Source organism: Miscanthus floridulus, chromosome 5 (assembly GCF_019320115.1).
Source record: "Miscanthus floridulus cultivar M001 chromosome 5, ASM1932011v1, whole genome shotgun sequence".
In the NCBI taxonomy this organism is placed as follows: domain Eukaryota; kingdom Viridiplantae; phylum Streptophyta; class Magnoliopsida; order Poales; family Poaceae; genus Miscanthus; species Miscanthus floridulus.
In genome coordinates, this window is record NC_089584.1 from 99699831 (window position 1) to 99771919 (window position 72089).

Below are 72089 nucleotides of genomic sequence, written 5' to 3' on the forward strand. Positions count from 1 at the left end.
AGAACTTGGTCATCTAGCACACCAATGCACAAAGCCCAAGAAAGACAAGTACAAGAACAAGTACAAGGGCAAGAAAGATGACTCAAGTAATGAAGAAGAAGATGAGAAGAAGAAGAACAAACCATACAAGAAGAAAGATGGCAAGAAGAAGGACTTCCACAAGAAGAAGAAGAATGGGAAGGCCTACATCGTCGGTGATTGTCTCACAGACATTGATTTATCAAGTTGCTCATCCAATGATGATAGTGATAATGAGAAGGTGACTGTCATTGTGATTGACTCTTCATCATCTTCACCAACACCACCGCTATCATCCTCTACACACCTATGCCTTATGGCCAAGGGTGAATGAAAGGTATCAAATGATGATGATAGTAGTAGTGATGATCATGCTAACAATGATGATTGTGATAGTGATAGTGATGATGATGAATTTAAATCACCTTCATATGATGAACTTGTCAAATTGCTAAACAAATATACTAGGACCATTAGAAATACTAGAGCTAAGAATGACAAGCTAGAAGCTAAGAATGATTCTCTTTTAGCTAAATGTGATATAGCCGAAAAGGCTAGTGTTGAGCTTAAAGAAGCAAATGATGCTATATCATCCAAACTCAAGGAGCTCAAATCTTCTAAGAAAGAGCTTAAAGAAAAACATGATAAACTTGAGAGGATACATAATGAGCTCATCACTAGCCATAATATGCTAAAAGAAGAATATACTACTCTTAAGATTAATCATGATAATCTTGTTATTGCTCAAGAATTTTTATCCAATGAGCCACATGATGCTAGTAACAATGTTGTTAAGATTGATATAGCTACATCATGTGATGATTTGATCATTGAGAGCATTGAGCAAAGTTCTAGTAGCAAGGGCAAGCAAGTGGTTGAGACCGATAATTATGATGAGTATGTCAAGCTCAAGAATGATAATAAAAAGCTAAAGAAAGATCATGAAGAGCTCAAAACCACCAACACCATAGTGCTAGAAACTCTTGATCATGATGGTGATTTGATTCTTGAGAATGAGAAGTTAATAGAAGAGAACAAGAAGCTCAAGGAAGAGAAAATAATGATGCCCTCAATAAAGAGAATAAGAAGCTCAAATTAGAGAAAGAGCATCTCAAGATTGGATTGAGCAAGTTCACAAGAGGCAAGCATCTTTAAAGTGAGCTACTAATGAACACCGTCATGAAGATAGATAGAAGTGGCATTGGGTACTTGGTAAACCAAGAGAAGAAGGCTCAAGCTCAACAACAACACAAGTCAAAGCCAAAGACAAAGAGATGTTTTGAGTGTGGATAAGAAGGCCACTTTGCCCATGAATGCCAAACTCCACCACCACAACCCTTGCTCAAGCATGCTAGACCTTTTGCTTTCAATGCTCATTACATGCTTAGAAAAGATTCTAGTGGGAAGATGAAACTCATGTTCTTAGGACCTCCCAACAAGAATAGGCCTAAGAAAATTTGGGTAGCAAAGTCACTTGTTGAGAAGGTGAAGGCCCCTCAACAAATTTGGGTTCCTAAAGCTTAATCTCTTGTGTGTAGGTGAACTACAAGACCGATGGAAGTCATTGGGTAATTGATAGTGGTTGCACACAACATATGACCGGTGATCCTTTTATGTTCACCTCACTAGATGAAGAAGTAGATGAACAAGAAAGAATCATATTTGGAGATAATTCAAAGGGCAAGGTTAAAGGATTGGGTAAAGTGGCAATATCAAATGATCATTCTATCTCAAATGTGCTATATGTTACTTTTATTGAGCTTCAACTTGCTATCTATTGGACAATTGTGTGATCTTGGCTTCCAATGCTTGTTTACCGAGAAGGAAATTGTTGTATCTAAGAAGGATGATGATCAAGTGATATTCAAAGGATTTAGATACAACAACCTATATCTAGTGGATTTTACCTCTGAAGATGCTAATTTGAAGACTTGTCTATTCACCAAAACAACACTTGGGTGGCTATGGCATAGAAGACTTGCTCATGTTGGGATGAGCTCACTCAAGAAGCTAATGAAGAATAATTTGGTGAGAGGGTTGAAGGATGTGAAGTTTGAAAAGGACAAGCTTTGTAGTGCATGTCAAGCTGGCAAGCAAGTTGCAAAAACTCATCCAACAAAAGCTTTAATGTCAACCACAAGAGTGCTAGAGCTTCTTCACATGGACTTATTTGGACCTACAACATACAAGAGTTTAGGAGGAAATCTTTATTGTCTTCTAATTGTTGATGACTATTTAAGATACACATGGGTGTTCCTCCTTCATGACAAATCTGAAGTTGCATCATACTTCAAGAAGTTTGCCAAGAGAGCACAAAATGAATTTGAAGTGAAGCTCAAGAAGATTAGAAGTGACAACGACAAAGAATTTGACAACACAAAGATAGAAGCCTATTGTGATGAAGTTGGGATCAAGCATGAGGTCTCTACAACATATACTCCTCAACAAAATGATGTAGTGGAGAGAAAGAACCAGGCATTGATCACACTAGTAAGAACAATACTTGATGAGTACAACACCCCCGAAGCTCTATGGGTGGAAGCTATCAACACCGCATGCTATGCATCCAACCGCCTATTCCTTCAAAAGTTTCTTGGCAAGACACCTTATGAGTTGCTCAATGGGAAGAAGTCGGACGTCTCCTTCTTTAGGGTGTTTGGTTACAAATGCTACATCTACAAGAAGTGACAACACCTAGAGAAGTTTCAAAGACGTTATGATATTGGTTTTCTTGTTGGTTACTCATTAAAGTCCAAAGCATATAGAGTATTTAATCATGCCACCGGCTTGGTTGAAGAAACATATGATGTGGAATTTGATGAATCTAACGGCTCCCAAGGAGCACATGAGAATCTTGATGATGTAGGTGATAAACCATTAAGGAAGGCTATGAACAACATTCCAATTGAAGACATCAAGCCTAATGATGATGAAGATGATGTACAAGTGATCAATCCACCTTCTTCATCAAGTGTGCCACAAGATGGTGATAAAGATAGGAGAGTAGAAAATGAAGACATTCATGTCTCCCATGAGCAAATGGTGACACAAGCACATAATATTGATGCTCCACAACCTCCTCCTCAAGTGATTGATAGAAGAAATTCACCTCTACTACAAGCTCATCCACAAGACCTCATCATAGGGAGTCCATCAAAGGGAGTAATGACTCACTCTCAAAAGCCTGCTTCATTTATTGAACATTACTCTTTTGTCTCTTACTTTGAGCCTACTAAGGTAGAAGAAGCTCTTCAAGATCTGGATTGGATAAATGCCATGCATGAAGAGTTGAACAACTTCACTTGCAATAAAGGTGGACTCTTGAAGAGCGACCACAAGGTGCAAGAGTCATTGGAACAAAGTGGGTGTTCCGCAACAATCAAGATAATCAAGGCATTATTGTGAGGAACAAGGTAAGACTAGTTGCAAAGGGGTTCTCTCAAGTTGAAGGTTTGGATTTTAGAGAGACCTTTGCACTGGTTGCAAGACTAGAAGCCATTTGTATCCTCCTTGCATATGCATCACATCATAAAATGAAATTATATCAAATGGATATGAAAAGTGCATTTTTAAATGGCTTTATTAATGAACTAGTCTATGTTGATCAATCTCCCTGGTTTGAAAACTCTAGATATCCTAATCATATTTATAGGTTGTCTAAGGCGCTATATGGGCTTAAGCAAGCTCTAAGAGCTTGGTATGATCGCCTTTGAGACTTCTTCATTGTGAAGGGCTTCACCATTAGGAAGGTCAACACCACACTATTCACCAAGAAGCTTGATGGACATATCTTCATTTGTCAAGTGTATATTGATGATATCATCTTTGGATCATCAAATGAAGATTCTTGCAAAAAGTTTGGTGAATTGATGTCGAAGGAGTTCGAGATGTCAATGGTTGGAGAACTTACATTCTTTCTTGTTTTTCAAGTCAAGCAAATGAGAGAAGGGATTTTCATCTCTCAAGAGAAATATACAAATGATCTTCTCAAGAGATTCAAGATGGATGAATATAAGCCAATCAAGACACCAATGCCAACTAATGGACATCTCGACCTAGATGAGGGAGGTAACACGGTTGATTAAACTCTCTACCGCTCTATGATTGGTAGCTTGTTATATTTAACCGCATCTAGGTCTGACATCATGTTTAGTGTGTGTATGTGTGCTAGATTTCAAGCTAATCCTAAGGAAACTTATTTGATTGCCGTTAAAAGAATCCTTAGGTATCTTAAGCACACACCAAACATTGGTCTTTGGTATCCCAAAGGAGCTATATTTGAATTAGTTGGCTATTCCGATTTGGATTATGCCGGTTGTAAAGTTGATAGAAAAAGCACATCCGAAGGGTGCCATTTGCTTGGTAGATCACTTGTGTCTTGGTCCTCCAAGAAACAAAATAGTGTGGCTTTGTCCACCGTCAAAGCGGAATATATTGCCGCGGGTGATTGTTGTGCACAAATACTTTATATGAAACAAACTTTGCTAGACAATGGTGTAGTTCTAGAAAAGGTACCTCTTTTGTGCGACAATGAAAGTGCAGTAAAACTTGCAAATAATCCAGTTCAACACTCTCGCACCAAGCACATAGATATCCGCCATCACTTTCTTAGAGATTATGTTGCAAAGAATGATATTTCATTAGAAGGTGTAAGGACCGAGGATCAATTGACGGATATCTTCACTAAACCACTAGATGAGGCGACTGTTTGTCGATTGCGGAATGAGCTCAATGTTCTTGATTTTAGCAACTTCACTAAAAAATGAGCTTGTGTTGTCCTTTGCATTACATTGTAATATACAACATGTTTACTTTATGGTAATGCACTTAGGGCTTGTCTAACATGGTTAAGATAACCGCCGTAAAGCGTGTGAAGAAGCTTAACCTTAGATCAAACTTGACAAGCAACTAGACTTACTTTTCAAGTATTGCATTGCATATGTATGAATGTTGCTTTGTCGTTTATCTTCAATTGCCCTCTCATTGCCCATTTTCTTAAAAAGAATTATAGCCTAAGGCAAAATATTTTGAAAAATGAGGGTTTGAGAGAGGTCACTCATATCAGTCCTAATTGGTGTTTATTTGGATCTTATTGAAGTTGGGACTTGATTGGGAATAGGCAGCATGAAAGACTTTGAAGATTTGCTGGAAAAAGAGTGATCGGACGCTGCACTGGACTCTGAAGTCCAGCGTCCGGTTAGTTCATAGGAGGTGAACCTGCTACGATGGAGTGACCAGACTCTGTTGTTCAACGTCCGATCAAGTAAAGGTGATCAAGGCAGTGAGGATCAGACTCTAGCTACATCCGATTGGGGTTCACCGGACGCGTCCGGTCACAGCTCCAGAGGTTTTGGACCTCTCTAAAGTCGACCAGACTCTAGGTGGCAGCGTCCGGTCGTTGCCATCGGAGCATCCAGTCAGTAGATAACGTGTGGGTTCTGAACTCTCTGTTCTTTCCTTATCTGTCACGGTGGGCCACCTCATATAACCGTAGCGTCACCTTGACCTAGCCCCACATCCGCGCCGACATCATCGAACCCTAGCCACGCTGTGCTCCACGCCGCCACATCCCGTGCTGCTCCCTTGCTAGCGCCTCGGTTGCGCACCATCGATGCGCTAGCGCCGCCGCACTGCTGAAAGCTCTAGTTTGGTTTTGGTTAATTGATGAAACCCTAAGTGCTAACCTAGTTTATCAAAGTGATTATGAGATAGGTAGCACTACTCCAAGTGATGAAGCAATGACGAAGATCATGACAATGGTGATAGCATGGTGATGATCAAATGTTTGAACTTGGAAAAGAAGAAAGAGAAAAACAAAAGGCTCAAGGCAAAGGTATAAAATGTAGGAGCCATTTTGTTTTAGTGATCAAGACACTTAGTGAGTGTGATCATATTTAGGATAGATAGCCATACTATTAAGAGGAGTGAAACTCATATCGGAATGCGGTTATCAAAGTGCCACTAGATGCTCTAACTCATTGCATATGCATTTAGGATCTAGTGGAGTGCTAACACCCTTGATAATATTTGTGAAAAAATGCTAACACATGTGCGCAAGGTGTTTGCAGGGTTGAGATGGATTCGGCGCTTTTGGGAAAATGAAATGTCTATTTTCTATTGCGCCGGATGCAAAATTCTTGGTGGTTGGCACACTTGAGCAAGGGTGAAGAAGTTAGAGTTGAAATGGAGTTGATCGAAATGATGCTGGCGTCGGTCTACTGACCGGACGCTGGGTCACTCAGCGACCGGACACTGAAAGGCTGCGTCCGGTCGAGCTATCAGATGGCACAGTGGGTACGGTTGAGCACCGGACGCTGGTCTGCGTCCGGTCAAGGTGGACCGGACGCGTCCGGTCGAAAAAACATGCCTCGGGGAGCTTACTGGAAACGACCGGACGCTGGGGCTTCAGCGTCCGGTCAGTTTTATCGAACGTGTCCGGTCATGCTCGGGAGCTTACTAGAAACGACCGGACGCTGGGGCTTCAGTGTCCGGTCAGTTTTGACCGGAGCGTCCGGTCAGCTTCGTAGCCGTTGAAATCTGACGAACAGCATTTGAAGCTGGTGACGCGTGGCGTCCATCGAACGACCGGACGCTGAGGGCCAGCGTCCGGTCAGTATGACCGGAGCGTCCGGTCAGAGCGCGTTTTGCCCAGTGAAGGGGTATAACGGCTCTATTTGATGGGGGCTCTATATATAGCCCCATGGCCGGCTCAAGGGAGCTCTCTTGCACATTTTCATTGACATAGCAACCTTGTGAGCTTAGCCAAAGTCCTCCCACTCATCTCCATCATTGATCCATCATCATTGTGAGATTGGGAGAGAATCCAAGTGCATTGCTTGAGTGATTGCATCTAGAGGCACTTGGTATTCGTGTTGCGCTGCGGATTTCGCTTGTTTCTCTTGGTGGTTGCCACCACCTAGACGGTTGGAGCAGCGGTGGAGGATCGGCACGAGTTGGTGATTGTTCGTGGCCGCCTTCGGTGATTGTGAGGGGAGTTGTACCTTCCCCGGCGGAGTGCCGAAAGGTAACTCTAGTAAATTGCTCATGTCATTGAGTTACCTCACTTGTGGGTCGGTTCTTGCGGTGTCCAATCGTGTGGACGAGGTTTGTGAAACACCTCTTAGCCGCCGAACCACCAAGTGTTGGTCGACACAACGGGGACGTAGCGTGTTGGCAAGCACGTGAACCTCGGGAGAAAATCGATTGTCTCTCTTCTTTGTCATTCTCCCGGTGATTGGCTATATATTCATCTTGTGATTGGTTCATCCCCTACACGTCGGTATAATCACTCTACTCACTCATTTACATTCTTGCAAACTAGTTGATACAAGCTCTTTAGTGTAATTAGAATTGAGAGCTTGCTTTATTATTTACATTCATCTAGTTGAGCTCTTTAGAGTAGCAAGGTTGAGAGCTCTTAGTGAGTAATTACATAGCTAGTTTGTGTGCCTAAGTATTCATTGCAACTAGAATTGTTGGATAGGTGGCTTGCAACCCTTGTAGAGCTAGAGCAAGTTTGCATTGCGCTATTTGTCATACTAATCAAATTGCTCTAGTTGATTTGTAGATTTTTAAATAGGCTATTCACCCCCCCTCTAGCCATATTAGGACCTTTCAACCGCGCCTTCCCAAGCCCGCGCGCCCCGCTCGCCACCAAGTTCGCGCCGCCATAGCTTGGCCACGCTATGCTCTAGCGCCGCCCGCAGCACATCAGCGCCATCGTGCCAACTCCCTGCGCCATCACCTCACGCCAGCGCCTCCCCTACCACATTACTCCATGCGCCAGTACCTACATTGTATTGCTCGGCCGCCGTACTTCACCGAAACCCTAACCCTAGGCGTTTCCCAGTGGTGCCCTCATGATTCATTCCTCTGCTTTACGGATCATTGGTTCATCAGGTAGCAAGCCTTCGATTCCAATTTCGTACCTAATTGCTTGCTTCTTAGGGTTTCGTATCTCTAGATTTATTGTAATTATTCATATATCCGATCTATTCCATCTTGTAGTGAGTCGGTGTTTCTGAGGTCTCAGTGGCTGTTGTCAGTCAACTCGGGGCTAAGCTCACGAGTACGGATCGAGGCCAAGCCTCGGAAGTGACAGTTGGCAGTTGATCTTTGTTAGCGGTAATTGTTCTTTTCAGCTCCATCAGATGGCTCATGTCAAGAATACCAGAGGAGGTCCCAATGATGATGATCCGAGGCCCCCGCCTCGCTAGCCTATAGATGCAAAAGGCAAGGCGATGAAGAAGCTAGCGATGAAGAAGCGCAAGTACCCTGATGTAAATACAGCGAGAGCAGCCGCAGTTGTAGAGGCCACAGAGCGTGCAGAGAGAGGAGTTGCTAGGAGTGGTGTTGTTATTGCAGATCAGCTTTCACCAGCTCAGAGGGCCACTGTCCAGGAGGTTGAGCATCATCATGGTGGTCAAGCTGGGACAGCCATGGTTGGAGGCCAGCATGTTGCTATTAATGAGAGTCAGCCTCAGGGGGAGTCACAGCAGTAGCCACAGCCAGCAGAGCAGACTCAGGAGGGAGAGCAGACCAAGGAGACAAAGTAGGCACCTTAGCCACAGTTATGCTGCTTTGGTCGTACCCATGCTCCAGTCACATTGAGGCTAGAGACACAACGGAGGGGTTCTCATCCACCTCCTAGACCACAGGGTCTACCTCTAATGACTCATCTAGATTTGAGGACCGCCACGGCTAAGCAGGTGCAACAACTAAGATTTGTGGACTTTGAGCAGTGGTTCCCGCCGAGGAGAGATGACCGAGCTTCAGAGGGCTTCTACACACCACTGCAGGAAGATTTTTATAATACATATCTTAACAGTGGGGTAGTTTTCAGATCTCAGAGGGTGTGCAACATTGAGTCCATAGTAGGAGCAGCTAGAGAGCATATTCGCCCTTACCTATCTTACCTGCCAGAGCTGACAGATTTACTTGGATGGACATGCTTATATGTTCCATCTTGGGTCCGTGAGTTTTATGCTACACTCTGGATTGACCCGCAGCACAGATTTATACACTTTGCATTCAGAGACAGAGATTACAGGCTGATGAGCTTTAGGGTCAAAGAGATTCTTAGGCTTCAGGAGTAGCCCATCCGGCTACATGAGGTTTGCTATGGACATACAACGCCTCTCAGACGCCCTCATGGCGGTTTGGTACCTCCTACAGATTTGGTCCGCCATTACTTCACAGAGCCTTTCAGTGAGGGGTCGAGTAGGACACCTAGTGATCTCACTCCTACTGCTAGAGTGCTTGATGCTATTATAAAGAGGACCCTGCTTTCGAGGATGGGGTATCACAAGGGCTTCACTCGCATACAGTTATGGCTACTGAACTCTCTAATGCAACAGACTGTGTTTGATATTTAGGATCTCCTTCTATCAGAGATGGAGGATACTATTGCAGAGGGGTCATAGGCAGCTGTCATATGCTCACTAGATTATATTCCTAATCCACAGGGCAGTTACTGTGAGGTCACCTAAGATGCTGGCAGAGTATAGTGGTGTTACTATAGAGTTCTCTGTATACAATATGACTCAGATGATCCGCCATAGTGCATGAGGACACCTAGCCAGTTATGTCATCGTCTAGAGGTGCCAGAGACTACAGCCCAGTAGGATGAGACCATCAGGGGCATAGCAGCTACTAAGGAGGAGCAGTTAGATGCTCAGCAGGAGGGGATGGTTGAGAGCGACCCTAGCGACAGCTTAGATGATGACTATCGGGATATTCCTTAGATGTCTCCTCGACGACATGACCATGAGGCTGGTAGCTCTAGTTTAGCTCCACCTACACCACAGACAGACCCCGCTCTACTTGCTATCATTGAGCAGATGAGGCAGGATTAGGCTCGCCAGGCCTAGGAGACTGCTGCTATATTTGCACAGTTTCAGACTAGGTAGGATGAGTTGCAGCGACAGTAGCAGGCGATCTAGCAGCAGTAGTAGGCTATACAGCAGCAGCAGCAGGCCATGCATTAGCAACAGCTTCTCATGTAGCAGCAATTACTTGGGTTTATGCAGCATGTTGTGACAGCTATTGGGGCTCCACCGCCACAGCCTTCACCCCAGCTTGGTTAGCCTGCTACCACTTCTATGACTCTAGCTTTCCAGCCCAGTGGGCTTCAGAGTCAGGGACCACCAACACCACAGTTTCCTTCACCTACAGAGAAGGTGTCCCAGTGGTTTGCTTCGCTAGTGCCAGCCCCGTAGTTCACACCTCTTCATACGGGCTTTACTCCGCCTCAGAGTTCGTTAGTGCTCACCCTAGTTTTCAGAAGCCTTGGTGCTTCATTCGGTGAGTTGACGGGGCAACCTACACCGCCAGAGCTACATGTCCTAGGTCCTTTCACAGTTGCACCTATTACCGGGACTATAGAGATGCTCCCTTCGTCAGTTGCATCATCAGAGCAGGCAGCGCTAGTTCTAGATCCGACCCAGACCGCTTCAGTATCGCTTCCAGCTATAGAGGGTCAGACTACTCAGAGCTTAGGATCAGATGATGATGGCACATAGTTCTAGCTCGCTCCTCGTACCTCAGCGCCCGACTTGTCCGCTGTAGCCCCACCGACCGACCCTTAGGTTTTGGTGTTTGATGCCAAAGGGGGAGAGGGATCGAGTATGTTAGACTTAGGGGGAGCGACTTATCTAGGGGGACTTTAGCTTATCTACTATATTTGGTTTTTATGTGTGATACACTATTATGCATTCATGTGTTTACTTTCATGCATCGAACTATATTTATGAGATAGTGATATCTACGTGATTGTGATAGTTATGTGATATGTGACATGTGTGCTCTCTACTTTGAATTATTTATATATCATATCACTTGTACTCATGCTTATTTCATATCTTTTGAGTACATCATGTTGGCTTGGTCCATATAAGCTTGCCTAACTCTTTTGTTCGTATTGTCAAAAGCTTATATGAACCAAGCATGTTGAAAACCTCATCTCTTTCACATACTCGAGTTGGTATTGTCATCAATCACCAAAAGGGGGAGATTAAAAGCATCTAGGCCCCTAGTTAGGTTTCGGTGATTAATGACAATACATAATTACTATGACTAACGTGTGTTTTGCAGAGGCAATTAAGTTTGGTCATGGTAATGGCAATTGATTGGGCAATCATGGTTGTCATGCCCCTACGATGGAAATCATTTCAATTTTCAAAGGATGGACGAGAAGGTTAAGGATGGACTAGTTCTAAGTGTCGTTTGGAGTTGAAGAGACACTTAGAGTAGTTTAGGACTTTGTTTTTTCTTTGGCCATACTATTAAGGGGGTACGGACGGGTAGCTTGACCTAGGTGAGTCTAGTGGGTTAGGTGTGGTGCACACTTGCTAAATCTAGCACTAGGTAGCTCCAAAACAACCCTTAAATCAATTGGAGCAAACATCATTCACATATGATCGAGAGTTGGAAGTGAATGGAGGGTCAAGTGCTGACCGGACGCTGGCGCAGAGTCCGGTCAGTTCATTTGATCAAGGTGAAATTGTCTAGCGCGACCGGACGCTGAGAGGTGAGTGACCAGACGATGGGTGCCAGCGTCCGGTCGACTCCAGTAAGGTTCCAGAGAGAGAAAATTGTGACCGAACACTGTTCAGCATCCGGTCACAACGTAAACACTGGGTTTCGGGGGAGAACTAACCGGAGCGTCCGGTCACCCCGCAGAGGCACATAACGGTTCGTTTTGAACACGGGTGTATAAATACTTCCTCCATTCGTGTGAGGGGGTACTTTTGCTCATTCCAACAGCTGAGAAACACCATTGAGAGTGTCAAGAAGAGCAAGGTCCTATTGAGGTAATTGAGATTTGAGAATCCCAAAGAGAGCCATCATTAGTGAAAGCAAGAGTAGCAAAGTTTGCATCCACCCTTCTCATTAGGCTTGTTGTGGTCAAGTGAGAGTTCGTGCTTGTTACTCTTGGTGATTGCCATCACCTAGATGGCTTGGTGGTGATTGAGAGCTTGGTGATCATCCGATGAAGCTTGTGGATGACCCAACTCAATTTGTGAGCGGTTGTGGGTGATTCACCGCGACGGAGTGTCAAAGAATCAACCCATAAAGAGCACTTGATCCTTGCGCGGATTAAGGGGAAGCTACACTCTTGCGCGGGTGCTCCAACGAGGACTAGTGGGGAGTGGCGACTCTCCGATACCTCGGCAAAATATCGCCGCGTTCCTCCTTCTCTCTACTTTGAGCATTTACTTTGAGCAATTCAATTCTTGTCTTTACATTAATAGAATTGTCATGCTAGAGTAGGATTAAACTTAGGTTGCAAGATTTTTTATGCGGTAGAACATTAGTAACACTTTTTAGACACAAGGGGTAAAGTTGAGCTAACCGTAGGGTTTAATTGTTGCAAAGAAATTTAGAATTAACCTAATTCACCTTCCTCTGTACATCTTGTTCCTGTCAAAGGCCTAAATGGTGCACCTTCCGGGTTGCTATCTAGACACTCTGTTGCTAACGCCTTTGCCCAGATTTGAAGGGACCGTTTCTAGTTGAATCCTTGTCATTCCAAGCTGTGCTGCTCTGATTAGTCCATGGAAGGCTGCCAGAGCTTCAGCATGCAGGGCACTTGCAGCTCTTTGGATGAAACCCGCCCCAATATCTAGCACAGAGCCTGTATTGTCCATTGCCACGTAACCCCAACCCCCTTCCCTGATAAGGTCGAAAACACCGCATCAACATTCAATTTATAGTGTTCTTTCTGTGGAGGCTTTCACTTTGGTTGCTCAGCCTGACTTCGGGTCTTGTTTGAACCATTTAATTTTGCAAACTCATTCAAATGATACTGGACTGCATTGCACACCTCCCCAGCAGCTTGCACTCTTTCTCCCGCATTTGCTTTATTCCTCGTTGTCCACCATCTCCACAGCCAAACCACGATTTTCAGTTGAATATCTAATTCCAATGCCCATATCTTTAGTGCTACTTCCTTCCTTGACTTACAGTTTGCTAAACTACAACGTAGCTCCTCTAAGTGCAACGCTCGCCAACACTCCCGAGCTCCTTTACAGTTAAAAAAGGATGGCCGCAGTCTTTATCGGTTAGATAATTAGGCATTTTCATGGTAAATTTAACGTAGAAATAAAACATCAATAGGTTTGTGATGATATATATGTGCATGTGTATATCACTAACAAACGCTACAACATGCATATATGATATACTGATCGATACAATAAGTACGCAAAGTACTGTAATCACAGAGATAAGATTGTACCCAGCGGAGGGTCCCATGTCGATGGCATAGGAGGCTCCATTCGCACCAGACATAGTGCGTTGCTCGAAGTCGTGGACCACAGTCGATGTAGGAAGATGTTCGTAGTGCAGTCCCACGAACAGTCAACAGGAAGAAGACGGGTTTCGCGAGCGATCACCTCAGACGAGCAGTCGCAGAAGCGCTCCCCAAAAACCTAATCGCCGCACACCCCGTACAAGGTTCGTAGACGAACGAGGGTTCCGAAGGCACCTGCTCTCCCGTAGCTCCGTGTGCGCAGAGGTATGGGACGGGAAAAGCCAAAAGACGGTTCAATCAAAATTAAGATGAATAATTTTCAACCAAATAAGCTGAGTAAACGTTCAGTCAAAATCTCATACGGTATTAAATCATACCACGTTTAATGTTACATGTCATAGAGTTTTATTTGATTTATTAAATATTATACGGACCAAGCTCATAATATATCCACAAAGTCTATTGCACATGGGACACAATGTTTCAGTTTTGACTTTCCATCTTTTCAGGTTTTTTCCGAACTGGCAGGCTGTTGTGGACGAATCGCTAGAAGAACATTTGGACTTTGTTCGGTACTTTCAGCTGCCATATTTTATGCCAAGGGAAATGAGTGTCCGCTGAATCCCCCTCTGTAGACGTCCCAGCTTCCCGACCGGCCTCAGTGTCGCAGATTTGCACAACCAACTTGTGTGCCGATTTGACAGAGAAAAGACCCTTTGAATCAAGTGAAATTTTCGTATTTTGGTCTCTTTTGAAAACAATTTTTAGAAAAATACCAACGCCAAAACATTTTATGAAAATAGATCATTTTAGGCGTCTTAGCACATGACGCCGAGATATGAGGCTCGGCGTCGTGTCACTCGACGCCGAGGTATTGCCACGTCACGGACGACCGGGGTCGTCGTCGACACGTTGGCGCGTGGGTCCGAGATGTCGGCGTCGTGTCAGCCAACGCCAAGTCCCCAACCTCGGCGCGGTTGGACTGCGCGCCGAGCTACTGGCCCCATCCGGTGCGCGGCCCAGGCGGCCCAACAAAGCACGGTGGCCCAGAAGCTCGGCGTTGGGTCACTTAACGCCGAGCCTCCAGATCTCGGCGTGGCTCGACTCAACGCCGAGGTCTGGACCCTTTAGGCCGCGCCGATGCCCCTTCTTCTTCGTCCCTTCATTCTGAAACCGCCGACCTCCCTCTCTTTCTCTTCTCCCCTGCGCCGCCAGCAAACCCTAACCTCCAAAATCGACCCCCGGTGCCACGATCTCGGCTCCCGAAGCTTCCTCGAGGTAATGGTCCCTCCCCTCCTCCATTCTATCCGTGTAGATGTGCTTACATTGTCCCTAATCATGTGGAATCATGGTTGTTTGGTGATTTGTTATATTTGTGTTTGCATTTGCAAAAGGTATGGCTTAGGATGATTGAGTGTATTGTTGTTTAACTGTTTTATGTGATGAACATGTTAGGTTAGTTTGGTTTCTAGTTATTTTGGTTATTAGGGTTATTTGTTTATTGTAGGTGTCATTAGGGTTAGTTATTTGTTGGTCATTAGGGTTACTATGTATTTTATTTATTTGTTGGTCATTACATTTCAATTTGTTATGACTAGAAATGATTATGTTGTTGGGGTTGAAACACGATGAAATGATATATTTTAGTTTCTACTTATTGGATTGAAATATATTCATATGTGACACTACTTGTTGTGTGATGGCTGTAGATGGATAAATTAGTGAGGTTGCATCATGGAGGCCGTATTGTTAGGACAAGAGATGATAGTTTGGAATTTCTGGACATGTGTGAGGAGTTGTTGATTTTTTCTGAAACACCATCTTTGACCCAGTTAGTGGAGCGAGTGAAGGTTAAGTTAGGCTGGAATGAAGGAGACGTGCATGTTCAGTTTGAAGGTGTCATAGATGTTGGGTCATCGAAGGGTCCTCAGATCAAGTGGTTGCTCAAAATTACAAGCGAGACTGAATGGAATGATTACAAGGCAGTTGTATTGGCCTCAGAAGTGCGATCTTTGGATTTAGTAGTAAGTAAGGAGTCCGGCTTAGGAAATGATAACTTCGAAGCATGGCCATCTTCCCCCGCTCACATAGGTTATGGTCCTTTGCCTGAAGAAGAAATACTTGTCACACAACTAGGCTACGGTGGAGATGAGGAAGAGAATCCGGTTGCCGATGGTGAGGGCAATCATGATAGTGATGAAGAGGATGATGATTATGTAATTGTTGATGCAGAAGAAGGTTTGGACGACGCTAGCGGAGACTTTTCTATTGAGGATGAGCTTAGCGACGAAGATGATCTTAGTAGTGAAGAAGACTTTGGTGATGCTAGGGCTACGAACCGTTTTGACATGGAGATAGCTGGAGATGATGAGTCCTTCGTAGAGGAGATAGCCGAAGACTCTGATGACGATCGCCCTGTTGGTCGTCTGAATTTTAGGGAAATAGAGATATTGTCTAGGGTCTTGCCTTGGAGAGATCCACTAGTTGGTGATTTCGAGGACCTTAGCCATGGTCATAGGGCAGTAGCTGATGGTGGGCCAAGTGATACAACTGTGCCTGATGTTAGCGGTTGCCTCATCATACGGAAGGGCATATTGTTTGCTACCATGGATGAGTTGAAATCATGGTTGTAAGAGTACTCCATTGTACACAACCGACCTTTTAGGGTCATCAATTCTTTCAAGGAGAAGAGGTACATTGTTGCTTGTGAAGAACAACAGTGTGGTTGGAGAGTATGTGCTAGGAAGACGAAGGCAGGCAAATGGAAGATTACCTCAGTGAAGCAACCATATGTTTGTGCCACTGCTGAGGCAGAAGAGAACCATCTGCAGCTCAATTCTAGGTTCATTGCAAGGCAATTATGCCCCGTGGTGAAGCATATGCCAACCATTACGGTATCTGCGTTGGTTGAGATCATCTTCCAATGGTACAATTACTATGTCAAGTATGGGAAAGCATGGAGGGCAAAGCAGCGTGCACTGGAAATAATATTTGGAAATTAGGAAGAAGCTTATGAGCGCCTCCCTGTAATGTTGAACGCAATGAGGGCTGTAAATCCTGGGATGCACTTCGAGTATTTACCTAAGGAGGGTGAAACAAGGAATGGTAGCCAGGTATTTGGAAGGGTGTTTTGGGCGTTCGAGCAGAGCATCAAAGCATTCAAGCATTGTAGGCCCGTCGTCTCAATTGATGGGACCTTTCTTATAGGGAAATTTGAAGGCACAATGCTTATTTGTATTGGAACAGATGCAGAGGACCAGCTTGTGCCATTGGCCTTTGCGATTGTTTGGAAGGAGGACATGGATAGTTGGTGTTGGTTTCTCAGGCTAGTAAGACAAGTGGTAATTGGTCTAGGACGTGATGTTTGTGTGATATCTGATAGGCATGCTGGCATTTTGAATGCCGTAGAACAAGAGATTCCTGGTTACGGCCAAATACATCACCGGTGGTGCACCAGACACCTTGCTCAGAATCTTATAAGGCGTGATCACACAAAGGACAACTTCAAATTATTTGAGGAGGTTTGTAGGCAGCAAGAGGTTCAATTATTCAAAGACAAGTTAGATGCCCTGAAGTTAGCCACAAATGTTGATGGCAGGCAATTCTTGAGCGAGTTGATGGCGTCGAAGGATAAGTGGTCACTTGCATATGACACGGGTGGTTGGAGATGGGGCTTCATGACTAGTAACATGGCAGAGATGTTCAACAGCCTTCTAAGAGGTTGTCGTGGTCTGCCTATGACTGCTATTGCCTTATTCACCTTCTACAAGTTGAATTCTTAGTTCGTTTCAAGGAAGAAGCATGCGAGGTCTCTATGGACAGCAAGCAAAGCTTAGCCACTTTTAGCATCTCAGGAACTAGCTTTCTCAAAGAAAAAGTCTAAATGATAGAAGGGTTAATGTTTTGATCCGATCAACCATGGATATGAGATTCTAGAGGGTGGCGGAACTAACATTGGTGGTGAAGACCGGGGTGCTCGAAAACATAAAGTAGTGATCAATGAGAACAAGTGTACGTGTGGAAAACCGATCATATACCATAGGCCTTGCTCCCACATGATTACAGCCTGTCGCCTTAGACGTGTTGACCCTAAGGTCCCTCCCCGTATGGCCGCGGAGTTCTCTTTGAGGAACCTAACGAGCACCTAGAATCCTCAGTTCGAGCCATTTCTTGACGAGAGTCAATGGCCTACTTATGATGGCCCCAAGTATGTGGCTGATCTTGGTTTACTCTGGAAGAGTAGAGGACCTAGGCGGTGGAAGCGGTTCAGGATGGACATGGACCGAGCCACGAAAGGTAGATCAACCACGAGTAAAGTTGGGAGACATTTTGTAGAGAACACCCAAAAGAGCCGTTGCTCTGGTTGCCATAAGCCGGGCCACAATAAGAGAAAATGTCCTAAACTACTTAGACAACAGGTATCCACCAAGCTAGCTACTAGAATTACTTTGTGTAATGGTACATTGGTTTACTTTTGTTTTTTTATTTTTATGTTACTTTGTACCACATACACATGCTTTAACTTATACTAATGGTTTGGCATTGCTTTTGTTGCAGGATGGATCGGTTCCCCCTTCTTGATCCAAGGTTCGATGAGCACCACCGGGCTCGGAGGATCGAGAACGGAGAGTTATATTCAACAATTCGTATGAAAACATTGCATTGTTCATGTTTTGCTCTATAGTCCATGCTCTTTATAAAGTGACATGAACTAATACTTTTTCATGCTTGTCTTTTTTTGCAGGTTTTGAATGTGCTGAGGCCAATGACACATGAGGCCTCTATGACCATGGTCTACGACGAGAGGTACACGCCCCTCCTGAAGCTGGCGAACCTTGCTACCGTTGCTCATGTATGTCGTCGAGGCACGCCACCTTTCAACCTAGTGGCGCTGACGGCGTTGATAGATCGGTGGCGTCCGGAGACACACAGCTTTCACCTACCATGCGGGGAGATGACGGTCACTCTCGAGGACGTTGCCATGATCCTTGGAGTCAAAATCCGAGGATTCCCAGTGACAGGAGACACGGAGTCTGAAGGATGGCAGCAGCGGGTTGAGCACTTCTTGGGACGGCCCCTAGCGGCAGTTGAGGCTGGCAAGAAATGGCGCAGCAGTGGGGTGTCCCTAAGGTGGCTTCGTCAGTAGTTTTGGGAGTGCCCACCCAACGTAGACGCCGAGACCGTGACATACTACTGTCAGGCCTACGCCCTCCACATGTTAGGTACAGTTCTCTTCCCTGACGGCACTGGAGACACGGCGTCCTGGATGTACATCCCATGCCTTTTGAACTGGGAGGATGCCGGCAATAGGAGTTGGGGCTCGGCTATACTTGCCTTCCTGTACCGTCAGCTTTGCGAGGCTTGCCGCCGTCCTGGAGGCGCGCACGCTACAATGTCAGGGTGCATCACACTGTTGTAGGTAATAAAGCAAAGTTGTACAAGTTTCCACTACAATTCAATGTTTTTTCTTAACAAAAGTGATTAACATTCATGTTTCCACTCTTTTTTTTGTAGATTTGGATGTGGGAGAGGCTTCCAGTTGGGAGACCACATCAGCTTGATCCCCCACAACCTTGGTTTCCTCAAGGAGACGCAGTTGTCGCCCCTACCGTGGCACACCTCTACGAGCGAGCCCACGGAACATACCACGTGTCACGCCACGCGTACATCAGCTTCACCAATGAGCTGGACACCCTTTTGCCACAGCATGTAAGTTTCCCACCCTTTTGTTCTAATCGAGGATATGTGCACAAATTGAGCGTCGACTAGTTGATGACGACATTGTGTACAGGTTCAATGGCGCCCATATCGGCGGAGGCAAGTAACGGATCTCAACTTGAGCGCCTTGTGCATGGCAGACGAGGACGTCTGGACGATGAGGACCCCCCTTATTTGTTTCTATGCAGTGGAGTACCATCTCCCTCACCGTGTAGCACGACAGTTTGGTAGGCTGCAGCCTTCTCCGCCCGATGATTTCTCCATCGGTTGGCAGCTCCACAAGTATGTAACATGCAATATTTTGTTCGTTTCACATGAAAGAATCATTGAGTAGGCCTTCATATTGCCGATTTGGTGTAAAATTTGTAGGTTCAATAGACAAAAAAATAAGAAGATCACCAACTGGCAGCTGGAGCACCAGCGCTACATTGATGAGTGGATGTTGATGGAGAAGAACAACATGGGCATCCACGCCGTCCATCGTGACAAGGCATTCCATGATTACCTTGTTTGGTTTGGTCAACGAACAAGGCTTCAATTGAGGCCCGCTTGGACGGAGCAAGACATTGCTGACATTGCGAGCGAGGATGAGGGCAACAACCCATATGACCAAGCTACCCGAGAAGGCAGGCAAGTTGAGATCGCCCCTGCGTTAGCCAGAGCTGTAAGTGATACAACTATTTCCATCTCTGAGGTCTTTACTGTGATGGAGACTTAAATTATTGTTTTTGTTGCATAGAGCATGGAGATAATGAGGACAGTGGCCGACCAAGGAAGGGCATTGATGATTCCTGTGGGCGATCCTGATGAGGCCTCCATGTTACGACAGCACATTCAGGTAGTCTCCTCTCATTCAGTTGATGTTACATCTTTATATAGTTTTGCGACCAACCCCACTTACTAATAGTGCTTTCAAAATGCAGCGTGCCATGCATCGCCTACGAAAGGTAGCTGCACACCTTGGATGTAGATGTTCCTCGGATGTGGCAGTCCCACAACAGCTTGGTGCTGGACCTTCTACTGCACATGTTGGAGGGACTTCATCTTCACATGGTGCACATGGTGGTAGGACTTCTTCTTCACATGGTGCAGCAACTACTGCAGAGGGTGGTCAAGGACATGGTCATTATGATGATGAAGATGATGAAGGACAGGGAGAGTACTATGATCATGAGTATGATGAGATTGGCATGTCCCAGCTTGGAGATGCACCCAAAGAACTCAAGGCCCCTCCGGTTCTGGACGTCCACAGAGGACGCTCAGACCAGTGGACAGGTACACTCCAGGTACCTATCCGTTTGGGAGGGGAAAGCATTACGCTCGCCGTCCACATTAAGGTACAAGGAGCGATAGAAGATCCAAAGACTTCATATGCTTTATTTTGTGCATGGACTATGTATGCATTGGACCTTGTACTATGTTTGGACTATGTTTGTTGATTGATGAAGCATATGTATGGACTATGTTGGATGTTGAATGTGTTGGACTATGTTGGATGTTGAATGTGTTGGACCTTATGTATGTACGGATGTTGAATGAATGTGTATGTTGGTGTGGTCATGTGTTATGTGAATGTGTGGAACGTCGCCATGTTTCATGTTTCCAGCTATTAAGGGCCTCCGTCGCAACTCACAAGGAAGAAGGGGTGTCATCATCCCCATCCTCCATGTTACGATCAACCTCTGTTGGATCCACGGTGACATGGCAAGCACGCAATGGGGATGAAGCGGCTTAGGAGAGTCGGGGAGCTAGTGAGCTTAGGTCCGTTGTTGGCACAAGGTCATCGTCGGCTGATTAGAGTAGTGGGCAATAGTGAAGCAAATCGAAGCAAATCGTCGGATGATATATTTTGGTGAACCCAGGAGCTCGGCGTTTAGTCATTTGACGCCGACCCCTGGTCCATACTGGAAACCATTGCATCGAAGCGCCGAGGTGCCCAACCTCGGCGTTTAGTCATTTGACGCCGACCCCTGGTACATACTGGAAACCCTTGCATCGAAGCATCGAGGTGCCCAAGCTCGGCATGCGGTAAATTGACGTCGAGCCATTAACCTTGGCGTGGTACGACTAAGTGCCGAGGTTAGGCCCAAACCGGGCCACGGCCGTTGCCAAACCCTAGGGTTGGCGTGGGCCGACTCGACACCGAGCCTCAGCCCAACTCGCAAACGGCCGAGCCAAACCCTAGGGTCGGCGTGGGACGACTCAACACCGAGCCTCAGCCCACCTCACACATGGCCGAGCCAAACCCAGCGTGGGCCGACTCAACACTGAGCCTCCCAACACGTAAACGCCGACCCAAACCATTTGGTTTATGTTGTGATCCTATTTGCATGATTCAAATGAAAAATATTTCTCAACGATTCCTCTTCGACTAACACGAGTTATACTAATAAGAGTAGACATGCTATATTTATGTTTGTATGTTTGTTCCTACAGGAAAAACCGAATGTTGGTTCGATTTCAATCCCCTATTTTTAGAGAGACTCAAATCTTTTTTTCAGTTTGGGAATCAACCATAGTACATGAAACTTAGAGGTAGGTAAACTGCAATTTATGAAATAGCGAATGCACAACGATTACACTCACATCAAAAGTAACAATGGCATGTCACAAACTAAACCTAGCATGCCTTAGGGGATTGAAAGAAACAAGTGATACAGACATTGCAAAGGGTACACACTCACATAAAAACTCATACAAGCATTCCACATTCGGATTGACTAACAAAGGTTGGTCCTAATAATGCTCCCACATATTGAACTGAGTTGCGCCTTCCCCATAGTATCCTCCAGTTGACGGAGGCGGTGGTGGTGGCGATGGCGGTGGAGAAGGAGGTCCGTCCTTCTTATGGTACGGGCACTCATAGTACGGATTATTGCATAGTGCCTCCTCTGCATCATTGCTGTTGTCGTCGTCCGACTTGTCCCTGTTACCACTTCTAGGGCCATACTCTAGGTCAAAGATGCGTCCCTGTAGGTATGTGATGTACTGTTGATGGGGATAGATAGGAGGAGGGTCGACCCATCTAGTGAAGCCACAATTATCTGGACAGCTTGAATCCTGAAAACCCATCTACCAATAAGTACTACTAGAAACCAAATGCAAATCTAAAAAAGGAGAGAGTTCAAAGGCAATACAAATCCTCGCGGGCATCTGAAGAAACGACGGCCTCCACCGTCATAGTCATTGTACATCTGCACAACGCAATCCAAACCATGGTGGCATTTTGGCCAATCTTCAATGCGCTTCTCGTATGATCTAAGAGGTCTCTCACGGGTGAAGTCACTCTTCCTCTCCAAAGGAAATTCCTCTATTGGTTCTTCAAAAGAATCAGGACCCAGAGAACCCTCCCACACAATCGGAGGTCCCTTCCTCACCTCCTTTCCTCTCCCTCCACCAAAACCCTTTCCACTCGAGGAACCTCCGCTCGACATTTGCTAAAACTAAACCAGAAAACAAGTTGTGTGGATGTGGAGCAAGACATGGAGCACTATATATAGAGATGAAGGCAGGGTCACCATGAATGCTACTTGACAAAAAGCATGTGTGCGTACTCATTTATTGAATCTGCAAAGGCTAGATGCTTCATCTGAAAAGCCTACAACCATGACTGGTCATTTCATCTGAAAAGGCTATACCTGTGTTTTGTCACTTCATCTAAATGCAGTACATCACTCTGATATTAATTCATTGCATATACGGATACAACAGTAAACGAATCTAGGCTTTTCAGTGAGTTTTCAAATAGACTTGTAGCCCTTTCAGTGACTGCAATAGTACTTGTAGCCCTTTCAGTGACTGCAACAACACAAGTAGTCTTTTCAGTGATACAAATAGTACCACTATAGTCTTAGGATAGTTAACAAAGTACAGGGCATAAGACCATCTGAAATAAAATCATAGTGCATTACAACATAATAAAAAAAGTCCAGGGAATAAGTTCATCCGAAATCAAAGTAGAGTGCATTACAACATAGTAAAAAAAGTCCAGGGCTACACGACATCGCTCGTGAATGAACCAAATACCTACTGAGTGCAACGAGGCCACTTTCCCTTCTTCTCGGCATCGGGATTATCCTCCATCGCTGCCTTCGCTCGGCGCACACGCTCAAGCTTCTTCTCCCTCTCCGCCCTATACGCAGCAACACGCCTCCTTTCCTCCTCTTCCTTATGCTCCTTTTCTATAGCCTCCAGTCTGCGTCTCTGCTCAAACCTCTCCTTAACCTCCGCATCCCACTCCTTCAGGCCTTCTAGACGCTGCTTGTCTGACTCCTTGATCTCAGTGTCAATCCACTGCTCAAAGTCACACAGTGGTGGAACGGTCTGCAAGAAAAACAAATTGTTACAAAACAAATAAATAAGCAATACTTAATATCACAAGAAAATTAATTAACACAATAAAAATTCCTCACAAACGATGCACGGCGCTGTTGCTTTGTAGGTTCCCATGCATAATTGGGACACATCCAGTACCTCTGTCTATATGTTTCCTCATCGTCAGAGATGTCTACTTTGCAAGGATCACCACAAAAGCACATTGGTCGAGGAACACCTTCAGGGAGAGGCTTTAGGTCGTAGGGATTTGCCCTCTGGCGACCATAGCTATAATTGAAAGAATTTAGTCATATTAACGGAGAACCAAACCTAAACCTAGGGTTTTCTATTTGTTGCACAGATAATGAATAAACATTGGGATTACCTTGGAATACGAGCTTTACCACGCCTTGGCATCCTAACATTACGTAGAAAAAAAATCAATCCAAAGTACCTTGCAACGAATGTAAAGGTACTAACACTAAATCACCATACCTCCCAAATAAGCTTTTCATTACAAACCCTAAATAAATTTGAATCCCAACAAACACAAAATTTAACTCGATGATTATAAACCATAACATATACAACAACAACAACACCAACAACCATACATTTGGGTCATTCAATCATTTGAACCACCATACATTGCACGAATGACATGAACATGAACCAAACCTATAATGCCAAGTTCAAAAAGAAACGAATCTAAATGGATGAATTGAAAGAGGGGAAAGAGGAGTACCTTGGCAAAACGCCTTGGTCATAATAAATTGAAATGTAATAACCAACAAATAAATAAAATACATAGTAACCCTAATGACCAACAAATAACTAACCCTAATGACACCTACAATAAACAAATAACCCTAATAACCAAAATAACTAGAAACCAAACTAACCTAACATGTTCATCACATAAAACAGTTAACCAACAATGCACTCAATCATCCTAAGCCATACATTTTGCAAATGCAAACACAAATATAACAAATCACCAAACAACCATGATTCCACATGATTAGGGACAATGTAAGCACATCTACGCGGATAGAATGGAGGAGGGGAGGGACCATTACCTCGAGGAAGCTTCGGGAGACAAGATCTGGGCACCGGGGGTCGATTTTGGAGGTTAGAGTTTCGTGGGGGCCGTGGGAGATTTGGGAGCCGGCGGGGGAATGGAGGAGGGGAGGGAAGAAGAAGAAGGGGGCCTCGGCCTAAAGGGTCCAGACCTCGGCATTGAGTCGGGCCACGCCGAGGTCTGGAGGCTCGGCGTTAAGTGACCCAATGCCGAGCTTCTGGGCCACCGTGCTTTGTTGGGCCGCCTGGGCCACGCTCCGGATGGGGCCAGTAGCTCGGCGCGCAGTCCAACCGCGCCGAGTTTGGGGACTTAGCGTTGGCTGACACGACACCGACGTCTCGGACCCACGCGCCAACGTGTCGACGACGACCCCGGTTGTCCATGACGTGGCAATACCTCGGCGTCGAGTGACACGACGCCGAGCCTCATATATCGGCGTCATGTGCTAAGACGCTTAAAAATGGTCTATTTTCAGAAAATGTTTTGGCGTTGGTATTTTTCTAAAAATTGTTTCCAAAAGAGACCAAAATATGAAAATTTCACTTGAATCAAAGTGCCACGCTGGCCAGTCCAGCGTGTCTTCTCCAATTAGGATTGTCAAGATTACCTCAGCTTCCTCCTCCCAAAAAGTATCACATACTAGTTGCTCATCCCAACCTCCAGTGTTCGGGTCAATGAGTTCATCCACTCTTGGAACCGTGGGCCGACGTGCCAAAGGTGCGCCTTGACCCGTGTTTTTCCTATGTCCCTTGTCTAGAGGGAGCGAGTAATTGTGCAGCACGTATAAATAAGGGCTGCAGCTTATTGGTCTGCGGCTGCAGCTTATTGCAGCTACAGTACATAGTAGTTGTTTCCTCGCAGCCACAGCCTGAAGTAGCTGCAGGGGGCACTTCGAATCGACAGTTCACGTGTCGCCGCTGCCACCTAGGCCAACGCGTTCGGCGTCGCAGGCAAGCGAATCGCCAAGGTGGCCGTCGGGACCTCCACGCCTATAGCAGTCCTCGTCCGGCGCTGCCTCACGTTGCGGCCGCCGCAGCGCCGTTGCCCTACGCCACCGGAGTGCCCTGCCTCTCTGCCTACACCGAGGGCGAGCGCCGCCGACGATGCCGCTCCGCCACACGGCAGACACCACCGACCCTCGCCTACGGAGCCCGAGCATTCCAGCACCGGAATCCTCTTCGCCTCCTTGTCCGGCAGCCCACAGCACCGGGGCCGAGGCTCCTAGCGCTGCCACCCTCGGCCCTCCTACTCCGCCTCACGACAGCTATCGCCGCCGAGCCTCTTCTCTACGCCGGCCACGCCCACACAGGCCACGACGCCACGCCGAAGCTGCCCTCGCCCGGCCCGCTAGCCTGCCGAGCGCGTCGCCGCGTTTGGGCGGGTCTCATGGATGAAACCTATATCCACCACTACCAGACATAGCATCTTTGCCGAGGGCCTATCCCTCTGCCGAGGGCAAATAATCGGGCACTCGGCAAAGAGTGTAACCCTCGGCAAAGACTCTTTGCCGAGGGCCAGACCCTCGGCAAAGACAAGCACACGACAACAATAATTATTTGCCGAGGGCTAAACCCTCAGCAAAGGGTCGGCTCTCGGCAACACCGCCTGACACGATGTCCGTCTTCTACCGTCAATCTTTGCCGAGAGCATCACCGTTAGGCCCTCGGCAAAGACTTTTTAACTGTTTTTGCAATTTTTTTTAAAAATCCTTTGCCGAGCGCCTTGTGACCTGGCGCTCGGCAAAGACAGTCTTTGCCGAGTGTCAAGGTTGGCACTCGGCAAATTAAAAAAAAATTGTTTTTTTCTCCCCATTTTTTCCTGGGCCTTGCTACAGTAACTGAAACTCCATTTCAAAATTTGGGACAATTTTGAGTTTTTTTACTATATTTCCTTAATTATTTTTGTTTTGTTGAATTTTTTCGACTATTTCAAATTTGAACTGCATGTACATGAAATAATGGAATTTGGTCATTCAAAAAATGGTATTCATGATGTTTGGCGTATTTGAGGCCGTATCCAGGAACTCGCATGAAATTACGAGCATCTTGTTGTCGTAACATGGCGATGTACTTGCGGTAAAAGTGTATTTAAATTATATAAAATCCAAACAAAGTCCGAAAATCACGAAACTTGTCGAGGTGTCTTGTTATCGCATGTGGAGGTCACATGTGGAGATGTTTGGCTTTTAGGCATCCGACGTCACAACTTGCTTCAAACTTTATTAATTTTTTACCACGGCCTCCACATGCGATAACAAGACACCTCGACAAGTTTCGTGATTTTCGGACTTTGTTTGGATTTTATATAATTTAAATACACTTTTACCGCAAGTACATCGCCATGTTACGACAACAAGATGCTCGTAATTTCATGCGAGTTCCTGGATACAGCCTCAACATACGCCAAACATCATGAATACTATTTTTTGAATGACCAAATTCCATTATTTCATGTATATGCAGTTCAAATTTGAAATAGTCAAAAAAAATTCAACGAAACCAAAATAATTAAGGAAATATAGTAAAAAAACTCAAAATTGTCCCAAATTTTGAAATGGAGGTTCAATTACTGTAGCAAGGCCTAGGAAAAAACGGGGAGAAAAAAACAAAAAAAAATTTTAATTTGTCGAGTGCCAACCTTGACACTCGGCAAAGACTGTCTTTGCCAAGCGCCAGGTCACAGGGCGCTCGGCAAAGGATTTTTAAAAAAAAAATTGTAAAAAACTTTGCCGAGTGCCGCTGGGCCCGGCACTCGGCAAAGCTTCTAACCTAAAGGCCCACAACGGGCCGGCCCAACCGACCCCCTCCTCTCTCCCACCCGCGCCCCCGCGCCCCCGCGTCCCTGCCGCGCCGCCGCCGCCCCCGCCGTCGTCCCCCTCCGGCCGGCGAGCTCCTGCCGGGCCCGCCCCGGCGCCCCCGGCCCGCCCCGACGCCCCTGTCCAGCCCCGGCAGCCCCGTGCCCTCGCCCCGGCGGCCCCACGCCCGCGCCCCGAGCTCGCCGGCGCCCGGTGGCCCAGCGGCCCCGCGCCGCGCCCCGGCGTTCCCGCGCCCCGCGCCCACGCCCCGGCGGCCCCACGCCCCTGCGGCCGGCCAACAGAGGGAGAAGGAGAGGAGAAAGAGGAAGAAAGAGAAGGGGGAGGAGGAAGAAAGAGAAGGGGAGGAGGAAGAGGAAGAAAGAGAAAGGGGAGGAGGAAGAAGAGGAAGGTGCCGACCCGACCGCTCGTCGATCCTCGCTTCATTCCGACCGCTCGTTGATCCTCGCGCTGCTGCGGTCATCCCCACTGTCGTCGTCGGCCCTCGCTCTTGTCGTTCTTGCCGCCAAGGTAAGCCCTACCCTTGTAGGGTTAGTAGTAGTAGTTAGTAGTTAGTAGTAGTGTTAGTAGTAGTAGTTAGTAGTGTTAGTTGTAGAGTTAGTAGTAGTAGTAGTTAGTAAATAGTAGTAGTTAGTAAGTAGTAGTGGTTAGTAGTATTAGTTAGTAGTGTTAGTTGTAGGGTTAGTAGTAGTAGTAGTTAGTAAATAGTAGTAGTTAGTAAGTAGTGGTGGTTAGTAGTAGTAGTTGTTAATAGTTAAGTAGTTCTTAGTATTAGTACTATTAGTAGTTAAGTAGTTGTTAGTAGTAGTTTTAGTAGTAGTTGTAGGGTTAGTAGTAATTGTTGTTGTACTACTTCAATACTTTCATCTAAATGGAAAGAGAACTAAAATACATGGCTCCTCTTGATATATTGGTGGTTGTTGGCCTTCGTGCCCATGTTTGGTATATATGTGGTTGTTGGCCTTTATGCCATGTTTTTTGTAGGTTTTGGGAACCTCCCCGTGCAGGGGAGGTGCTACCGAAATTTTGAGTCGACACTAACCATTTTTGCCCTTTTTTGTAGGACCTGTGGGAGGGACTCGGTGACCCCGATCATCTTTGTCGGTGTTGCGGGTCTTCCTACACTGTGTCGACTCGCCACTGCACCGACTCTCCACCGCCCCGCTACCCTGACCTCACCGGCACCCTAGGTATAACCCCTCTATCCATATGTGGTCTTTCGTCACGTAACCTAGTTAGGTGTCTCCCATCCAAAAGAGATACGGTTGGAGGTATACAGATCTTTGTATATCTGCGACCGTATCTGTTTCGAATTGTCCACGTTTTTTGGACAGCCCACGAATGTGTAGATAAGTTAGTTTCCATGGTCCGCTCTAGTCCGAGATGGTGTTTCGGCATCACCCCTGTTGTTCTCTAGATACACACTCTCCCTTGCAGGACGTGCATCGGGAGAACAACGGGGAGGTGCTGCCGAAATTCTATCTCGGATAGGGAGCGGAGCATGGAAACTAACCTCATCTACGCATCCGCGGGTGGGATTAGGACCTATCCTCACCTATTAGAGAGTAGGAGCACCGCGTAGATGCAATTGATGGTTACATTACTATGTTCTGTATATGTGGAAGGATGGAAGACCGTCAGTGGATGTACACAGGCCAGAGAAGCAGGAGTGACTTTGACATCGAGTGGGTGAATGGGACAGATGCTTTCTTGGAACATGCATAGAGCTCGGGTGTAGCTAAAGGACATTCTAAACTTTGGTGTCCCTGTAGCAAATGTGACAACAACAGAAGGGTAGACAAGGTGACCATGGGTAAACATCTTGTGTACAATGGTTATACGGCTGGCTACCACCGGTGGATCCACCATGGTGAAGCAGATCGTATAAGAGCGGAGGTGGTGAGACCACACCTCGAGGCTTTTGATGATGATGCCGGAGTAGCAGACATGCTAGATGACACTCACCAAGCTCACTTCGCAGAAGGATGTGAGAAGGAGGAGATGGAGGAAGCCGCTAAGGCCTTCTATGAAATGTTGGACTCGGCACAGAAACCCCTTCATGAGAGTACAACGGTTTCTCAGCTGGATGCCATTGGACGTGTTATGGGGTTGAAGGCTGAGTTAAATCTGAGTCGCGAAGGCTTTGATAAGATGTTGGTCGTGTTTGGCAGCATGCTACCGGAGAAGCACATTCTGCCAAAGAACTTGCATGAGTCACAGAAACTACTTCGTATGCTTAAGATGCCATATGACAAGATACATGTTTGTCCGAAGGGGTGCGTCTTATTTAGGAAAGATCACAAGGATGCAAAGTACTGTCCGAAGTGTAAATCCTTAAGGTACCTGGAGGTAGACTCTGGAGATGGCCAGAAGAGGCAGCTTACGATCCCCACGAAAGTCCTACGGCACCTTCCGTTTGTGTTGAGGATCCAACGGCTTTTCATGACCGAGGAATCCACAAAACAGATGACATGGCATAAAGAAGGTGTACGCTACAAGCCATGGACGATGGTGCATCTGTCTGATGTCGAAGCATGGATGTACTTTAATGACAAACATCCTGACAAAGCTGCTGAGGCTCGTAATGTACATGTCGCGCTGGCAACAGATGGGTTCAATCCTTATGGACAGTTGTCTGCCCCATACACATGTTGGCCCATGTTTGTTATCCCCCTGAATCTCCCCCATGGCATCTCCTTCCAAACATGAGGTCAGAGGAGGAGGACCAGGGTCAGTAGGAGGCAGCGGACTCCTTCCCCGCCACCTTCAGACGAGGTGATGGAGGAGGAGCATGTGACGGCCACGCCCGAGGACGAGGTTGAGGATGAGGACGTCCGACAGACCTAGGACGAGGCAGCCGAGGACGAGGCCGCCGAGGGCGACAGTTCCGCTACCCCGACTATCTACCAGCGAGGTCCCACGAGCCTCCCTCAGCCACCGCTTCCTCACAACCGGGCACTGATTCGCCCTATGGCGAAGAGGTAAGTAACTATAGATGTTATCACAACTACTTCATATGGTAATGTTGGAAATCAAAAGAGGAACTGATAAATTTTCTTAATCACTTGTGTAGGGCCTGGTTGGTTTTGTCGGGTACTTCTTCACGCTCCCCGCGAGCATCCTTGGTGTTTTGTGCAGGAAATGGTACCCTGGCCTTGTGAACATGTCCGAGGACATGCGGGAGCTGGCCTACACGTGGGACAGGTACCAGTTGGCCCCTGACGACATGTACCGCAACAAGCAGGAGCGGGTACTAGCGGAGTTTTGGGTAAGTCTCTCTCGCACAACATTTTCATTGGGCAAGTCTTTTATTAAAATAATGAATGGATACATTGGTTTTGTATGCAGATGTATTTCAAGCCGGAAGAAGGACTTGAGGCCCGGGCAGATCAGGTGGCTGCCGCCGCCTGTAGAAAGTACTTCACCGACATGCACCACGAGGCACGCGTGTAGGCCCACAGAGACTACTACGCCGTGGTGTTGAAGCAGTCCATCAGCAAGCCTGATGCAAGACAGGTGGAGCTGTACCGGGCCCAGTACCTTGAGGTAGACGAAAAACATTAATAATGATTCATTTTGAGATTAAGTTGGTTTAATTTTATCTTTTTCTATGTCAAATAATCGATGACTTATAGGTGGTTCCCTGGTGGTGCTGATCCCACTCCTTGTGCTAGGAGATGATCGTGGACAGGTGGTTGTCCAACGACTTTGCTGAGAACCACTCGAGGCAGTGGGACCAGCGTCTGCTGAGGCGAGGTGCTACTCACCATCAAGGCAGCCGCAGCCTCCTGGCCTACAAACAAGCATATGTAAGTGATTTCTTTTATCTTATTTGACGCTGAGTTCTGCCTTATTTCTCACCATCTTGCCATCTTACTCGTAGGAGGCTGCACACCCAGGCGTGGAGGTCTCGGAGTTCTCTGCGTGGGCTATGTCCCACATGGGCAGGGCGTCTTCCTCTATCTCCTTCGACCCGTCTGCCCCGCGCGAGGTGTACTCTGACCCGACCGTGCACACTAAGGTCCAAGAGTACACCTCAAAGGTGAGGGAGGTCCATGGGGAAGATTACGATATGCGCACTAAGCCCATTGATGCAGAGACCATCATGAGGCTAGGAGGAGGCAAGAAGCATGGGCAGCTATGGATTGCAGACGGCGCCATCGACTCCACCACTGTTCCCTCTCTCGACGTGCTCCGAGCACGGAGCACGAGCTCTAGCCTGCCCATATGCCCACGGCCTAGTCCGTCACTGCAGCGGGTCGACGCTCTCGAGGTACGTCCTGTTTTACTCATCGTACGTTCATCTTTGCACACCTAAGTTACATTTGCATTACTGAAATATTGAAGTTTGTATTGCAGGCCGAGCTGCAGGCCCAGAAGCTCATGGTCGAGGCTTAGAGCGCGCAACTGCAGGCCCAGAGGGAAGCGTTCGCGGCCCAGGAGAGGAGGATGCAAGAAATGGAGGCCTTCATGCAGAGTGTCCAGCAAGGGAGTGTACATTTGCCGTTGGCAGCACCTCCACCGCCTACTCCTACAGCCACTCCTGTAAGTATGAAAATTCACTCTTACTAGATGCTTCCTTGACATACAACCATGGTTGACATACAAACTTACTAGATGCTTGACATAGAAACTTACTAGATGCTTGACATAGAAACTTACTACATGCTTGCACTAGCTATGACATACACCAATGCTTCACATAGAAACTTACTAGATGAATCTCACACATGCAACCTCTTATCCTTTTTGCAGCTTCCGTCGGCGGGTTCGAATAACCCCGCTAATGCGTCACCGAATGAACCATCGTGTCATAGGCCGTTTTTTGAGGAGTTGTGCTTCGTCATGTGCTTGGACTTGAGCTTCACTTGTGGTTGTGACTTGTGCTTTGACTTGATGGACTGTGTTTGTGAATTTATGACTTGTGGTTGTGATATTTGACTTGTGGTTGCGATATGTTGTTATTTGAGTTGTGGGTGTGATATAATGTGTGAAAATGGTTTCGTTGTGATATATATGTGATTATTGTGATGTTTGTGATATATATGTGACATGTGATATATATTTGAACTGTTTGTGTCAGTGGAATGCAAAAAACAAAAAAAAATTGCAGTTTCGGTTGATTTGCCGAGTGCAATGGTCATGACACTCGGCAAAGCTGGGAAACTTTGCCGAGTGCCAGGACATTGCACTCGGCAAAGATTTTTTTTTAAAAAAAAAGCAAAAAATCTTTGCCGAGTGCCAAGCTGGGGAGGCACTCAGCAAAGAGTTTTTTAAAAAAAAAATAAAAATGTCTTTGCCGAGTGCCTTGCCGCCGTGGCACTCGGCAAAGAGTTTTTGAAAAAAAATAAAAAATGTCTTTGCCGAGTGCCCAAACTGTCGACACTCGGCAAAGACGCCATCAACGGAGCAGCGCCGTTGGCGGCTACTTTTCTTTGTCGAGCGCCGCCGTTGGCCCTCGGAAAATGATTTGCCGAGTGCCCGACAACTGGCCCTCGGCAAAGAGCCTCTTTGCCGTTAAATTTTTTTCCGAGGGCTCTTTGCCGAGGGCGGCGCTCGGCAAAGCCTTTGCCGAGGGCTTTTAGGCCTTTGCCGAGTGCCCTGGGCCCTCGGCAAAGATGCTCTGTCCGGTAGTGCACCCAAATCCATGTATACATTTCCTTTCCACGGTTTGGGTGGGTCTAGAACAGGTGGGTTGGGTGGGTTTCATAACCCATGCACAGGGCTAGATCCAGGAGAAGGAGGCCTACCTCGTCGGATCCGCCATGGCCACCGCGGGCGCGAGTAGGAGGGAGGAGCTCGGCGTGAGTGGGGATGCGGGCGCGGGGATGGCCAGCTTTCCTCCACCCAAACCTTTCCAAGCCCGTCGGAGTTGGAAAGATGAGAGGGGGAGCTCGTCGGAACCCTAAAGAGTAGATCTAGGAGGAGGAGGAGGAGGAGGAGGAGGAGGAGGAGGAGAAGGCCTACCTCGACGGATCCGCCATGGCCGCCACCGGCGCAAGTATGAGGAAGGAGCTCGGCGGGGGTGGGGGCGCGGGCGCGGGCGCGGGGAGGATCTCACCGGGCGTGGCCGCGGGGAGGACCTTGTCGGGATCTCGCCGGACACATAAAGAGAGTGGTGGGGGAGGATAAAGTGCAGAAGTGCAGGGTAAAGAAGTCATTACCAAAAAAGTTTCTCAATCCTTCTATGTTTTCTTATCCACGTGGTTTCTCATTTCCTTATTTGTTTTCCAATCCACGGTAGTTTCTCATTCTTTATTGTTTTCTGATTTTTCTAGCAGCACAACTTTAATTTCTGATTTTTTGTTTTCCACCGGCAACTTTTCTTTTCCTGGTTATGGATTCTATTTTGTGTTTAGTTTTTTTAACGAATTTCGTGGTTTTGGAATTGGTTTTTGTTTTCTAATTTTTTTCTAACGGCAAGATTTTTTTTCCTATTCTATTTTTTACTTTTTTTGTTTTGTTTTTATATTTATTTTCAGCAACGTTATAAAGTCTTATTCCACGACACTTTTCCTATTCTATTTTTCATTTTCTTATTTTTCTTTCTAACAATGTTATAGACTATAATTCTAAGACGCACCAAACGACAGTACCGAGTCCTTTTCCTACAACGTATTGAAATAGATGAGTATCACCAAACTTTGAACCGCAAATCGTTCAGCTAACAACGTAATAACATCTTCCGTTGTAGAAGCCTTTTCATCTTCCGCCTGGGCCATGGGATTCCCATCACGTGGAATCGTGGACATGGCCCAATAGGCAAGTGCGGAAATTCGCAAAAAAAAAGGCAATTGCGGACGTACGGTAATACTACTCTCCCTGACGAATAATTTTCTTCTTCGTTTTCGTCGGTCCTCGACTCCTCGCAAAAAAAAAAAGAAAAAAAAAGAAAGAAAAGAGACGCAAAAGCTCCGCCATGGCTGCCAGGGCCCGTCGGAGCTGGGATCCGAGGGCTTGCCGGTGGGGAGGTCTGGCAGACGCCAGAGCTCGCCATATTGGTAGATCCACCCCTGGCGTGATTCAAGCTTCAACCTCTTTGCCAGCAGCAGCTAGGGTGCATGCCGTACTCTACTTAGCTTGACGACAGCACACACAACCTAGTTGTCGGAGGTGAGCAACAAGGTAGCGCACGGGTAGTGGAACTAGCAGCACGTGAGACTTCACGCGTCAAGGAGAATCAGGTATTTGAGGGAAGGAGAGGTACTAGGGGAGTTGCATCTAGGATGACAATCCCATCTGCGGGTATTATATCCGATGGGTATGGACATGGGTACAAAATTTTATCCTACGTATAGGTACAAGATTCTAACCGCGGGGCGCAGGTATATCACTTCACCCGTTATTAGTACTAAAAATACAAAGGAAATACATCTATTCTAGTGATAATCTAATCACAGGTACGCGATGAGTGTAGATACCTGTCGGGGTTATGATACTCAAGACACCGATTAGTCAGCCGCTCGGACGGCCCACGACACACAAGCTAGTACAAGCCCAAGCAACCGTGGTCTAACTAAGCTATATAGGCCTGGGCCAAGTGCTGGGACAAGGAGTCGGCCACGACCTCTTTTCTCTCCCTTCACCACACGTTGCCTAGCTCCGCACGACCTCTCCTCCGTCCTGACCCCTGTGAGGAATGGAGAGGGGTCAAGCTCCACCAAGTACGACTGTCTTGATAGGGACAGGCACACCCGCTCAGTCCGCCAGGACCGAAGGGACATACGTCTTGGAGCAGGTGCCATACCTACACTACGCCGCAGACAAGACAGGACCGCCTAGCGGTGACGACAGCTATGGTAGCCCACCGTCCAAATGCTGCCCGACGGGATGGGCATACGGCCCCATCCACTACGGGATGGGGCTCACCACTACGGTCATGACTTTCAAGGCCAACCGAGCCAATGAAGGACACGACCCCAGAGCTCGGGATCGTGGTTCTCGGCTTCACGACCAGCAAGACAACCGACGACCCGAGAGCGGCTACCTACTCATGTACGACGCCCTCGAGAGACCAGAAAACAATGACGAAGGCCATGGCGAGACCAAGTCGCATAGGACAGCTATTGAACCACCGACGTGCCAACAGTGCCGCCATGACCGGCACTGTAGCACCACGCCACCCCATGCCGTGACGTGGGCACAAGACCATGACAACAACCATGTTCGGAGGTACGTTGACGCCAAGACAAGACGGCCATCCTTGCAAGACAGGATAGCTAGTTTCCCCTCTCTCAGGCTCACGACCGCTCAGTCGGGAGAACCTAACTTTTTATACGTGACCTGGCTCCGGACTCTATATAAGGGCAGCCAAGGCACCCTTCCAAGGGAACGAACTCTCAAGACTTCATTCGGACAGTCTCTCTCCACTCTCCTACCTCTTACACTCTCCTTGCATACCCCATTGTAAGAACTTTAGATCATTCAACCGAGGAACACGCACTCGACCTTTCTCTGAGGTTGGACGTAGGGCTCTGGCCTGAACCAGTATAATTCCTTGTGTCTTGGGATTCTACAATTGTCTTTCTGGAGCAACGCGACATACGTATAAATTCACTCATCGGGTGACAAAACACCGACAATACTAGAACAAAATCTTACCCATAGATACGGTCGTGGGTATGAGAAAATAGCTGATAGTCAATTTGTCATGGAAGGGTATTTATTCCACCTGCATCTTACCCGACCCACTATCATCTCTAGTTGCGTCTTCCCCTTATTTGAGGGGAGATGGGGGTAGTTTTTGGTGGCCAGAGGGTTAAGAGGTTGCTTAGTCTCCCTTAAAATGATAGTTTTATAGGGATGTTGTAACATCATCGGTGTTACATTGTATAGTTTTTGTTAAAACCATGCCATGAGCATCATGTTTATGTATTATTGCATGTGGTAAAATGAGAAATTAAATTTTATTGCACTAATTCTCAATTTGAGATCTAATTTATTCCTTGTCCAAATACTCTCCAGCACAGCTCTCACTATTGTCATCCTGATCCAACTCCATCTCTCACTATTTCATCTCCTTCTTGATCCCCGGAGCACGCCCTCAGCACACTCATAGAGCAAGCCCGCGTAGCACGCTTGCAGTACCCTTCACTGGCAAGTTTCGCCATAGTGTCATTATTTCGCCGTGTCATGAATGGCGAGTTAGGCAGCAGCCTCTAGCGTGTTGCACACGCTCTTCAGCAAACGAAGATGACCGACCACAGCAGCTCGTAGAAATTCGTGTGCCATCCATTAATGCCTTGCTGTAGGGCTGCACGTTCTTACCCTGTGTGTGGGGGTATTAACCCCTATACCCTTACGGCTAAGCTTGGGCTGGCCCAGATCGATGGGTCCGGTCCATCCGAAAGACGACGTGCGGCCCAGCCAACCTGGTTGGAGTCCCGCGCAAGGAGTCAAGGCGGATTTGGCGATCAAGCAGGATCCTGGTCGGTTAGAATAGGAATCATTATCCGGCCACATATGGCAATTGTAACTGACTAGGATTAGTTTCCAGATCTGTAACCCTGCCCCCCGGACTATATAAGGCGGGCAGGGGATCCCTCTAAAAAACATCTCTCATTGACATACAGCAATACAAATCAGACGCAGGACGTAGGTATTACGCCTTCTTGGCGGCCGAACCTGGATAAAACCTCGTGTTCGTCTTGCGTCACCGTCTTGTTTGTGGCTTGCGCATCTATCTGCTGACAATCTACTACCTTGGGCATACCCCTAGGTAGACTGCCGACCATATTTCGTCGACAGTGGCGCGCCAGGTAGGGGGTGTGCGTACTGCTCTCCAAGCAAACAAGATGGTCATCTCCTCCGGTTCCATGGCTATGCCGAGCGGCCTCACGTTCACCGTCGGCCAGATCACATGGACCACCGGCTCCGACGACTTTGTCGCCATGACTACGGAGAAGGCGTGGATTCAGTCTGCGCCGACCACTACTTCCTCTGCATCGGCTATGGCTCCGACCACGACAGATACGGCTCTGACCACGATGGATCTGGCTCCGACCATGGTACATCTGGCTCCGACCACGCCTACATCGTCTTTAGCCATACCGACAACCCGTCATCCACTTCCCCGCTACAAAGGGAAACAGATCGACAACACCGACCTGCTCGATTCCATCGATCGGGTCGGCATCAAACTCGCTGAAACCCTAGCTTTGGTAAGTATGATTCAAAGTCAACCTAATGAGCAGGTAACCGCTTCCCACAATAGATCTACCCGACCAGCTCGGACCAGTCGTCCTACACGACTTGGTACAGATCTCGTGGTCATATCTACTCCTGAGGGGCGCTCCGCTCGTCGCCGGCCAGTCTTCGCGACGGGTCTTCAACTCTCTGAGTACGAAGCCTCGACGGGGAGACACCAGGCCCAGCCCTATGGCCTACGAAACACTGCCTCCAGCTATGCGTATAACTTACAACGCCGCTTGGATCTGTGTCCTATACACCGACCTCAGCCGAAGCCACGCAACTTCGTCAACATGGTCCGGATTGAAGATTATCAAGAAGGATCCGTCCACACAGTCCGAGAGGGCGACTCCAGCTCCTCGTCTGGCATCGCATCTAATGCATCTGTCCACATCGAGCTTCAGCGTCACGTAGATGAAGGCGTCAAATACGATCTGGATCTCCCAGACCACGCCCCGGGTTTCCCCCAATTTCCATCTTTCCCGCCAAGACGAGGGGATTTGATCCATGTTGTCAGCAATGATGAGCCGCCAGCAGTTGGCGAAACAGAACAAGAAAGAACTGCTCGCGAAGAACGCAATATTGACCGGTTTAATCGCCGATAGATCGAAGCTGAAGCAGACCAGGAGGCACGACGCATAAGGGTCCAGCCACGTGACCTCAACAATGCTTTCGATAGGGTGGGGGACAAACAAGTCTTCAAGACACCAAGCGCCAATGTAGCCGTCGCCATGGCGACAATGCAGCGGCTACCCAACACTCCCGAGACCCAGGCAGTTCACGACGACATACAAGCTTATCTGACGGCTGCTATGGCTCAGACCGCAGAGATGATGAATCAAACCCGGGCTCCATCCGTTTCAGTCGAATCAAGCCACAGCCGCCAATACTCAAGTCGCTCACAGCCACTCAACCAACGTGGCTCGCGCAACAACGACCCATCGGACAACCGTTAAGGCGGAAACGGTGGTCATGAGGGTGGTCAGGACGACAACCGCCGCCGGGAGGATAACCGCCACGACGTTCGAGATGACAACCGCCGAGATAACCACGACAATCGCTGTGATAACCACGGTCGTAGGGCTAATCCAGATGGCAATCGAGATCGCCGCGATGGCAATAACGATCTCCGCCATTACCTCGGTGGACGTGACATGCGCGCTCGCATCAACCAGAGAGCCAACGATCATGCATCCTATGAAAGCTATCGCCGTATGGAATATGACACTGCCCACGGCCCGCCGGGTTTGAAGCAGTTTACTCCACACCTTCGCCAAGTCATATGGCCCAAAAATTTCAAACTCGAAAAACTTCAAAAGTACGACGGCAAGGAAAACCCCGAATTATGGGTCATGCTCTATGAGACCGCGTGTAGATCAGCCATGGCGGACGAACACGTCATGTCTAACTATTTCCCAATCGCTGTTGGCCATGCAGGTCACCAATGGCTGGTCAGCTTGCCTGCAAACTACTTTGACTCTTGGTAGGAGCTCAAGCAAGCCTTCATTGACAACTTCATTGCTACTTGTGAACAGCCAGGCAACAAATACGATCTACAACGGATTCGAGATCGAAAAGATGAGCCACTACGCGAGTACGTCCGGCGCTTCTCGGAGATGCGCATCAAGGTCCCATCAATCTCCGACAACGAGGCAATCGAGGCTTTCGTCACTGGCCTCTGCTTCCATGACGCCCTAAGGGACAAGCTCCTCCGCAAGAGACCTAAATCAGTCACAGCGCTCCTGGCCACTGCCAAGAAATACGCGGATGCCGATGACGCTAAAAAGATAATTGTTGAAGAAGCAGCAAGGGTTCCATGTTCCGACCACCCCCCACACCACGACGATTACCGCGACAGTCATGGTCGGAACGACAATTTTGACTGCCACAACCAGCGCAACGACTCCCGCGACCACCGTGACCAACGTAATCAGCGGCGTAACCGCCATGATGATTATAGGAGCAAGCACGCTCGGGAAGACGACGGCGAGGTCAATACCGTTAAAAAGGGAGGCGGACGTCGTAACTATGAAGACAACTATGCCAAAGCATTGAAGGGGCCCTGCCAGCTCCATCCTAAGTCGAACCATACCATGGAGAATTGCCGCGTCCTCAAGACTATCTACATGCGTCAACAGGCTCCGGATACGTCCGACAAGCCTAACGGCGTAGGGGAACAGCACAACAAAGATAACGACAACGATGATGCAAACCCTCGTCATAAATACGTCAAGCCAACTAATTGCGTACACACCATCATCGGCGGCAAGGTATCCATTGAGACCAAACGAGAACGCAAGCTGCTCGCCCGTGCTTGCTTGAACGTGGCAAACACCGACAACCTTCCCACTGATCCGCGGCTCCCTCCGTGGTCTCACCGTGAAATCTACTTCAGTAGGAAGGACCAATGGGCCGCCATACCTGAGCCAGGGCATTTTCCCCTGGTCCTCGATCCTTGTATCAACAAGGTTCAATTCGACAGAGTACTGATCGACGGCGGCAGCTCCATCGATATACTGTTCAAGAACAGCCTACCTGCCCTAAAAATAGCCCAGGCAGACCTTAAGCCGTATGAGGCACAGTTCTGGGGCGTTCTCCCTGGACAGAGCTCTACACCTCTCGGGCAGATCGCATTACCTGTGCAATTTGGGACTCCGAACCACTTCCGCACCGACTACGTCAACTTCGTGGTTGCTGACTTCGACGGCACCTACCATGCTATTCTTGGTCGACCGTCGCTCACCAAGTTCATGGCCATACCTCATTACAGGTATCTAGTGCTCAAGATGCCTACCGAGAAAGGAGTTATAACCCTCAGGGGCAACGTATACGCAGCTTATACCTACGAAGACGACAGCTTCAAAATAGCAGAGGCCCACGACCTCTCTATTCGCATGGCCGAGACCGTGCTCGACGCTAAGAAGACCTCAGCCGACCACCTAGAGATCCTAGACCTCGAGACTCCATGCAAGAACATCAAGTCAAAGGAGCACAAAGTGATCCAGCTGGTCGATGGTGACTCCAGCAAAACGGCCCTTATCGGGGTCAACCTAGATCCCAAATAGGAAGACACGCTCGTCGGGTTCTTGAGGAGCAACGTGGATGTGCTCGCATGGAAACCTGCCGACATGCCCGGTGTACCTCAGAACTTGATCGAGCACTCCTTGAATATAAACAGCAAGGCCAAACCTATCAAGCAGAAACTACGACGGTTCGCTCACGACAAAAAGGAGGCGATTAGGGTAGAAGTGACACGGCTTTTGGCAGCCAGATTTATCAAAGAAGTGTATCATCCGGAATGGTTAGCCAACCCGGTTCTTGTACGCAAAAAGAATAATGAATGGAGAATGTGCGTTGATTACACCGATCTCAACAAACACTGCCCTAGGACCCCTTCAGCTTACCTCGCATAGACGAGGTTGTAGATTCAACCGCCAGTTGCGAGCTCCTTTCCTTTCTCGATTGCTACTCTGGTAATCACCAGATCGCTCTCAAAAAGGACGATCAGATCAAGACGTCTTTCATCACGCCTTTCGGCGCCTACTGCTACACGACTATGTCGTTCGAGCTCAAGAACGCCGGGGCTACATACCAACGCTCCATTCAGGCCTGCCTCGTAGGCGAGATAAAAGATGACCTTGTAGAGGCCTATGTGGATGATGTAGTTGTAACACCTCGGGTGTTAGCCTTGCATAACTTGACTTGCATAACATGAGCATGAGCATCAAGCATTCATAAATCATCATTTACAATTGAAACATTTGATCGAAACATACGAAACATTGCTTGTTATCTCGTGTTTCTTGTAACATATGCATATGATCATGTGCAAATAAATGCTAGTGTGTAATGTTGGTCACTATAACACCTTAGCTACACTTAGGTTAACAAAAGGAACCTTGTTCATGAAGGCCACATTTCATGACCAAGCACTTAAGTGATATTTCATGTGATTACTTTCAATAGCTCTATGAGTGACTACTACATGAAATGCTTAAATGACCTTGCAAATTGTTTAAACATGCTTAGGATATCATTAGGAACAACTTTGGTATTTAGTGCTAGGGCTAGTTTGGTCATTTAGTCAAGGTTTGAGTATGTATCATGATTTCAAAGTGACGTGTTTGACTAAAGTTGAACTAGGTGTTAGAGACCTTGCATGGAGGAGTTCACTAAAGCAAAGTTGTAGTGTTTGACATAAGGAACAACTTTTATTTTTATGTCATGGACTGATTTAGCTTCTAACATGTTTGAATTGGACTCACAAAAATCAGCTTTTCACTGCTTTCAACACTTAACAAATTTTCTAAGTGTTTGCTCGACTGACAGCCTGACAGCCCTATCTTAGTGATGATATTACTCCGTCTCTGTTGCGAATTAGAACGAGGTACTTGAACCAAAGTTGAAGCTGGTACATAGGGCTAGGATTTTTGTTAAGACGGTTTACGAGTTGGAGCCACGGTTTAGCCGGTAAATCAACTTGAAAACGCGCTGTCAGGCACTGCTCGGGCGACTGACGAATTGAATCGTCCGTTCTTCAGTGGCCGACCGGAGCAGAGTCCGCGCGCCGCGTGGACGTCGCGGCTGGCCGCGCGTCGCCGGCGCTCTGTCCAGCGCGGCCAAGGCAGGCAGGCGCGCGCCTTCAAGTCCCCAGCACCCGCCCGCACTCAGCCACGCCTCCAGTGTCACATTTCCGCCTCCTTCTCCACCGCAAGCACAGCCGCCGAGCTCCTGAAGCCTCGCCGTAGCCATCGCCGCCGCGTAGCTCCTTCGCCAGCCAACCGTCGCGCCATTTCTTGCAACCGTAGACGCGTCGTGCTTCAACCTACCTGCTTGACCCCTTCGCAGTCACATTGGAGCCAAGGTGAGGGCCCATTGGCCGTTTCCCTCGCCGCCGCCATCTCTGGCACCTCATCGGAGCGCGAGCTCGTCGTGGTCGGGATGCCTCAGTCCGTCAGGTGCCACGACCACGAGTTTACGAACATCCCCATAGTCGGTAGGGCCTAGACCGAACCTTAGACGACGCCACCTCGGCCGGCTCCGGCGTGTCGCCGTCATCCCGCGCCACCGCTCCTCCATGGTCGCCGCCGCCGTGTTTAGCTTCAGCAATAGGTCGCTCTAAGTAGCTCAATCGATGCGCGAAGTCGAGTAGATCATCGTGTGATGATGTCACCGCCGGCGAGTTCACCGTCGGCGAGCTCTGGCCGAGCCCGCAGCGTACAGCGCCGCCACTCTGCTTCGGTGTCGATGACATGTGGGGTCCCCTGACCAGCGGGTCCCACCTGTCAGCGACAGCAGTAGTGAAGGCTAACTCATTTTGAATCCAGTTTTTGATTTGTTTTGGGAAATTTGTATCTTCAGTTTGGTAGCTCCAAAAATTGTGAAACAAATATGATTGTGTTGCTTAGGAAGTGTAGTATTTAGTAAAAATATGTTCTTGGCTTCAACAGTAGAAATTTCTGGAGATTTAAATAAGGATTTGAAATGTGCTTTTGAATGCGTTCAAATTTGTTTATTTTATATCTAGAGTTCCTGTGCTCCAAAAATTATGAAATTTTTGTGGTAAGCTAGTCTTAGCATATATGAGCTTGGATAAAAATTTGAAGACCAGTACATGTGTAGATCTATAGTTATAGATTTTTCTTTTATAAATAGTTAATCCTTGCATGAATTTTTATAAATTAATTATGAGTCCAAAATTCATGAAATTTGTTGGAGGTGATACTAGTACCATATGGGTGTTAGGAAAAATAAGAAATCTGTTGCTTGACACTTTTCAATAGGATTTTCCATTTATGCTATTTCAAGCCTTGCTTCCTTATCATTTTTGTATAGGATGTTCTACTTAGTAAAATGACATGAAATTTTTATAGTAGTCCTTTGATAGCATTAGTAAGGCTCTGTAAAATTTTGAGAATTTATTAAGCACATCTGATATATATTTATTATTTAACCTAGATATCTAAATAAAATAATAAAGGCAATTTAATAAATAGTTTGGGCTTCACCATTATATTATCTTAACTATATTTGGTATGCTTAAACTGTTGGTAGGTTCTAGGTTGTCAAATTTTGAATGATTACATGAAGTAGAGGTGTTATTACTTTATATTGCATGTTAAATCATTTCCAGACTGATTCTAGAGTGTGAGGAGTTACATGTTGAAACTGATGTAGACTGTAAAAATGGTTAATAACAAAGTCGTAGAAAATTTGATATGCTTTCCAGAAAGTCCAGGATCACTGCTTTTGGATTTGTAGAACTCCAGTTATGAGTAAAACAAGTAGCTACTAATTGTGGCCTAGTCGATGCATTGTAGAAGTAGTTAAGTAGTAATCGAGAAGAGATATGCACCTACTCAAACAACATGAGGCACTTGTTAACATATATGCATTCGTAATACTTATACCATACTCATGCATTTAGGATTGGAGGAAGAGATCACGTTGCTAGAATTCGAAGAAGCAGAGGAAGGGAACCAGCAGGAGGATCCGCAAGCCGCAGCTCCCGAAGGCGTGGAGCAGAACCCTGAAGAGCTTCCGGAGTGTCCTGACCATCGCCCTACTTCCTTTCTGCGAGGCAAGCCCCGGAGCATTATAAGTCTCCCAGTAATTTACAAATGTTTACTTACGTACTTATGATTGATGCATTAGGTTATAAGAGTTGAATGAAACCACTTGATGCATGTACAATCCTTGTCCAGATATTATCCCTTTAACCGGTATAGGTCCAGGATCGAATATATATGCTTAGCCATGCTTAGACCGGTAGAAGTCGGGTGATGTCCTGTCACCTGCGAGATATAGGTGGATACCGGAGCACGGTTGGCTATATCTGCTATCGTGGAACAGAACCATGAGGTAAAAGTAAATTGAGACCGGACGGGAAGTCGATAGGGAAGCAACAAGGCATGGAGGTCTTGGGTGTGGACTTATCCCCGTCTGTGTCAATTAAGGACCATACCGTTGTTGGCGCTTCTGACAAGATTGAACGCATGCCTCTCACTTAGCTGGCCGGATAACTCGTTCCGACCGCGAAGCCGAGTAATTCAACTCAGGCCGGGAATCGTTCTGTTGTGCGCTCCTTCCGGGGAACGATCAGACTGAGCCCAAGGGCAGGTTTGGCCTGAGCATCCTGGCATCTGGTGTTCCAGATTGTGCGGCGCAGTACGGACCCGCGAAATGTGTACCGGAGTTGTACCAAAGGTGACCTAAGACTATCGTGGCTGGTAGATCTGGGTTTGTGTTAGGAATAAATTCCCAGCTGGTTGAAATCGATTCGAATCGCCGTCTCTCCCGGATAGTGAGAAACTTGGCTAGTCCCAACATCATAGCAGCTATATTATGAAACATGATGGTTCAGATGAATATGGAATTACAATACCTGCTATGGTTACTATTGGATGCTTCTAAATGATATACCACATGTTTGGCACAGGATAGTTGCTAATCTAGAAATGGTTAGTTATAATTAACTTGATAAAGGGATCATAATTGTACAATGGGTAAATTGCCTTTTACGCAAAATGTTGTCAAGTTACGTCCACTTATACAGCCTTGCATGATCCTTGGAGTCATTTTATTTCTGGTTCATGACGGGTAAGTCTAGCTGAGTACCTTCTCGTACTCAGGGTTTATTTTCCCATTGTTGCAGATGGCACTGTGTATCATGGTTATTGCAAGAGTTGCTTCTATCCCGCTGTGGATGAGGAGTAAGCCTTGGGCAGGCTTCCTTAGTAATTCCTATCTTTGCTTTTGTGGACCGTGATCTGATTTGGCACTGTATCAAACTACGTTGGAAACTTATCTTCGAACTTATTTGCTTCCGCTTTAATTATCAAACTCGGTTTGTAATAACTTTCTATTCGTACTCTGATGATGAAAAGTATCTGTGAACTTTATGTAATATGTGGCATGTATGTTGAATCCTGTACGATCTTGGTTGTTGTAAATCGTTTATCGAGACCCGTCGTGGTACTCGACGGACTACCGGGTTTATATGGGTTCAAGTATAACAGTGCAACCGCTTGTGGATTGCCATTGTACTTGTATTCTTATAAATTGGTCGGTTCTGCGACAGCTGGCATCAGAGCAAGGTTCAACGTTAATTGTCACAAGTGTATTTAAAAACAAAAGTTTTTGTTTTCCAAAAACCCTTCTCTAGCAACTATTAGTTATATAATAGGTATTTGAAATCTAAAGTGTGCCAATGATCACTTTCCTTATGCCCAAATTAAGGACTATTAGGTGGCTATTTAAGTACTAACATGGGGGTTTTTACTTCGTCGTCCATATGGCGTGCTATAGTATGGATGCCATTCACTTGAGTGGTAATGTATGGATCAAATGCCTCTACGCCAAGGTAAGATGAGTGTATGACCGCAAGATGTGAGCGTGCGGTCGGGAAGAGTTAGCTTTGGTACGACTATGTATACATGCTTGCATGTGTATATGGTACGTATTTAATTGTGGGTTTAAATTCTTGTCGGGTAGATTGATACAGAAGTATATGTATGGGTATACATATATGGAAGTATTTACAATTACATTCTGCATATTTCAATATGGGTTTAGGGCTGAAATGAAATTTTATGCAGGTACACTAACAACGAAACGGGTAGCTCGACTAGTTACGCTAGTTATGAGAGAACGTATGTATGCCACCGTGTCTACCGTTAGAAACAAATTTTCCTAAGTTTGTAAGGACGTACGGCACGAGCATGCATCATGTTAAATTACCATTCACATAATTACATTGTTCCTCCCCTTATAAAATTCTTACTCGGTTATGTAACTCTTATCCATTATGGCTTTGTCTCACCAAAGGTACATATTAATGGTGCAGATGGCACGCACCAAGCAGACTGCTCACAAGTCCACCGGAGGCAGAGCTCCTAGCCGTCAGCTTGCTCCACGTACCCGTCAACGTCACACGTTCCTTGGAGAGTTTGGGATGCCTACACTCTTGTGGAGAGTGCTCAGCTATGTAGGTTATCCTGATGGAATGGAACCCCGCTACTTCTGGGCGAATGAGCGGTTGGGAGAAGGTCTCTTAGTTACTGTGGAGGCCGTTGTTCGTCCCCGAGGTGACGATTCTGAGTGGACAGGCTGGTGTTATGAGTCGACTGGCAGGACTGCTGAAGAAGCAGCTGGTAGGGCAGCCTTTGGGATCTTGAGGAATATCATGGATCGTTTTCCTCAAGAGCTGGCAGCCGCTTTGGTTGGAGTCTTTCCAAGAGGTAACCCATCCACTGACTCATGGCAGCAGGCAAGAGGAAGATCTTTGGAGATTGGTGCAGCAGAAGGGCAGAACAGTGATAACCCTGCAATGAGCGCCATGTTCGCAATAATGAGAGTGTTAGATGGAGTTGAGGGTAGCCTCAGACGTGTGTCTGGTGCACTTGGTCATGCCCATGAGGACCGACGTCAGCTTCAGAGGGAGCACGACGCCGAGGTTGAGAGGCTCACTGAAGAGATGACTCGGTTAACTCACCAGCGAAATGCAGCTTGGTCCAAGGAAGATGTCCTAAGAGCTCGACAGTTTGAGCTGGGACAGCAGCTGGCCAATGCGGAAGAATACAACGATAATCTGCATGAAGAGGTTCATCTACTGCACAATCAGCTCCACCCTTATGTCCCACCTGGAGCCGCAGAAATGGATCTAGAAGGATATGAGGAAGGTGAAGAAGAAGTGGCACCTGAAGAGGAAGTAGAACCTAAGGAAGGAGATGATTCCGCGTCTGACCTCGATAGTGATCATGATGAGGATTAGATCGCTTCGCATTTAGTGGAAGGACTAATGTATCACCTCTATTTATGTAATGGACCTGTAGTTCCAAGTTGGCATTAGTAACCAGACTATCATGTAATGTTAATCGCACGTTTGGGAACGTCAATGCAATTCCAGTTCTTCGGTAATCACGCTTTAAATTGCATGCGTTATGAGCACGATAAGTGGTCAAATTGGATGTCATGTTGCGAGAATGAATTATTATGCCTCTGTTTTTATTGTGCTTTTGAGAATTTTCTCCAGTAATTTCAGTTTGGCATGAGTACCTAATTCATCTGCAATCTCTTGGCATCAACCAATAATCGCTTATTGTTGCAACTTCGCAGATGACGCGCACCCGTGCAGGAGCTAGTAGCAGCCAGGATGGCAACCAGATGACTTGCCACCCCCACCGCCCCGTCTGCTCAGGAATTCTTTGCCCAGTTCCTGGGAGCCAGAGGACAATGGAAGAAGCTTTGCGCCTTATCGCGCAAAACACTGCTCGTGGCCACCCACAGCAACCAGGGGCCGAGCCAAATCAGCACAGTTCATTCAAGGAATTTCTGGACACAAAGCCGCCGATCTTCAAGGTGGCTGAGGAACCACTGCAGGCCGATGAGTGGCTGAATACCATCGAGCAGAAATTTCGTCTGCTAAGGGTCACAGAGCACCTGAAAGCAGAATATGCTTCTCATCAATTGCAAGGACCAGCAGGAATCTGGTGGACGCACTTTCTGTCGTCTCTGCCTGCTAATGCGGAGAGTGACCTGGGATCAATTCAAGTTGGCTTTTAGGGGACACCATATTCCCCCAGGCCTGATGTGCATGAAGCAGCAGAATTTATGAGGCTCACTTAGGGAACAAAGTCACTCACAGAATATATGCACGCATTCAACAACTTGTCAAGATATGCTCCAAGTTTCGTGGATACTGAAGAGAAAAAGATTGAGAGTTTCAAGCGAGGGTTGGGTACCAAATTAATGAAGACGATGGCAAATTCTCGATGTGCCACGTACAATGAGTTTATTAGTGATGCCTTGACCCAAGAAAACCACAACAACATGCATGCAGTTGCTAAAGGTCACAAGAGGGCATATGAGGCCGGTGCATCCGGATCTTTCCAGTCAAAAGCGCCTATCGCAGCTAGGCCACAATTCCGTCCACCTGCACCCAAGTTCAGGCCTCCACCACCAAAAGCTCAGAATAAAGGCCACAGAAACCATTTCGTAAGGCGTTCACTATTGCCCTTACCAAAAGGGAATGGCAATCAGGACAGCTCCACAGGATTTAGAAGTAATCAACCTTGTTTCAACTGCAACCAACTGGGTCATTGGTCCAAGGAGTGCCCCCACCCCAAGAGGAATGGCAACCCAACTCAGAACAATCAGAGGCAGGTGAATGCCAAGGCACGTCAAGGACAAGTGCATTATACCGCTGTGGAGGAAGTGCCCACCGGAGAAGTTTGTCACGGCCGGTATGTTTCTCGTCAACAAGCATCCCGCTGTTGTTTTATTTGATTCGGGAGCTTCTCATTCATTTATGAGTCAAGCATTTGCATCTAGACATGATCAAGAAATAATAGAAGTAAGTAAAGGGGGTTTTAACATAAGTTCAGCAGGGGGAACTGTTACTACCAAAAAGGATAGTCAAAAATGTACTCATCTTGATACAAGGGAGGGAGTACACAATGAATTTGATAATATTGCCGGGGATTGTCGATAAGTGTAATCTTAGGCATGAATTGGATGAAGTATCATGGTGCTCTTATTGACACTAGCACCCGTACTATCATGTTGAGAGAACCCACGGGAGGGAATGCTTTTCTAGTTCCACTCTCCCGCGATTTCGAACCCCAACATTTAGCCTGTGCTATCCAAGCCACCACCATATGTGATATTCCAGTGGTTTGTGAGTTTCCGAATGTATTTCCAGAGGAATTACCTAGGTCTACCACCGGATAGGGACGTGGAATTTAAGATCGAATTAGTGCCAGGTACCGCACCCATATCCAGAAGGCCCTATAGAATGCCACCCAATGAGTTAGCAGAACTTAAGGTTCAATTGCAAGATCTATTGGACAAAGGTCTTATCCAACCTAGCTCATCTCCGTGGGGATGTCCAGCACTGTTCGTGAAAAAGAAGGATAAGTCACTAAGGATGTGTGTAGATTACAGACCACTCAATGCTGTGACCATCAAGAACAAATATCCGTTACCCCGCATCGACATCTTGTTCGATCAACTAGCGAAGGCAAAGGTATTCTCCAAAATTGACTTGAGATCAGGTTACCATCAGATAAAGATCAGACCGGAGGATATACCCTAAGACTGCTTTCTCTACTAGGTACGGCTTATACGAGTATTTGGTTATGTCTTTCGGACTAACAAATGCTCCAGCCTATTTCATGTACCTAATGAACTCGGTATTCATGCCCGAACTTGATAAGTTCGTGGTTCGTGTTTATCGATGACATATTGATTTATTCAGAAACTGAGTCAGATCATGAAGAGCATTGAGGATTGTCCTATCTAGACTAAGGGAGCATAAGCTATATGCCAAGTTTAGTAAATGTGAATTTTGGATGAGCAAAGTACCATTTCTTAGGTCACATTTTATCGAGAGATGGAATCTCAGTAGACCCATCAAAAGTATAAGAGGTCATGGATTGGAAAGCCCCAACTTCGGTGCATGAAGTTCGGAGTTTTCTAGGGTTAGCAGGATACTATCATCGATTTATTCCAGATTTCTCAAAGATAGCTAAGCCTATGACCAGACTACTTCAGAAAGATGAGAAGTACAAATGGACACCAGAATGTGAAACAGCTTTTCACACCCTCAGAACTTTGTTGACTACAGCACCTGTGCTAGCACAACCAGACATTGAAAAGCCTTTTGATGTATTTTGTGATGCATCAGGAATAGGTTTGGGATGTGTACTTATGCAAGAAGGGAGAGTAATTGCATATGCCTCTCGGCAACTGAGAAAACATGAAGTCAACTACCCTACACATGATTTGGAACTTGCAGCCGTTGTCCATGCAGTTGAAGATATGGAGACATTACTTGTTGGGCAATGTATGTCATATCTATACTGACCACAAAAGCCTCAAGTATATCTTTACCCAGCCAGAACTGAACATGAGACAACGTAGGTGGTTGAGAATTGATTAAGGACTATAATTTGGAAGTGCATTACCATCCGGGCAAAGCTAATGTAGTAGCCGATGCACTTAGTCGGAAAGTCCCATTGCAACACTATGGAAGCACTATTGGAAGATGGATTCAACTTGCTACATCCTGCTGTAGCTACACAATATCACAATCAGTTGTTCGCTTGAGGGCAGAATCATAGAGCTACAGCAGACTGATGTAGGAATAAGTCACATCAAGAGAAAAATGCAAGAGCAAGAGACCAAACATTTTAGATTGGACAAAAGAGGTGTATTATGGTTTGAGGACCGACTAGTGGTGCCGAAAGACCGTGAGCTAAGGAATCAAATTTTAGAAGAAGCTCACTCGTCCAAATTGTCTATCCACCCGGGTAGTAGTAAGATGTATCAAGATTTGAAAACCCGTTTTTGGTGGACTAAGATGAAGAAAGAGATCGCAGCCTATGTTGCTAGGTGTGATAACTGCAGTAGAGTGAAAGCCGTCCATATGAAAACCGCTGGATTACTTCAGCCACTGCCTATTCCAGGATGGAAATGGGAGGAGATCAGTATGGACTTTATTACAGGCCTTCCAACAACACCACAAGGTCACGATTCAATCTGGGTCATTGTTGATCGTCTCACCAAGTCAGCACACTTCATACCCGTGAACACGCGGTATATAGTTGGGAAATACGCTGAAATATATGTTGCCCAGATCGTGAAATTGCATGGAGTACCCAGGACTATAATCTCAGATAGAGGACCACAGTTCATAGCTCGTTTCTGGGAGCACTTACACCAAGCTTTGGGAACCAAGCTAATCAGAAGTTCAGCTTATCATCCGCAAACTTCAGGACAGACAGAGCGAGTGAACCAAATCCTAGAAGATTTACTTAGGGCTTGTGTTATATCTTCAAAAGGTTCATGGGAGAAATGGTTACCTTTAGCTGAATTCTCCTATAACAACAGTTATCAAGCGAGTATCAAAATGGCTCCATTTGAAGCCTTGTATGGCAGAAAGTGCAGAACTCCTATTAAATTGGATTGAGCCCGGTGAAAGGAGATACTTTGGTATTGATTTTGTCAATGAAGCCGAAGAACAAGTACGTATCATCCAACAACACATGAAGGCAGCTCAATCAAGGCAGAAGAGTTATGCCGACAGGAGAAGAAGACCACTGACTTTTGAAGTGGGTGACTATGTATACTTGAGAGTATCACCCATGAAAGGTGTGAAGAGATTTGGGATGAAAAAGAAGCTTTCACCAAGATATGTAGGGCCATACAAAATTTTGGAACGAAAAGGAAATGTTGCGTACAAGCTACAACTACCACCAGAGATGAGTGCAATCTTTGATGTGTTCCATGTTTCGCAGCTAAAGAAATGTCTTCGAGTACCGGAAGAATCTATTGCACCCACCAACGTGCAGCTTCAATCGGATTTGACCTATGAAGAAAAGCCAATTCGAGTATTAGAAGAGATGGAGAGAGTGACAAGGAGTAAGATTATTAAGTTCTATAAGGTGGTGTGGAACAATCATAGTGAACAAGATGCTACATGGGAAAGAGAAGATTATCTGCAAGAAGTTTATCCCGCCTTTTTCCAAGAATGGTAGGTCTTGCAAATCTCGGGACGAGATTTTTATAAGGGGGAGGGGCTGTAACACCTCGGGTGTTAGCCTTGCATAACTTGACTTGCATAACATGAGCATGAGCATCAAGCATTCATAAATCATCATTTACAATTGAAACATTTGATCGAAACATACGAAACATTGCTTGTTATCTCGTGTTTCTTGTAACATATGCATATGATCATGTGCAAATAAATGCTAGTGTGTAATGTTGGTCACTATAACACCTTAGCTACACTTAGGTTAACAAAAGGAACCTTGTTCATGAAGGCCACATTTCATGACCAAGCACTTAAGTGATATTTCATGTGATTACTTTCAATAGCTCTATGAGTGACTACTACATGAAATGCTTAAATGACCTTGCAAATTGTTTAAACATGCTTAGGATATCATTAGGAACAACTTTGGTATTTAGTGCTAGGGCTAGTTTGGTCATTTAGTCAAGGTTTGAGTATGTATCATGATTTCAAAGTGACGTGTTTGACTAAAGTTGAACTAGGTGTTAGAGACCTTGCATGGAGGAGTTCACTAAAGCAAAGTTGTAGTGTTTGACATAAGGAACAACTTTTATTTTTATGTCATGGACTGATTTAGCTTCTAACATGTTTGAATTGGACTCACAAAAATCAGCTTTTCACTGCTTTCAACACTTAACAAATTTTCTAAGTGTTTGCTCGACTGACAGCCTGACAGCCCTATCTTAGTGATGATATTACTCCGTCTCTGTTGCGAATTAGAACGAGGTACTTGAACCAAAGTTGAAGCTGGTACATAGGGCTAGGATTTTTGTTAAGACGGTTTACGAGTTGGAGCCACGGTTTAGCCGGTAAATCAACTTGAAAACGCGCTGTCAGGCACTGCTCGGGCGACTGACGAACTGAATCGTCCGTTCTTCAGTGGCCGACCGGAGCAGAGTCCGCGCGCCGTGTGGACGTCGCGGCTGGCCGCGCGTCGCCGGCGCTCTGTCCAGCGCGGCCAAGGCAGGCAGGCGCGCGCCTTCAAGTCCCCAGCACCCGCCCGCACTCAGCCACGCCTCCAGTGTCACATTTCCGCCTCCTTCTCCACCGCAAGCACAGCCGCCGAGCTCCTGAAGCCTCGCCGTAGCCATCGCCGCCGCGCAACTCCTTCGCTAGCCAACCGTCGCGACATTTCTTGCAACCGTAGACGCGTCGTGCTTCAACCTACCTGCTTGACCCCTTCGCAGTCACATTGGGGCCAAGGTGAGGGCCCATTGGCCGTTTCCCTCGCCGCCGCCATCTCTGGCACCTCGTCGGAGCGCGAGCTCGTCGTGGCTGGGACGCCTCAGTCCGTCAGGTGCCACGACCACGAGTTTATGAACATCCCCATAGTCGGTAGGGCCTAGACCGAACCTTAGACGACGCCACCTCGGCCGGCTCCGGCGTGTCACCGTCATCCCGCGCCACCGCTCCTCCATGGTCGCCGCCGCCGTGTTTAGCTTCTGCAATAGGTCGCTCTAAGTAGCTCAATCGATGCGCGAAGTCGAGTAGATCATCGTGTGATGATGTCACCGCCGGCGAGTTCGCCGTCGGCGAGCTCTGGCCGCGCCCGCAGCGTATAGCGCCGCCACTCTGCTTCGGTGTCGATGACATGTGGGGTCCCCTGACCAGCGGGTCCCACCTGTCAGTGACAGCAGTAGTGAAGGCTAACTCATTTTGAATCCAGTTTTTTATTTGTTTTGGGAAATTTGTATCTTCAGTTTGGTAGCTCCAAAAATTGTGAAACAAATATGATTGTGTTGCTTAGGAAGTGTAGTATTTAGTAAAAATATGTTCTTGGCTTCAACAGTAGAAATTTCTGGAGATTTAAATAAGGATTTGAAATGTGCTTTTGAATGCATTCGAATTTGTTTATTTTATATCTAGAGTTCCTGTGCTCCAAAAATTATGAAATTTTTGTGGTAAGCTAGTCTTAGCATATATGAGCTTGGATAAAAATTTGAAGACCAGTGCATGTGTAGATCTATAGTTATAGATTTTTCTTTTATAAATAGTTAATCCTTGCATGAATTTTTATAAATTAATTATGAGTCCAAAATTCATGAAATTTGTTGGAGGTGATACTAGTACCATATGGGTGTTAGGAAAAATAAGAAATCTGTTTCTTGACACTTTTCAATAGGATTTTCCATTTATGCTATTTCAAGCCTTGCTTCCTTATCATTTTTGTATAGGATGTTCTACTTATTAAAATGACATGAAATTTTTATAGTAGTCCTTTGATAGCATTAGTAAGGCTCTGTAAAATTTTGAGAATTTATTAAGCACATCTGATATATATTTATTATTTAACCTAGATATCTAAATAAAATAATAAAGGCAATTTAATAAATAGTTTGGGCTTCACCATTATATTATCTTAACTATATTTGGTATGCTTAAACTGTTGGTAGGTTCTAGGTTGTCAAATTTTGAATGATTACATGAAGTAGAGGTGTTATTACTTTATATTGCATGTTAAATCATTTCCAGACTGATTCTAGAGTGTGAGGAGTTACATGTTGAAACTGATGTAGACTGTAAAAATGGTTAATAACAAAGTCGTAGAAAATTTGATATGCTTTCCAGAAAGTCCAGGATCACTGCTTTTGGATTTGTAGAACTCCAGTTATGAGTAAAACAAGTAGCTACTAATTGTGGCCTAGTCGATGCATTGTAGAAGTAGTTAAGTAGTAATCGAGAAGAGATATGCACCTACTCAAACAACATGAGGCACTTGTTAACATATATGCATTCGTAATACTTATACCATACTCATGCATTTAGGATCGGAGGAAGAGATCACGTTGCTAGAATTCGAAGAAGCAGAGGAAGGGAACCAGCAGGAGGATCCGCAAGCCGCAGCTCCCGAAGGCGTGGAGCAGAACCCTGAAGAGCTTCCGGAGTGTTCTGACCATCGCCCTACTTCCTTTCTGCGAGGCAAGCCCCGGAGCATTATAAGTCTCCCAGTAATTTACAAATGTTTACTTACGTACTTATGATTGATGCATTAGGTTATAAGAGTTGAATGAAACCACTTGATGCATGTACAATCCTTGTCCAGATATTATCCCTTTAACCGGTATAGGTCCAGGATCAAATATATATGCTTAGCCATGCTTAGACCGGTAGAAGTCGGGTGATGTCCTGTCACCTGCGAGATATAGGTGGATACCGGAGCACGGTTGGCTATATCTGCTATCGTGGAACAGAACCATGAGGTAAAAGTAAATTGAGACCGGACGGGAAGTCGATAGGGAAGCAACAAGGCATGGAGGTCTTGGGTGTGGACTTATCCCCGTCTGTGTCAATTAAGGACCGTACCGTTGTTGGCGCTTTTGACAAGATTGAACGCATGCCTCTCACTTAGCTGGCCGGATAACTCGTTCCGACCGCGAAGCCGAGTAATTCAACTCAGGCCGAGAATCGTTCTGTTGTGCGCTCCTTCCGGGGAACGATCAGACTGAGCCCAAGGGCAGGTTTGGCCTGAGCATCCTGGCATCTGGTGTTCTAGATTGTGCAGCGCAGTACGGACCCGCAAAATGTGTACCGGAGTTGTACCAAAGGTGACCTAAGACTATCGTGGCTGGTAGATCTGGGTTTGTGTTAGGAATAAATTCCCAGCTGGTTGAAATCGATTCGAATCGCCGTCTCTCCCGGATAGTGAGAAACTTGGCTAGTCCCAACATCATAGCAGCTATATTATGAAACATGATGGTTCAGATGAATATGGAATTACAATACCTGCTATGGTTACTATTGGATGCTTCTAAATGATATACCACATGTTTGGCACAGGATAGTTGCTAATCTAGAAATGGTTAGTTATAATTAACTTGATAAAGGGATCATAATTGTACAACGGGTAAATTGCCTTTTACGCAAAATGTTGTCAAGTTACGTCCACTTATACAGCCTTGCATGATCCTTGGAGTCATTTTATTTCTGGTTCATGACGGGTAAGTCTAGCTGAGTACCTTCTCGTACTCAGGGTTTATTTTCCCATTGTTGCAGATGGCATTGTGTATCATGGTTATTGCAAGAGTTGCTTCTATCCTGCTGTGGATGAGGAGTAAGCCTTGGGCAGGCTTCCTTAGTAATTCCTATCTTTGCTTTTGTGGACCGTGATCTGATTTGGCACTGTATCAAACTACGTTGGAAACTTATCTTCAAACTTATTTGCTTCCGCTTTAATTATCAAACTCGGTTTGTAATAACTTTCTATTCGTACTCTGATGATGAAAAGTATCTATGAACTTTATGTAATATGTGGCATGTATGTTGAATCCTGTACGATCTTGGTTGTTGTAAATCGTTTATCGAGACCCGTCGTGGTACTCGACGGACTACCGGGTTTATATGGGTTCAAGTATAACAGTGCAACCGCTTTGCGGATTGCCATTGTACTTGTATTCTTATAAATTGGTCGGTTCTGCGACAGTAGTTGTCAAAACCAAGGAAGCACATACCCTTGTTGACAACCTAGAACGTACCTTCATGGCCCTCAATACATTCCAATGGAAGTTAAATCCTAAGAAGTGCATCTTTGGTGTTCCTTCTGGTATATTGCTAGGCAACGTCGTCAGTTACGACGACATACGCCCTAATCTGGAGAAAGTCAAAGTTGTCTTAGACATGAAGCCCCCCAAAAAGGTGAAGGATGTCCAGAAGCTTACCGGATGCATGGCTGCTCTAAGCCGTTTCATATCAAGATTAGGAGAAAAAGGACTACCGTTTTTCAAACTGCTCAAAGCATCCGAGAAGTTTGAGTGGTCGGAGGAAGCAGATGCCGCCTTCACGCAGCTAAAACAATACCTCACGTCACCTTCGGTCCTTACTGCTCCTAGAGAAGACGAAACTCTCCTACTTTACATTGCGCGAAGAGCCGGGCCACGCCTATAAGGTACAGCGGCCAATTTATTTCATCAGTGAGGTACTCAACGAATGCAAGACTAGGTACCCATAGATTCAAAAATTGCTCTACGCCATACTGATAACATCCCAAAAGTTGAGACATTACTTCGATGGATATCGTGTGGTGGTCATGACCGAGTACCCTTTGGGGGACATCATTCGCAATAAGGATGCGAACGGGCGCATCGTCAAATGGGCAATGGAGCTATGCCCCATCTCCTTGGAATTTGCAAGCCGTACTACAATCAAGTCTTAAGCACTCATCAATTTCATCGTTGAGTGGACAGACTTAAGCATGCCTGCCTCTCCAGGATCCGACGAATATTGGATGATGTACTTCGACGGCTCTCTCAACATTGACGGTGTGGGAGCAGGGGTTCTTTTCGTATCACCATCCAAGGAGCAGCTCCGGTACGTCCTCAGGATTTACTTCCCGGCATCTAATAATGCCGCCGAATATGAAGCATGCCTGCATGGTTTACGCATTGCGGTTGAGCTTGGTGTTAAACGTCTCTATGTCTACGGAGACTCAGCTCTGGTCATCAACCAACTCAACAAGGACTGGGACACGACCAGCGAAAAAATGGACGCATACTGCAAATCGATAAGAAAGCTGGAAGGCAGGTTCTATGGCATCAAGTACATACACGTGGTCCGAGACAAGAACCAAGCAGCGGATGCGCTATCAAAGTTAGGATCATCCCGAGCCAAAATCCCACATGGCGTATTTGTCCAAGACCTGCTCACGTCTTCCATCGAAGAGGAAGATTCCACGGTCGACAAAGCTCCAGACCCGCAATTGGTGGCTATGGTTCCGGCGCCGAGCACAACCGAGCCACCTCCGACCACTCATGACCTAGACTGGAGAACACCTTTCATCAAGTACTTAACAGATGGCAGCGGTCATACTGATCGGACAGAAAATGAGCGCCTGATGCGTCGCAGTAAGCAGTATCTGCTTGTCGGTGGTAAGTTATGGCGTAAAAACGCAAAGGAGGAAATCTTGATGAAGTGTATAACCCAGGAGGAAGGCAAACATCTCCTAGACCAAATCCACTCTGGCTCCTGTGGCAACCACGCGGCCTCAAGAACACTGGTCAGTAAGGCTTTCCGAGCAGGGTTTTATTGGCCGTCAGCAGTAGCCGACGTAGAGAAGCTAGTCCGCCGCTGTGAGGGTTGTCAGTTCTTCGCTAAGAGAATCCACGTACTAGCACATGAGATCCAGACGATTCCAGCCTCTTAGCCCTTCGCATGTTAGGGACTGGATATGATCGGACCTTTTAAACAGGCTCCTGGGAAATTTATATGCGTCTTTGTACTGATTGACAAATTTTCTAAGTGGATAGAATACATGCCTCTGGTACAGGCATCCTCAGAGAAGGCTGTCACATTCCTCGACCAGGTCATCCACCGTTTCGGCATATCCAACAGCATCATCACCGATCTGGGTACTCAGTTCACCGAGAACGCTTTTTGGGACTTCTGCGATGAAAGGAGCATAGTAGTAAAATACGTCTCGGTGGCGCACCCTAGAGCTAATGGACAAGTCGAGTGGGCAAATGGCATGATCTTGGACGCATTAAAGAAGAGGATGTACAGAGAAAACGACAAAGCTCCCAGAAGATGGCTCAAAGAGTTACCAGCTGTGGTCTGGGGCCTCAGGACGTAGCCCAGTCGTAACACCGGCGTCTCACCATACTTTATGGTTTACGGCGCTGAGGCAGTCCTCCCACCAGATATAGCTTTCTGATCAGCACGAGTAGAGAACTTCGATGAAGGCAAGGTCAATGAAGTACGGGAGCTAGAAGTGAACAGCGCCGAAGAGAAAAGGCTCGATTCTTGTGTACGCACGGCCAAATACCTTGCTGTTTTGCGCAGGTACTACAACAAGAACGTTAAAGAGCGTTTCTTCGTGGTCGGGGACTTGGTCCTGAAGTGGAAGACGAACCAGGCTGGTGTGCACAAACTCGCAACCCCATGGGAGGGACCCTTCATGATCAAGGAAGTCACGCGACCAACGTCTTACAGGTTAGCTCACCTGGACGGTACGGACGTACCAAACTCGTGGCACATTGACAATCTTAGATGTTTCTATGCTTAACTACTAAGATATGTACTCCTCTTGTACTTTCGATTTAATTCAATAAAGCAATTATGATTTCTCCGACCACTCTAATAGGTCACTTCAAGTTTTATGGTTATTCTAACTTAGCCAGTAAAAGCCGACCACCACTCCTTCTACGGTTTTCAGAGCAGGCCCTGTCTCCGGTTCCTCCCAATACATGCATGGGATCTGCTCTCTATGTTACGGGTGATCGGCAGGTCCCCCTTGGTTTAACTTGTCCGCGTCTACGTGTGCACAGGTCACCGGACCTCACACTCTGACCACATGGAAAACTAGGGCCGCACAAACTTTTTGGGATGATGTGTCGAGCACGATGGTACAACTAAACAGAACGTTAACATGTTCTTACTTAGTTACACCAACATAAAGTATCAAGCTTAAATACGCTTTATACAAAGCAAACAAGCTTATAATAATATACAGTTACGTTATTACAAGCTTGCCTGAAGAGGCTCAAGTTTACAATAACACAACTATGTCCTCCTTCTACAGCTCTAAGCCTATTACATTGGCTGGTCGGGGTGCATGGCACTTACTGCTCGCCGCTTCCGATACCCTACTCGAGTCTCGGGGACTCTTGTGCTAGTCGAGCTGAAGGGGATGGCCCTACCGGTGCCTGGCTGGTCGAGACCGCAGGCTTTGTTGGTTGGCTTGCAGCTAATGGCATTTCCAGCTGACTTGTCAATGGCGTACCCTATATAGGTGCTGTCCCACCTCCACACAGGTTAATATCGCCAATTATCTTTGACAACAAGTCCAGCTGGGCCGTCCGAAGCTCCTCTGCCTTGTCTGGGTCTACCTCCTTCGGGTACCTAGCCTCTAGGCGCTTGAGATCGATCAGGGGGTAGTGGGCACGCACCATGCTTAGTACATGGGCACCCGTGTACTCACCCACCTCCTTCATGAACTCTTGGAACCATCCCCACGCTTGTCTGCATCTCTCGACCAGTCCGAGCTGGGGCGTCCTTGGCTCTTCCTCTGTGAGCACTGGGTCGATAAGGTTGAGGATGGGCACAATGCCAGTTGCCACTTCTTGGCACCGGTTCTTCCACGTGTCCCTCTCCTTGGTGGCCTTGAGGCATTGTGCTTTCTAGTCGTCACGCTCTTTGATCATGGCCTCTAGGTGCTTCTTGGCATTGACTTTCAAAACTGAACACAGTACAAGACATCAAATGTGATGACACGACAAGGCAAGGTGGGCAACAGAATGAGAAAGGTGATCTGGAATACTTACTTTTCAGTTCCTCCTTCATTTTGGTGGTGTGGTCTTGGAGTTGAGACTGGCTGCGTGCCAGTTTCTCGTTGTCCTCCTTCAGGCGACCACACTCTGCGGTCACACGGCTATTTTCCCCTTGGAGGCGGGTCACTTCAGCTTCTAAACCTGCATTACAGCTGTTACTGCCAAGAATACAACAACACAAGTCCTGCACTTGCTATGATAAGATGAAAATTTACTTGTTTTCTCCCGCTCTTTGTTATTGAGCTGGCCGACCAGGTTTTGGTTCTGTGTTTCTCGCTCTGTCCTCTCCTAGTCGGTGGCTTTAAGTTGGCGCCGCAAGCGTTCCACTTTGGCCGCCAGTTCTTTATTGGTCGTCGTGATCCCTTCAATCTGGTCGAAGCACCTCTTTCGGTATTTTGCGGTTTTCATCAAGTCCTGCATATAGACAAGCTAAGTCAGATAGTTCGACTACATAACAGGGTCAAGGATTCAAGCCAAACATACCTGGACTTCTATCACCAGACGCTTGGCCGCCCGTTCGACTCTTAGGGTCTCTTTGACCTCTAGGATTTCTTTATGCATAACCCATTCGTCGTTCTGCCAGCGCGACACATATACATGTTGTCGCCTATCTTGGGGACGGCCCAGGACCTCTTCTACTTCTTCCTCTTCAGCCTCCTGTTCGGGAGGTGGCGCTGGTCTGGAGTCTGTAGACTCCACGACTACCATGGCTTTTCCACGAGCCGTCGCGTCGGCAAGAGTGCTCTGTGCCACTTCTGGCTACTGCTCCTCAGCTAGATCTAGTTCCCTTGGCGCCAAGGTATCTGCCTTAGTAGGGTTTGTGCTCGGAGCACTTGTATTCTGCTTGGCTGTCTTCTCGACCAGTCGCTCGGGGACTGACGTCTGGTCGTCCACCTGCTAAGGTCCCGGCGGAGTTCCTACTATAGGCTCCTCCACGGCTGGCTACTGGGAAGTTTGTCCCGCCATTGCTGGCGAAGTTGTGCCGCACCCGGCTAGCTGGTCAGGGTTCTCGGTGGACGCTGACCTAATATATTAGAGACAAGTTCAGAAGATAATAGTATCCAATGCAAATTACAAGCTTACATCAAAGATATAGATACTTATAGCTTCGATTTGCGGAATGATGTGGCGAAGGAGCGTCTCCTCGACCGCCCTTGCTCCGCGTGCTCGGCAGGTTCCACCAGGACTCTTTCCACCTCTGGTACAGGCGTCGGGGTTTGATGCTCGATGTTTCCCTCGCTTGTCCTCTGTGTTGCAGTGGTCGGTGATGCGACCACTGCTGGCACAGAGGAGCCACCCTACTCCATCGACCCCATTTGTCTTCTCCTCTTTCGAGGGATGAGCCGGAAGATGTCCGCATCCTCTGCTTCATCGTCCGACAGGGGGAAGATGGCTTGGCGTCGTTTGCTAGCAGCTGAACGCTTGCCAGCGGCTCTGGTCGATGCATCCTCCACAGTCTCGAGTGCCGCCCAGTGGACGTCATCGGTCCTGGCGCTGGTCTGGGCGGCTGGGTCGGTAGCTTGCGGCCAATCCACACCAGGGGGAGGCGACACAAACACTGTTGCCCGGTCACAACCATTACACTGAGACACAAAATGGGGACAACAGTCAATTTCTTGTTACAACATGACTCTACAGTTAAAAGGAGGCATCATTTACCTTTGGGGGAGGTCGAGCTAGCTTGAAGGCGTGCTCGATGTCGTTCAGCCTGACATAATTGGGATCGGCCAGGTTGAATAGCTCCCTAATCCTGGCCTTGATTTCCATCTTGTCAAGCGGCTCTTTCCTGGTCCTTGTTGGATCTGCGCTCCCCTGGTACTCGAAGCCTGGATGAACCCTCTTCTGGCAGGGCTGGATCCTTCGGCTGATGAAATTCCCGACCACACTTGGGCCATCTAGCTTTCCCCACGGGATCATCCCGAGTAGTTCGGCGATCTGCTCTAGGTTCTCGGGCTTCTCTGTCTAGCTATTCTTCTTCTTCGGAATCAGCCCCACGTCACACAGGGTGATGGTGTTCGGCTCTTCATGGATGTAGAACCACTTCTTGTACCACTCGTCCAGCGAGGTGTTGCAGGGACAGTGCAAGTATTGGGCTTTCATGCCATCACGCAGATTCAGGTAGACGCCTCCGGCTATCTTCAAGCCACCGCTCCCTTTCTTCTAAAGACAGAACAGGTGGCAAAAGAGGTCGAAATGGGGCTAGAAGCCACCATAAGACTCGCAGAGATGGATGAAGGTGGAGACAAGAAGAATCAAGTTGGGATGCAGATTACAAATCCCAATCTCATAATACAAGCAGAGACCCTGAAGGAAAGGGTGCACTGGAATCCTAAAACCCCGTTTGAAGAAGTCTTCAAAAACCACAATCTCACCTAGTTGTGGATCGGAGAAGCTTTCTCCTTCCGACGCACGCCATCCTGCGAGTGCCTTGTTGTGGAGCACTCCCATGGCGACGAGGTCTTCGATGGTCTGCTCATTGCTCCGCGACTTCCACCACTCCTTCGCCATGACTCCGCCTTTCTTCTAGGCGTCTCTCTTCGCCATTAGCCTGTCCTTACTAAGGGGGTGGATGCGGTGGCGAGGGGGTTGGCAATGATTTTTGGAGGAATAGGGTTTGGTAAGAGGAAGAAGAAGGTTGCGGTGGCAAATGACAATGGGGAATGGTGTGAGTAACTTACTAGATCTACATTATATAAAACAAAGAGCTCCATCGTTTCGTCCGCCCGAGATTATTGGGAGACGTGCGCACGCGCCGCAGACGGTTGTTCACACAACCTCGAGATCTACGCCAATAAACGCGCTCCTTCGTTACTAGTGTACGTGCCTCTTCATTGATAGTGTAAGAGGGCCCACACTGACGCACCTCCATACAGGTGCCAAGCGACTGTTTGCCAAAAAGAGTAAGAAGACAGAATGACATACTATACCCATCTGCTTTTTTTTGACCAGGCGTGTCAGACTAGACTTAGCAGAGAATGGAGATAAATAAATACACCGAATAAATACATCAATGGCGTTCATGTTTTCGATGCCTGTTTTGCGCTTAAGGATGGAATAGACTCTTACAATGCTCTGGGACCGCCCAGACCACTGCCGTGCTCGGGGACTGCCCAGACCACTGCCGTGCTCGGGGACTGCCTAGACCACTGCCGTGCTCATGGACCGCCCAGACCACTGCCATGCTCAGGGACTGCCCAGACCACTGCCGTGCTCGTGGACTACCTAGACCACTAATGTGCTCAAGGGACTGCTCCAACCACTAGCGTGCTCGGGGGCTACTCCGACCACTGTCGTGCTCAGGGACTGCTCCGACAACTGATGTGCTCGGGGACTATCCCGGCCACTGCTCGGAGAAGGGTTCTCCTCGACTACATGTGATTTGTACTCACATACAGTTGAGAGATATTTATTTAGACCTTGCTACAAGGCTCATACTTCGCTTTCCAGTAAGCTCGGGGACTACATCGGTACGATGCACCTACCAGTGCATCTCGTATCGCCTGTACGACGATTGGGTTCTCAACATAACTGGGAATTCTTTTTAGACCCTGGCACCACATGCCTGCGTCACCTACTACCAGGCTCGGGGACTAAGTGGGCACACTTCACCTTGAGGTGAATGTGTTTTAATTGACCCCTATGCTTTAAATGATTGTAAGGATTACTATCGTGCTCGGGGACTGTCCCGACCCCTGCTCGGAGAATCGTTCTCCTTGGCTACATGTGATTTGTAACCACATACAGTTGAGAGACATTTATTTAGACCTTGCTACAAGGCTCATACTTCGCCTTCCAGCAAGCTTAGGGACTACATCGGTATGATGCACCTGCCGGTGCATCTCGTATCGCCTGTACGACGATTGGGTTCTCAACTTAACTGGGAATTCTTTTTAGACCCTGGCACCACGTGCCTATGTCACCTACTACCAGGCTCGAGGACTAAGTGGGCACACTTCACCTTGCGGTGAATGTGTTTGTTTTTCGACCACTACGCCTCTGATGATCAAAGATGCTACGCTTCAAGACGCACTTACATTTCTTTTTAGAAATACAAGTGGGCACACTTCCCGGGACAGAAATCTTTTTCTTTTTTCTTAAGAGCACCATATATTCTTTGGACAACCTATTTCTCCGGCGATGACGGTGGTCAAGAGATGTCAAGGACTCGGGCCTTACTTGTCGGAGAAGGTCGAAATGGCGTGTCGCAGCATAATACATGGTGCTCGGGGACTAGCTATGGGGGTATTAACCCCTATACCCTTACGACTAAGCTTGGGCCGGCCTGAATCGATGGGTCCAGTCCATCCGAAAGACGACGTGCGGCCCAGCCAACCTGGTTGGAGTCCCGCGCAAGGAGTCAAGGCGGATTTGGCAATCAAGCAGGATCCTAGTCGGTTAGAATAGGAATCCTTATCTGGCCACATATGGCAATTGTAACTGACTAGGATTAGTTTCCAGATCTGTAACCCTGCCCCCCGGACTATATAAGGTGGGCAGGGGATCCCTCTAAAAAACATCTCTCATTGACATACAGCAATACAAATCAGACGTAGGACGTAGGTATTACGCCTTCTTGGCGGCCGAACCTGGATAAAACCTCGTGTTCGTCTTGCGTCACCATCTTGTTTGTGGCTTGCGCATCTGTCTGCCGACAATCTACTACCTTGGGCATAACCCTAGGTAGACTGCCAACCATATTTCGTCGACACTGTGCTAGCTGACCATGATGATCCTCTCTACGCAAGTCATCTTCTCCACAGGCTCAGCCCATTGAGCATGCCGCTCGCTCGCTACCCGCGCAACACGTTCATGCACCAGCAGCACCTACACGTTATGCCCAAAACACACTCCTCAACTAGCCACATGCATGCAAGTCCAAGTGTGACTAATCCAAATACTTTTTCTTTTCTCAAAAGTGGATTAGCACCCAATATTAAGACCAGCAATATCTCCATCAATCTCGCTGACGCGCCACTGTCCTCTCTCGTTGTTCTAATCACCCCCGCATTTACTTCGCTTGCTAATCGCCTTGCAAAATTATCAGCGCACGTCACGCTGCCGCTGCCATAATGTGCCGCGCACGCCAGGCATTTTTTCTAGTGCTAGCTCCACCTCCAGCCCCGCGTCTCCTGCCTATAAAGGACACGCCGCGCAACCCTCCCATCACGCTGAGCTCCTAGAGCTGCGCTCCGCCGCTCACCATCTTACTCCCTAAATCGAGTTCCTGTGTTCTTGCCTGAGAAAGCTGCACTCTGTCGAACTTTCTTCCTGAGCTGCAATCGACCGAGGTAGCCAGCCAACAAAAATCCCCTCCTTCTCCGTTATTTCCTTGACCTGTGGTCTCCTTCTCCCTTCTTAATCCAATTAGCACATATGCACTCTTTAATGCCAACCCAGTTGACACGTTGAAGGACCAAAGACCCACTCAAGTCCATCACGTGAAATCCAAACACGTGACCAACTTGTCAAGTGCCATTAATCGCTTTCTTTAATCACCCTTTATGTGATTAATTAGTGACCACCTTGCGCAATCAATATCTCCATCAACTCCGATTCCATTGATTCTTTTTTCTAAATTTATCTAAAATCACGCTCTACCCATCTATATCATTTTCTTCATCTCTAGAGCTCATTTGAATTTATTTATTTATTATGAAATAAATTTTGTTAGATTTCTAAATTCATGATCTATCTGTTAGTGTAATTAGTTTGTATAGTTCAGTGATACATTTAGGGTTACTCTATTATTTCAAAATATGTATTATTATTATGGTTATTTAGAGAATGAATTTTTGTGATGCATTGGTAGAAGATGCTAGCCCTAAACATTTTTTACAGTAGGTTCATTGTATTATTAGATGCTCTCTGTATTTTTATAGCCTTAGAATATGTTGATAAATATGGTAGCTAGTGCACCTTGTTTTATCATATATATAGTAAACTGATATTAACAATAAGGATGTCTTTAGTTGCTAAGATAATACATGAAATGTTTCATACCTGTTTAGTGAGAATAATAGGTGAAAGGTCCTTATGTGGTTTTGAGTAATTGAGTGACAACCTAGGTGGACTAATTGTGTTTATGTGAGATACACAGGTGATTAGTCCATAGGTACATATGTATGAGCAACATATGCCATGAAGGTGAAAATAGCTTGGAGATGTTGCAAAGCTCACACATGTGATGATGAAGGAGCTCATTGCACATGAGACATGACATTGAGTCATGTGATCAAGGTGGAGAAGATCAAGACAAGACTTTGGCTTGATGGACCGGTTGCAAGCGTGAAGGGCAAGTCGGAGGCTTTGGAGCGATGGACCACGTGGCGGTGAAGCTTGAGCAAGACTTAGCGCCGATGGACGAAGGCAACGGTGAAAAGCAAGTGATGTCAAGATCGATGAACCAATATGATCATGTAATGATATGAAGTGGATCATATCATTGTTGATCATGTTGGTGCATGTGTTGCATCAACATTGGAGGAGATGGAAATGGAATGCGCAAGGCAAAGGTATAACCTAGGGTATTTCATTTCACCGGTTATAGGTGTGTAGAGAAGTTGATGACCGGGTTTAAGATAGATGATCGTACTATCAAGAGGGGCAAACTTATTTGCATATTGGTCATCTAGTGCCACTCGAGTGATCTAACTTTACATCGTCGCTAGGAATTGAGTGGTGTGGCAAGTTGAGTGGCTAATCCTTTGGAAAAATGATTGTAAAATGCTAACACATATACAGATAGTGGTGTACACTTGGTGGTGTTGGCACATTTCCAAAGGAGATGAAGTTGGAGTTGATGTGGATCAACTTGGTGATGGAACGAAGGTGAGAAGGGTTCATAACTCCACCGGCGGAATGTCCGCCCGTAGAGTGCGGACAGTCCAACAGTGCCATCGGTGCCCTATTCTGAAAAGAAAGGGTCTCACAGAGTGGACCAGACATTGGTCACGTAGTGATCGGACGCTGGGTTCCAACGTCCGGTTAGTAGTGGCAGTCAGCGGGTAGGCGTCGGTCATCGACCGGACGCTGGCGCTGGAAGTGACCGGACGCTGGCCGTATGCGTCCGGTCAAGGTGACATGTGATGACGTAGGCAGAGCAGTGTTGCTGGAGGTGACCGAACGCTGGTGCTGCATCCAATCGCGACCGATCGGACGCGTCCGGTCATGTCCGCTACCTTACTGGAAACGACCGAACGCTGGGGTTGCTGCGTCCGGTCAGTTCAAGCTGGTGCGTCCGGTCGTTAGATGACCATTGAGATCGGATGAACAGCGTTTGAAGAAGGGGACACGTGGCGTGCATCGCACGACCGGACGCTGAGGTCCAGCGTCCGGTCGATCGGACCGGAGCGTCTGGTCGTCCCAAGTTTTGCCCAGTGAAGGGGTAACGGCTCTATTTGTTCATGGGGTTATAAATAGAAGCCATGGTCGGCCTTGGGCCAGAAGCTGAGCACACTAGCTAGAGCCTTGGTGGCTTGTGTAGTAGTGCTTGGGAGCCCTCCATCTCACATATGCTTGATAGTGATCATCCGATTATGTGAGAGAGCGATTCTAGTGCGATTGCATCGTGAGGTTGCATCGAGTGGCACTAGGTGATCGAGTTGCAAGCCGGTGGTGCTTGTTACTCTTGGAGGTTGCCACCTCCTAGATGGCTTGGTGGTGATCTCCGTTGAAGCCCGTAAGAAGCTTGTGCGGTGCTCCGGAGAAGAGCTTTGTGAGGGGCATTGTGCTCGCCCCGCGGGAGCCACGAAGAGCAACTCTAGTTGAGCATGTCATTGAGCTACCCTCACTTTCAGGGGTAGGTTCTTACGGTGCCCGACGTGCGGGCTTGGCGGGTGATGCCAATTAGCCGTCGAACCACTAAGTGAGCGGTCGACACAACGGGGACGTAGCATGTTGGCAAACACATGAACCTCGGGAGAAAAATCATCGTGTCAACCTTGTTCTTCCCGTTGGTTTGCATCCTCATTACACAAGCTTCTAGTTACTTTCATATACATTGTGCTTGTGTAGTTGGTCTTGTAATTAGTTAGCTTATGTAGCGTACTAGTTACCTTCTTGCTTGTGTAGCATAGAAATAGCTCCCTTGCGTGGCTAATTTGGTTTGTGTAACCTTGTTAGTCACATTACTTAGTTTGTGTAGCTAAGTAATTGTGCTCTCTAATTTGGCATTGGTTGCCTTATTATTGAGCATTGCTAGTAAGCTTAGATAGCTTTGTGCTTTTGCTTACTAGTTTGTATAGGAACTCCCTTGTTGCTTAAAGTAGTAGTGGCATAGGTTTGTGTGACCTTGCTTCTAGAATTAGTTAGGCGAGCTCTAGCTAGCCTGGCACCTTTGTTGCTTAATCAATATCTTTGGAATGTGCTAGAGAACATAGATAGAGGGGTGTAGTCTTGGCTAGACCGATAGTTTTAATTCCGCACTTGTTTTGGTTAGCCGACGTGATTATTTTTAGAAAGGACTAATCACCCCCCCCCCCCCTCTAGTCCGCCATCTCGACCCTACAATAGGTAACTTTGCGTATTAGTCATTAGAGTTAGCTTAGTAGCTTGGTAGATGTGTTCTTATTTTAAGAGTTGCTGTTGCCGTATTACTAAGCGTTGCATCATCATTTCATGCATGTAGATAACGAGTTGGTAGAGTTCATGACTACGGGCGAGCAGGAGTACGACACTACAAGAAATCCTTCTTTTTATGACAAAACTCCTCATGACGAGGACTGATTTCGTCATATAATGTTACATTTTGTGACGAAATTTTTCCTGTCGTCACAAACTCACGAGGTTCAGAACTATTTATGATGACATTGAACTTTGTGTCACAGAAAGGTATAAATTTTCGTCACAAATTGTCATTCACCAGCTGCCGGTTGACGGTTTCTTTTTGTGACGCTAGTACCTGTCTTTATGTGACGGTTTTCTGGCGTCACCTTATTTTTTCCCAAATAAAAGACGTGCTCCAACGGCAATATACCCCTGCAGGTGGACCCTACCCATTTTTGTGTTGACTAGTTTCAGTTGTCCCCTCTCCCATCTCCCTGACCTGGACTGAAGCAGGCGGCGGTGGTGGATATCCGGCGGTGGCCCCTAGTTAGAGCGGAGGGCGGCGAGCAGAGGGTGGGTCGCGGCATCTAGGCGAGCCTGGCCGGCATCGAGAGGGCTCAGGGTGGAGACAGCTTCACCTCTCCACAACTGACGGCGTGGTGGCCTCTGGGTGGAGGCAGCTCAAGATCCGCTGCAAGCGTGGCCGGCGAAGCACGGATCTCCGGTGACTGGCGCCACTCCATCACCTTGTAGGCTGCGTGCTCCTACTCCCTAGGTGCGCATGGTTGGCAATGCCACCGTCATTCCCCTCCTATCCCCCCTCCATTTGGTCAGCAGTATCACCCTCATCCCCCTCCTTGCTCCTCTTTGTGTTGCCATTGCAGTTCCTAATCAATCCCCTCTCTCTTAATTAGGGCTAATGTCGCAGGCTTCATCATCTAATGCTCACAATCGTCGTTCAAGCGTAGCTAGGAGTGCCCAGGAACCTAGACTCCTTGCTGTTGTGGATGCTATGCCTCTGGCCAGTGTTGTCGATCTGCAGGCACTGATCAATGATGTGACTGGGTTGCCGTTGATTAGATGCCCAGATTGCAGGGATGTTAGGGTGTTTGCTACCACGACAAAGTCTGGGTCTAACAAAGGAAAGAGATTTTTCAAGTGTCCTAGGAAGAGCTATGGAAATGTCAGTGCAGTTGCTCAATTTGCATTGCCCAAATTTTGTTCTTGTTTGCCCTAATTTCATTCCCTATTGTTGTAATTTGGATGCAGGGGTCATGTTCTAGGTATTGGTTCGAGGAAGAGTATGTGGTGTTTCTTGTTGATAATGGATACCTACCGTTAGTTCACCCAACCATTGCAGCAGCTTCGACAACAGATGTTCCTGAGCTTGTGGGAAAAATTGAAAGCTTAGAGGAAAATCTGAACAAGGTCAAGGAGATGGTTGGCAAGAACAGGGAAGGCATAGGAAGCTGCCTTTGTCTTGTGTGTGGATGTGTGAATGTAACAATATTCCTTTTGTTGGCCATCTTCTTGGTTGTAGCTGTTGTGTTGAAGTAGGCAATTGTGATGAAGTGTGGGCCTTTGTGTTTTGTCTGTAATGTTGACAAAAGTTGTAGTGTTGGCAAGAACATGTTGAACCTATTGTGCTGGATGTATGTGTTTGGTAAGACATGTATGAACTATGGGCCTTTGTGCTCTTGGACCTCTCTTGTGTGCATGAATATGTAACCTGTGCAATTGTGATCTGTGTTTGATGTGTAACCTGTGTAGGGTGAAATTTTGGCACAATGTATATATTATGACAATTTTGTAGTTTCCATGACATTGTCTTTGGTCATAATCTCATAAATATAACCTGCTCCAGATTTTTTGGGCATTCCATGACAAACTTTGTATTTTATATGACAATGTCATGTGTCATATAAACTTGCAGCATATTTTCTGGGCAACATATATACATATATCATGTCCATGAAATCTGGGCAGCACTATAGCCTGAGTAACTTGCATCATGAATGAAATATCCATTGAAACATAACCATTGCATATAATGTCTTACAACAAAATAAGGCACATAAAGAAGTTCATGGTTCACAAATACAACAGAATGACTAATAGAAGTTTATGGTTCAGAATTACAACAGAATCACTAATAGAAGTGGATGGTTCACAAAAATCTCTAGAAATGCAAAGTTTAGTCATCATCACTATCTTCATCTGACATATTGCCTTCATCTGGACTATGGTACTCAAGGAAGGTTTCATCTTCGTCATCTTCATCTTCGCCGTATGTTTCTTCACCTTGAGCTATATGTTCATGTCGACGGATGCTCTCGACAAGGTCTCTACTGACAGGGCTGCCTGGCTGATCCATGTGCAGCAAATCCATTTCAGGATAAATGTCCCCAACTATACCATCTCTGGAAGAAGTATTCTCTTCTTGGTATGCCTCCTGACATCTCATCTGCACTTGTTCATGGATTGGTTGGTTTGTGTTGGACTCTTCTACATCAAATATATGTCGGTGGCCAAAATCTTGTACCACTCGCCATGATGGACCTAACTTGTTATCTTCCAAGAAAAATACTTGTGAAGCTTCTGTGGCTAGAATGAAAGGATCATTCTTATACCATCGGCCTTGGATGTTAATGCTCTTGAAATAACCATCATCTTTCATCTGGTATGTCCTTCCCTCAAGATTGTAAAATTCACACCGCAATAAGATAATAGTTCTATTTCCTTTGTTGTTCTTAGCATAAGTCAACTCAATAATGTCTGTGATTGTGCCATAGAAGTCAATAGTGCCATCATTGTGAGTACCCTCAGTTTTGATGGTGGAGTTTTGTGTCTGCCTATGTTCTTCACGAGCCTTAGTGTGGTACCTTACCCCATTGATTATACATGCTGTGTATGAATGCACATGGTTGATCGGCCGACATGCAAGTGAGTATAGGTCTTCATCAATGTCAGTTGTGCCTTCGCATTTCAATCTGGTAATCTACAAGTTGCAAAGATAGAGAATTAGTTACTTTGAAAATATACTGAATCATAATTCATTTAGTCAAAGGTTCTTAAGTTGCACACACATGTTTCTCGAACCATGCAGCGAATTGTGTTGACATCACTTTTTCAATATCATTCACCTGTTGGTGTTCTAATTCTTCCCTATACAAGCTGCAATAAAGGAATAAGTTAATTAGTTTTTGTGACACCAATATTGAATAAAGTTATATGCAATGACATCACAACAATTACTCACTCTTTGTATTCATCAACCTCTTCGCAATTATTTAGAACAAACCAAACCATAGAGTCATAGTCTTTATCTT

The 72089-nt window shown here is 46.7% G+C and overlaps 2 long non-coding RNA genes and 1 pseudogene across 2 annotated transcripts; 2 read left to right on the forward strand and 1 right to left on the reverse strand.

Annotated features, from left to right (window-relative positions):
• The first annotated feature begins 18552 nt into the window (after window positions 1-18552).
• LOC136452762 (uncharacterized) lies at window positions 18553-19191 on the forward strand. The gene is made up of 3 exons (XR_010758894.1): window positions 18553-18689; window positions 18785-18979; window positions 19062-19191. It is a non-coding gene; the product is annotated as an uncharacterized lncRNA (long non-coding RNA).
• A 255-nt stretch (window positions 19192-19446) lies between these two features.
• LOC136452763 (uncharacterized) lies at window positions 19447-19961 on the forward strand. Its single transcript, XR_010758895.1, has 3 exons — window positions 19447-19652; window positions 19728-19826; window positions 19912-19961. It is a non-coding gene; the product is annotated as an uncharacterized lncRNA (long non-coding RNA).
• Window positions 19962-70954: 50993 nt separating this feature from the next.
• Window positions 70955-71770, reverse strand: LOC136455000 (uncharacterized; annotated as a pseudogene).
• Window positions 71771-72089: the final 319 nt, after the last annotated feature.